At 34.9% G+C, this 72089-nt stretch overlaps 1 non-coding gene across 1 annotated transcript; it reads right to left on the bottom strand.

Annotated features, from left to right (window-relative positions):
• Positions 1 to 50911: 50911 nt before the first annotated feature.
• Positions 50912 to 51018, bottom strand: LOC115696126 (small nucleolar RNA R71). Its single transcript, XR_004007721.2, has one exon. It is a non-coding gene; the product is annotated as a small nucleolar RNA R71 (small nucleolar RNA).
• Positions 51019 to 72089: the final 21071 nt, after the last annotated feature.

Below are 72089 nucleotides of genomic sequence, written 5' to 3'. Positions count from 1 at the left end.
ATATGTTCTGGATTTAATAGAATTTATACATTAAACATAATCATGAAATAAATCATGTGAACCATGCAACATAGAATAATTTATGATCCATAGAGCTAAGATCAACCATTAATATTGACTTAGAAAGATATAACAGTAAGTTTATGATATCTTATCCAAGATCAATATCGGTCCCTTCCAATGTATACTTAATACATCCAATACTGGTAAACTTTGCCAATTCCCTGGAAAGGACATAACACTTATCCAAGGTGTAAGTATATCTTATCGCTGATTATCATGTCAGTCTAAATCCAGTGAACTGACAAATCATGGGAATTAAACTTTTAAACATATAATCATGATTTTATTCCACTGTGTTGACGACACTATAATCATGAACAAATATATACATATTTATATATGTTCTTGATTTAATAGAATTTATACATTAAACATAATCATGAAATAAATCATGTGAACCATGCAACATAGAATAATTTATGATCCATAGAGCTAAGATCAACCATTAATATTGACTTAGAAAGATATAACAGTAAGTTTATGATATCTTATCCAAGATCAATATCGATCCCTTCTAATGTATACTCCATACTGTTGGAATTTATTTTACCAGGATCTTAGATCTACTCACAAGTATTTTGTTTAACACCCTAAATATGAACTTTCTAAAACGATAAAATAAACACATATAAAGTTAAGAAAACCTTACATTGATGCAGCGAAATTAATGTCTCCTTCCACTCAGATCTCTGACCCTTGTATCCTTTCCGTCGCAGAGTATTATCAAGACCTGAGCCCGAATGTCCTTCTCTTTGTGTGTGATCCTTCACAGTCTTCCAATCTATGATTGAGTTACCACTTGCTGTGTGTGGGCACTTACTCTATCACTAAGGTTCGAAATTTATGAAGAGGAAAAGAGAGAGAGAGAGAGAGGTTCGGCCAAGTAATAGAATAGGGAAGGCTCAGTTTTTCTGAAAAATTGTTTTTCTGAAAGTAGTGTATCTTTGACTGAGCAATCACTTTCTATTTATAGGCAACTACTAGGTTTAGGTTAGGAATTATTTGACATTAAAATGATGAAAATATCAATTTGAAAAACCTAAATAAGTGGCCGGCCATGGTGTGTAGAATGGGCCCCACTTGGTTTTGTAGTTTTCACAAATTTTATTTTTATTTTCTCAAAAACGCCAATTTTCCAATTCTAACCATTTAAATGCCAAAACTAATTATTTAATAACTAAAATAGATTATTAAATAATATTTTCATTTAATTTAATTATTAATTAGACATATAAAGTCTATAAATAAATAAATAAACCTAGAATCTCTTTTCTTTACAATTTCGCTCCTGCTTAGTGAAAATTCACAAATTAGACATAGTCTAACTTTAGAATTATAATTGATTAATCACAAATCAATTATTGAGTCTTACAAGCAGTATTACTCACTAAAACAAACGTGATATAAAACCAACAATGGAGATCGAATATCTTAATAATAATAAAGCTCATTCTTTAAAATGTATTTTTTTTATTATTCTAATAAATATATTCATTAAATATCAAATTTAGAATTAAAATTCTAAATAAGAATTTAATTTAATATTTATAAAATTATACTTAGATGGTGATTGAAATAAAATGAATTATTTCCATCTTAGTAGTAATTTTGAATATAAATATTAAGAAAATTAATTTAAGTTGTATTAATTTAAATTAATTTGCAGGTCAAATAAATTTTCATGAGAATACATTTATTATTTTGAAAAAAAAAGTATAACTTAATTTTCGAAAATACTAAATAATAAATACTTAGAAAAAATACTTCAAGCAAAAATATCACCTATCTAGATTTTCTTTTGACTAATTAATTCAATTTCTAATAATATATTTTAATTCATTTATTTTAAATTAATCAATAAATGAAAAAAATCATTGATTTAAGTTGGTCCAAGAATTAATTAAAATAAATAATTAATTTACAACTTAATCTATTTTTCAAAATAAATTCAAAACCATCTTGCATAATTAAAATGCAATTTCGAAATTGATTAATAAAATAAAGAAAAAATATATTTTGAAAATTATTTAAATTTAAGTTGAAAAATTAAATTTCAACCTAAAAATAATTTTCTATTTAATTAAATGTCATGAAAAATAAATATTTAAGTATCATGATGAAAATCAACTTAGATATTTAATTTTTCAATTTAATTAAATGTATTAAATTCAAGAAATAAATAATTAAGTGTAGAGAAAGCTTAATTATTATCCTAGTTTAATACTAGGAAAAAATATACTTAAATAAAATTGTACCAAAATTAATTGTTTAAATAATTAATTTCACAATGTATAATATTTTCCTATTTAATATTAGAAATAATAAGTAGTCTAGAAATTACTATCTAGAAAATATCTTATTTGACTAAGTATCTTTTCAACAAAAAATTTGAAAAAGTATCTAATTTAAGTTGTATAGAAAAAATCTAGAACTTAAAAATTTTCAAATTCAGATTTAATTAAATATCACAAATTAAGTTGTAACCACTTAATTTGAAAAATATTCCATTTTAAGTTTAAAACTAACTTAAAAAATATCTTAAGAATCTTTAATAACTAATGCCTAGGATTCCTCAACTTAATTTTAAATTTAAATAAAATATTCAAATTTAAGTTAGATATGAAAAATTAGTTAATATAACTAATTTATAACTTAAATAGGAATATTTAATTAAATAAGCTCTAGAAAGAATCTAGTTAGTTAAAATTCTTTATTTAATTAAATACAAGAAAAATACAAATAGTTTGTCTAGAAATAATATCTAAAACTAAAAGTGTTTTTCTTAAAAAATTAACTTTAAAATATTAAAATGAAAATAAATTTCATATATTTTAAAAGTTAATTATGTTGCTAATTCAATTTTATTAGGTTAAACTAATTTAATTAACCTAGCACAGTTATTCAAATCAGGAAAATGGGCCTTCACAATTGGAGTAGTTCATGTGAGGGGGAGCTGGGTTCAGTATGTCGTACCCACTTCTATTGGCCCCCAACTCTCACACAAGGCCCAAAAGAGAGGAATTTAACCTTAAAATAAATAACTGTTATTGATTGAACAGGTCCAAAAACTAAATGGACCTTAATAAAATCTATCAGGGTGTGACATTTTATTTAGCAACAACCTATATGCATCTATATAATAAAATAAACATATAAGCTCACACAGGCACACATTTGGATGGATCCTATCATGTTGGTAGGTCATACACAGATGAAAGAAGATTGTAAAATATACCTGTTACAAATTATTTACTTGACCAAGGGAGCCATGAGTTAAAATCAGATCATTGGATCTGTCAACAAGTTAACCATGGCTATTTGCAATCAAGTAATCATAGGTTTTAAAAACTTACAAACAAGCTAAAACCACATACTCCTGCAACAAGGTTAGCTGGATAGTTGGATGTAAGATTTATTTAATTTTAAATAACTAAATTTCGAAAATTAAATAAATAATAAAAAAAAACATATATTTTGAAATTTAAAATTAAATATATATATTTCGAAATTATTAATAAAAAAATATTTAAAATTAAACCTACAATTTTGAAAAATTAGGTTTCAACTAACCTAAATATCATTTCAAAATTTGCTAACTAGTTTTAAAAATTAAATGTTATTTTATAAATAAAAATTAAAGAAGATAAATAAATATCTTTTTCAGATTTTAAATTTAATTTAAATAAATAAAATAACAAAATTTAAAAGTTAGCAAAATATTTTACATCTATTTAAAATATCATGATTATAGTTATCTTATTTTAAATTTAAATAAGGTCAAATAATTTTAAAAAAAATATTTAAATTAAAAAATTAATATCTGACCTTAAATTTAAAAATAAGATAAGATATAATCAAATTTAAAAATAAGATAGATAATTAAGCAAAAAGATAGATATTTACTATTTTCAAATTCAAATTACACTAATATCATGAATTAAATTAAAAAAAATATTAATTAATTTAATTATGATAATTAGAATTGAAATAGGAATAGTAAATGTCTAAATACAAAACTACACAAAAAATCGAAAGTTAAATCCATGAAAAAGCATGAAAAATCGAAGAAAAACGAAAAAAATGCGAGCTGTACAGCATACTGTCCGCGCGCGCTCACTGGGGTTGCCTGCCGAGAAACCTCGGCGCAAGGGGAAGATTGCAGAATTTATGCGGGCGGAGGGGGTGTGTTCAGACACCCTGTACATGTTGCTCGGACAAAATCTTGTCCGAACACGCGTATGACCGAGGTGCACTCGGTTCCGCGCGCGCGTGGGTGAGGCTTCATCCCGATATTTTTTCGAAACTTCAAAAAATCATAACTAATTCAAATTAAATCGAAATTGAGTTCTGTAAAAAAAGTAACTTGCTTAATTTTTTCCATACTATCCAATAAAAATAATTACAGAAACAAAATTTCAATTATTTTTCACGAAAATTCACAAACATCAATCAATCATCATATAACACTCAATACAACATGAAACCATCCAAATAACAAACAATCGTTTTAAAGTCCAAATTTCTTGCAAGCAAATCAATTACCATGGCTCTGATACCAGTTGTTGGAATTATTTTACCAGGATCTTAGATCTACTCACAAGTATGTTGTTTAACACCCTAAATATGAACTTTCTAAAACGATAAAATAAACACATATAAAGTTAAGAAAACCTTACATTGATACAACGGAATTAATGTCTCCTTCCACTCAGATCTCTAACCCTTGTATCCTTTCTGTCGCAGCGTATTATCAAGATCTGAGCCCGAATGTCCTTCTCTTTGTGTGTGATCCGTCATAATCTTCCAATCTATGATTGAGTTACCACTTGCTGTGTGTGGGCACTTACTCTATCACTAAGGTTCAAAATTTATGAAGAGGAAAAGAGAGAGAGAGAGGTTCGGCCAAGGAATAGAAAAGGGAAGGCTTAGTTTTTCTGAAAAATTGTTTTTCTGAAAGTAGTGTATCTTTGACTGAGCAATCACTTTCTATTTATAGGCAACTACTAGGTTTAGGTTAGGAATTATTTGACATTAAAATAATGAAAATATCAATTTGAAAAACCTAAATAAGTGGCCGGCCATGGTGTGTAGAATGGGCCCCACTTGGTTTTGCAGTTTTCACAAATTTTATTTTTATTTTCTCAAAAACGCCAATTTTCCAATTCTAACCATTTAAATTCCAAAACTAATTATTTAATAACTAAAATAGATTATTAAATAATATTGTCATTTAATTTAATAATTAATTAGACATATAAAGTCTATTAATAAATAAATAAACCTAGAATCTCTTTTCTTAACAATTTCGCCCCTGCTTAGTGAAAATTCACAAATTAGACATAGTCTAACTTTAGAATTATAATTGATTAATCACAAATCAATTATTGAGTCTTACACGCAGTATGTTCTCAACTAGAATGGGGACCATGGATCTATATGCTGAGCTTCCAATAAGTGAACTGAATTTACTAAGTAAATTTCTACTTATTAATTCTTCGTTGAATCCACTCTTAGAACTTAGAATTGCACTCTCAGACTTATATAGAGCATATTATATGTTCCACGATATAGATATGCTATCTCATTTAACCAATGTTATAATCTTATTGTGATCAAAGATCCTCTATATAGATGATTTACATCGAGATGGGATAATTTTACCGTTTTCACCCCTCAATGTATTTTGCCCCTTAAAACACTTAGCTACCTGTAAATGATGTTTAGTGATCTAAGAATTAGTAACTTAAACAAGAGCTCATCCATTTACTTCTATTTGCTAAGCTCGAAGGGAATCATCACTTGACTTCTATATACTAGTAGAAGTTATAGATTCCATATTTATGTTCAGCACTCCCACTCAATCATACTATCATGTTCCCAAAATATACGTATCACCCTGACCCAAAAGTAGGCTTAACTAATAAATCAAAGAACATGAATAGTACTCTTGAGTTGAGCCTAAGCATATCAGGATTTAGATTCTTTTAATCTTAAGATCAACTACTGATATTGACTTGGAAAGATATAACTGTAAGTTTATAATATCTTAACTAAGTTGCAAAATCGGTCCAGTCCAATGTATACTCCATACATTAGAAACTAGTATACTTTACTAATGTCCTGGAAAGAACATAACACTTACTCTAAGTGTAAGTACACATCATCGCTGATTATCACATTAGTGTAAATCCAAAACACTGATGAAACAGGGACTTAGTCTTTTGATTCATATGATCACAATCACATTCCACTGTGTTGACGATACTGTAATTGTGAATAAACATATGATCTGGATTTAACTGATTTTGTGTGTAAATATAATAAACATATTAAACCATTAGCGTGTAAAATTCATGCAAACATAAATCACTTCATATTTCTTATATTGATTACTAATCAGATTGTAAAGAGTTTTATTTAGGGCATAAAACCCAACATGTAAAGCCCGCTTAGTTAATTTGGAAATTAGCAGTTATTTATGATTAATCAGGAAATTATTTATAGCTATTTAAATAATTTATCATTGTTATTTATGGAATTCAGATATGCATAATTATGTCATCAGCAGTTTTTATATTTCGTATTTCCGGTGTCCGGTATTTTGGAACGCGGTGTTTGGCTCAGTAGAAATCACAACTTAGTATGTTAGTATTTTGGGGACGAGTTTTAGACATTGGGAATGTCGGGAATGGCCGGGAATTTAGAATGTCCCAAAAATACCCCTTTAGTATGATTTTAGTGATTTTATGGTGGAGGGGCAAAATGGTCTTTTTGCCCCATTAGTATTTTTTGTCTTATATGATTTAATAAATGAAATAAATGTTTAAATTATGCATGTTATTTGGCTGAATGATTTATTGTGTAAAGACTCCTTTTTACTCATTTCTCATTTAACTTAGAAAAAAAAAAAAAATAGAAAATTCAAGCAAAACTCTCTCTCTTTTTGCTCTCATTTCGGCTGGGTATTTGGGGTGCTAAAGCTGGGTTTTTCCTTCAATTCTCAAAGCTAATTCATCCTAATTGTGAGCTCTAGGTTGTGGTATGAAATCTCTAACTCCTTTCTCTTATTGTTTTGCATAAAAATGATGAAATGTGATGATGCTTGCATGTTGTGTTAGATGTTGTTGCTGCTGCTTTTGTTGTTGAATTTTTGAGGATCAAAGCATGTTTATGTGTTGAATAATTGAGTTGTTGAAAGCATGTATGTTGATTGAGCTAGGTTTTGGTTTTCTATGCAAAATATGTGAAATTTTGAAAGAAAATGTGATGTTTTGTTTCTGTGAATTGCTGGATGTTGTTGTTTGTTTTCAGAGGCTATATTATGCTAGTTTAGGTTGATTTTAGTTGGTTTGCATGCTTGTTATGTGGTTTTGCTCAAGCTTGAGTTTGGAACTCAAAGCTTGAGCTCCTATGGTGAAATTTGCTTGTGAGGTTTCTGGGTAGGTTTGAGGCCTTGGAATGGTCATTTAGGACCTATAGAGTAGGTCTGGAAAGTTTGGGATCAATTGGGTTCGAATTGGTCAAGATATGAGAATTTTTGGTTGCTGCCTGCGAGGAACCGGAATTCCGGTTGAGCATCCGGAATTCCGGATGAGGGTTCAGATTTTTCAAGAACCGGAATTCCGGTTGGGCAACCGGTCTTCCGGTTGGGGATTTTTCAGAACCCTAGTTTTCCTCGTTTTTGGGCTTTTAGGGGTATTGCCATGCTTTTTATCGTTAGGGAAACTTTTAGTTTCAAGTTTTAGTCCCCGGGAAGTGATTTAGCGTGTCACTTATAGTGTTGTGATTTTTATGGTTTAGGAGCCGATGTCCGCCGTTCGGCTTCGATTCCGGTCGGGTTGGCCAAGACACCTGAAATCGGAATCCAGGTAAGATTAGTATAACAGTATGCATATGTAGATTACATGTTTAGCGTGCATGTAGGAAGCCTGCTAGATTACATTAGATATGTATTTAGGCTTCGAACCATCCAACCCTGTCACGTCGGTACAGGCTGGAGTATGACCAGCAGCCGGAGTATGACCGGTTCGACCGATCAGGCTGACACTTGGTTGGTGGTTCGATCTTATTGACCTATCCCGTCGGTATAGGTGGAGTATGACCAGCCGGAGTATGACCGGTTCGACCGATCAGGAGGATACTTGTCAATAGTACCGTCCCCTGAACGTTCAAAACTCAGTACCATGTTGGACATGGCAGTAGTGCTCAGTACCATGTTGGACATGGCAGTAGCGGGACTCAGTATCGTGTTGGACACGGCAGTCAGTTTTATGTATGATAGTAGTATGCTTTTCTTACTGAGTCTGTCGACTCACAGTTTATGTTCATGTGTAGGTAAAGGCAAGGCAGTTGCTGATGGACCGTGAGCGAGCTTTTGGGGTTGTACATGTCGGGGCGGTTAGGCCTGGAGCGTACGATCCTCGGGACGACCAGTGAGATTTTGTAACGGTCGTTAGATGACCTTATTTTTGATGTAAAAGTTGAATAGTAAAAACGTTTGTAAATATTTTATAAATCGGGATCCCGAGACTTTTTGGTAAAATGGTTTATAAGTTTAATGAAAAAGCAAAATTTTAATTAATCACGTTTTTCCATAAACCTCGTTGATTAGCAACTAGCTGCACAAAGACGTTTAAAAATCACGTAATACGCCTAAATTAGTTAGGGTGTTACAACTTGGTATCGTAGCCGCCGGGTTGTCTTCCGAAGATCGTCACGACATGTACAATCATCATCGCCAGTTAGCTCGGTTCACGGTTCAGTAAGCCTTTATTGCTTTAGTAGTTTATTTTATTCAGTTATGAAAAAGAAAAGCCTGTTAGGAAGCATGTTAGTAGCCTGATAGTAGAATAGGCGCATGTTTCATTTCTAATTTCCAAATTAAGCGGCATTAGTAAGCTCGCCTTGAATACGACCTGATATGCCAACTCTTGGTTTCGCAGGCGGTTCTAACTAGATGGACGCCAGGCGGACTACCAGGAGTCGAGGCAACTCAGTGGGGTCGAATCAGGGAGAGGGAGCTCGGTTTCCCCCACTGCTGGGGGCGGGGTAGAGGTCCCCGAGGCGGGGCTCGTGGTCGGGGTGATGAGAACCCGCCACGGGCTGCCCGAGCTCCCAGCCGATCAGGGAGCCCCGAACTGGGAGTTGCGGTTTGCGGAAATGCAAGCTAGGATCGAAGAGCAAGACCTCGAGATTCAGAGGTTGAGACAGCAGGGTGCTCCTGCAGTTCCAGTGCCAGTAGTTCCAGCGGCACCAGCCCCTGCTGCCCAGGCCGAGATGGTAGTGGCGGCCCACAGATTGGAACCGTTGTATGAGAGGTTCCGGAAACAAGCACCTCCGGTATTCCTGGGAGGTCCAGATGTGTCGAAAGCCGAGCAGTGGCTTACGGTGATCACCAGAATTCTGAACTTTATGGGTGTCACCGGCAACGACAGAGTGGTGTGCGCCACATTTCAGTTCCAGGAGGATGCCCTGGTATGGTGGGACATGGTGTCTCAGATTCACGATGTCACCACCATGACTTGGGAGAGGTTCCAGGAACTCTTCAACGCGAAGTACTACAACGAGGCGGTTAGAAGCGCCAAGAGAAAGGAATTCGTTCACCTGACCCAGCGGGAGAACATGAGTGTCACTGAGTATACTACTCAGTTTGACCGGTTGGCGAGGTTAGCCTCGGGAATTGTGCCAACCGACTTCAGTAGAAAGGAGAAGTATCTGGACGGGTTGAATCCCAAGATCAGGCATGACCTGATGATTACCACTGACGACAGCACCACCTACGCTCAGATGGTGGAAAAGGCACTGCGAGCTGAGGGCGCAGTGGGATGTATGTTAGATTCAGCCAGTACTCCGGTTGGTGGCGGAGCTCCTACCCCTCCTGCATCAGGATTTAGCAGGGGGAGTAGTGGTTCGTCCATTGATCAGAGGAAGAGGGCACCCACTGCTTCCGGCGGCTCGAGTCAGAACAAGAGGTTCCGGGGGAACCAGAACAGAGGGAGTCGTCCTGGTGGTAACAAGACCCGATTCTCCTACCCCGAGTGCCCTAGCTGCAAGAGGCACCACCGGGGAGAGTGCAAGGGGCAGGGATGCTTTCATTGTGGCATGCCCGGGCACTTCAAGAGGGAATGTCCCCAGCTCCGGTCAGAGGCACCGAGGGCTCCAGCGATACCCACTCCAGCCAGGGTATTCGCGATCACGCAGGCTGATGCAGATGCCAGCCCATCAGTTGTTACAGGTCAGATTCTTATTAACGACTCGTTTTATTCAGTCTTTGTTTGATTACGGGGCTACACGTTCTTATGTGGCGGCCGAGTCTTTAGTAAGTTGGGTAGACCCTTTGATAGATATGAGTCGGGGTTTGGAACCACGTTACAGCGGAGAATTGGTTATCTCCAATAGGTGGATTAGGTCTATGCCGATCAGGATAGATGGTAGAGAGTTGAGCGCTGATCTGATAGAGATGAGCTTAGTCGAATTTGATATTATTTTAGGAATGGATTTCCTATCTAAATATTCGGCGAGCATTGATTGCAAGAGGAAGATGGTGGTCTTCCAACCGGAAAGTGAAGAACCGTTCGTATTTGTGGGTTCGGTTCAGGGATCTCGGATCCCGGTGATCTCGGCTATGTCAGCGAGAGATTTATTGCACGGTGGGTGCTTAGGGTTTCTGGCCGTGGTGGTGGACACCACTCGGCCAGACACCATTCGGCCAGAGGACATCAGTGTGGTTCGGGAATTTTTGGACGTTTTTCCCGAGGAACTTCCAGGGTTACCACCTCATCGGGAGATTGACTTTGTGATTGACTTGGCACCAGGGGTGGATCCGGTTTCTAAAGCCCCGTATAGGATGGCTCCAGCTGAACTTAAGGAGTTAAAGATTCAGCTCCAAGGGTTGCTTGACATAGGGTTCATTCGGCCCAGTGTGTCACCCCTGGGAGCCCGGTTTTGTTCGTGAAGAAGAAGGATGGATCTATGAGGATGTGCATCGACTACGAGAGAGTTGAACAAGCCGACGGTGAAGAATAAATATCCATTACCTAGGATCGATGACTTGTTCGATCAGCTTCAGGGGAAGACGGTCTTTTCTAAGATTGATCTCCGTTCGGGTTATCATCAGTTGAGGATCCGAGAGGAGGACATTCCAAAGACGGCTTTCCGCACTAGGTATGGACACTACGAGTTCCTGGTTATGTCATTCGGACTAACCAATGCTCCTGCAGCATTCATGGACCTGATGAATAGAGTATTCAAGGATTCCCTCGATATCTGTGTTATTGTGTTTATCGACGACATCCTCGTGTACTCTCAGTCAGAAGAGGAGCATGAGTTACATCTTCAGATGGTACTGCAACGACTTCGAGAACATAGACTCTACGCCAAGTTCAAGAAATGTGAGTTCTGGTTGTCCCAGGTGTCCTTCCTAGGGCACATTGTGGGTAAGAACGGGATCAAGGTGGATCCCGGGAAGATCGAATCCGTCAGGGATTGGCCGAGACCGAAGACAGTGACAGAGATCAGAAGCTTCTTGGGATTAGCTGGGTACTACCGTAGGTTCGTGGAGGGTTCTCCAAAATTTCAATGCCCCTAACCGAGCTTACAAAGAAGAATCGGCGATTTATCCGGACGGATAAATGCGAAGCTAGTTTTCAGGAGCTGAAACAGAGATTGATTACTGCTCCGGTACTAGCTTTGCCTTCGGACGAGGAGAAGTTCGTGGTCTACTGTGACGCATCCAAACAGGGTTTGGGGTGCGTACTGATGCAAGCCGATCGGGTTATCGCTTATGCCTCCCGTCAGTTAAAGGATTATGAACAGCGATACCCGACTCATGATTTAGAATTGGCCGCAGTGGTTTTTGCACTGAAGATTTGGCGGCATTACTTGTATGGAGAGAAGTGCGAGATCTATACCGACCATAAAAGTCTCAAGTATTTCTTTACTCAGAAAGATTTGAACATGAGACAAAGGCGTTGGTTGGAGTTAGTGAAAGACTATGATTGTGAGATCCTTTACCATCCCGGGAAAGCCAATGTGGTGGCCGATGCCCTGAGCAGAAAGGGTCCCGGGCAAGTGGCTAGCATGGTTCAGATCTCACCTCAGCTAGCAGAGGATATGGTTAGATCCGACGATTGAGTTTGTGGTAGGTCAGCTTCACAACTTAACGCTGCAATCTGATCTGTTAGAAAGAATAAAGGTTGCTCAGACGACAGATCCGGAGTTAGTGAAGATCCGAGATGAGGTATTGGCTGGTCAAGCCAAAGACTTTTCAGTGTCAGACAGTGGAATGCTTTTGTATAAAGCCAGGGTTTGTGTCCCGAGCAGTGTGGACTTGAGGAACGAGATCTTTGAGGAGGCTCATTCTACTCCATATTCTCTACATCCCGGCACCACCAAGATGTACCAAGATTTAAAACCGTACTTCTGGTGGAGCGGTATGAAGAAGAATTTGGTAGAATTCGTTTCGAGATGCCTCACGTGTCAGCAGATCAAGGCTGAACATCAGAGACCAGCAGGGTTGTTGCAGCCTCTAACCCTACCGGAGTGGAAATGGGAGGATATTACGATGGATTTTGTGGTCGGGTTACCTAGGACCACGGGTATGTATGACTCCATCTGGGTAGTGGTGGATCGATTTACGAAATCTGCTCATTTTCTGCCGGTTAGAACAACGTTTACAGTGGATCAGTTGGCAGAGTTATATGTCAGGGAGATAGTGAGACTTCACGGGGTACCGAAGTCTATAGTTTCGGACAGGGATCCGAAATTCACCTCCAAATTTTGGCAGAGTTTGCAACGGGCAATGGGTACGAAGCTAAAATTCAGTACAGCATTCCATCCTCAGACAGATGGTCAGTCCGAAAGGACAATTCAGATATTGGAGGATATGCTGAGAGCCTGTGTTATGGACTTTGAGGGTTCATGGAGTAAATACCTACCGTTAGTGGAATTTTCTTACAACAACAGTTACCAGAGTACGATAGGGATGGCACCCTACGAACTGTTGTACGGTAGGAAATGTAGATCCCCTATCCACTGGGACGAGACAGGGGAGAGGAAATACCTAGGTCGAGAGTCAGTTCAGCGGACCAATGAGGCAATAGACAAAATCAAAGCTAGAATGCTTGCCTCCCAGAGCAGACAGAAGAGTTACGCAGATCCGAAACGTAGAGATGTTGAGTTCCGAGTAGGGGACCATGTGTTTTTGCGAGTATCTCCGATGAAGGGGATTAAACGTTTCGGGAAAAGAGGCAAGTTATGCCCTAGATTTACAGGACCTTTCGAGATTCTCGAGAAGATAGGTCAAGTGGCATATCGGTTAGCATTGCCTCCAGCTTTATCAGCAGTGCACAACGTATTTCATGTCTCAATGTTGAGAAAATACGTTTCAGACCCCTCTCATATACTCAGTTATGAGAGCCTTCAGCTTCAGTCAGATATGTCTTATGAGGAACAGCCAGTGCAGATCCTGGATAGAAAGGATAAAGTCCTTCGGAATAAGACCATAGCGTTGGTCAAGGTTCTCTGGAGAAACAGTAAGGTGGAAGAAGCCACCTGGGAGCTTGAGTCAGTTATGCGAGCTCAATATCCAGAGTTATTCAGGTTAGATTTCGGGGACGAAATCCTTTTAAGGGGGGAATAGTTGTAAAGCCCGCTTAGTTAATTTGGAAATTAGCAGTTATTTATGATTAATCAGGAAATTATTTATAGCTATTTAAATAATTTATCATTGTTATTTATGGAATTCAGATATGCATAATTATGTCATCAGCAGTTTTTATATTTCGTATTTCCGGTGTCCGGTATTTTGGAACGCGGTGTTTGGCTCAGTAGAAATCACAACTTAGTATGTTAGTATTTTGGGGACGGGTTTTAGACATTGGGAATGTCGGGAATGGCCGGGAATTTAGAATGTCCCAAAAATACCCCTTTAGTATGATTTTAGTGATTTTATGGTGGAGGGGCAAAATGGTCTTTTTGCCCCATTAGTATTTTTTGTCTTATATGATTTAATAAATGAAATAAATGTTTAAATTATGCATGTTATTTGGCTGAATGATTTATTGTGTAAAGACTCCTTTTTACTCATTTCTCATTTAACTTAGAAAAAAAAAAAAAATAGAAAATTCAAGCAAAACTCTCTCTCTTTTTGCTCTCATTTCGGCTGGGTATTTGGGGTGCTAAAGCTGGGTTTTTCCTTCAATTCTCAAAGCTAATTCATCCTAATTGTGAGCTCTAGGTTGTGGTATGAAATCTCTAACTCCTTTCTCTTATTGTTTTGCATAAAAATGATGAAATGTGATGATGCTTGCATGTTGTGTTAGATGTTGTTGCTGCTGCTTTTGTTGTTGAATTTTTGAGGATCAAAGCATGTTTATGTGTTGAATAATTGAGTTGTTGAAAGCATGTATGTTGATTGAGCTAGGTTTTGGTTTTCTATGCAAAATATGTGAAATTTTGAAAGAAAATGTGATGTTTTGTTTCTGTGAATTGCTGGATGTTGTTGTTTGTTTTCAGAGGCTATATTATGCTAGTTTAGGTTGATTTTAGTTGGTTTGCATGCTTGTTATGTGGTTTTGCTCAAGCTTGAGTTTGGAACTCAAAGCTTGAGCTCCTATGGTGAAATTTGCTTGTGAGGTTTCTGGGTAGGTTTGAGGCCTTGGAATGGTCATTTAGGACCTATAGAGTAGGTCTGGAAAGTTTGGGATCAATTGGGTTCGAATTGGTCAAGATATGAGAATTTTTGGTTGCTGCCTGCGAGGAACCGGAATTCCGGTTGAGCATCCGGAATTCCGGATGAGGGTTCAGATTTTTCAAGAACCGGAATTCGGTTGGGCAACCGGTCTTCGGTTGGGGATTTTTCGAACCCTAGTTTTCCTCGTTTTGGGCTTTTAGGGGTATTGCCATGCTTTTTATCGATAGGGAAACTTTTAGTTTCAAGTTTTAGTCCGGGAAGTGATTTAGCGTGTCACTTATAGTGTTGTGATTTTTATGGTTTAGGAGCCGATGTCCGCCGTTCAGCTTCAGTTCCAGTCAGGTTGACCGGCACACCTGAAATCGGAATCCAGGTAAGATTAGTATAACAGTATGCATATGTAGATTACATGTTTAGCGTGCATGTAGGAAGCCTGCTAGATTACATTAGATATGTATTTAGGCTTCGAACCATCCAACCCTGTCACGTCGGTACAGGCTGGAGTATGACCAGCAGCCGGAGTATGACCGGTTCGACCGATCAGCCGACACTTGGTTGGTGGTTCGGTCTTATTGACCTATCCGTCGGTACAGACAGCTGGAGTATGACCGGCGGCGGAGTATGACCGGTTCGACCGATCAGGAGGATACTTGTCAATAGTACCGTCCCCTGAACGTTCAAAACTCAGTACCATGTTGGACATGGCAGTAGTGCTCAGTACCATGTTGGACATGGCAGTAGCGGGACTCAGTATCGTGTTGGACACGGCAGTCAGTTTTATGTATGATAGTAGTATGCTTTTCTTACTGAGTCTGTCGACTCACAGTTTATGTTCATGTGTAGGTAAAGGCAAGGCAGTTGCTGATGGACCGTGAGCGAGCTTTTGGGGTTGTACATGTCGGGGCGGTTAGGCCTGGAGCGTACGATCCTCGGGACAGCAGGGCTGAGATTTTGTAACGGTCGTTAGATGACCTTATTTTTGATGTAAAAGTTGAATAGTAAAAACGTTTGTAAATATTTTATAAATCGGGATCCCGAGACTTTTTGGTAAAATGGTTTATAAGTTTAATGAAAAAGCAAAATTTTAATTAATCACGTTTTTCCATAAACCTCGTTGATTAGCAACGAGCTGCACAGTACGTTTAAAAATCACGTAATACGCCTAAATTAGTTAGGGTGTTACACAACACATACATCCAATACTGGTAAACTTTGCCAATTCCCTGGAAAGGACATAACACTTATCCAAGGTGTAAGTATATCTTATCGCTGATTATCATGTCAGTCTAAATCCAGTGAACTGACAAATCATGGGAATTAAACTTTTAAACATATAATCATGATTTTATTCCACTGTGTTGACGACACTATAATCATGAACAAATATATATATATATTTATATATGTTATGTATTTAATAGAATTTATACATTAAACATAATCATGAAATAAATCATGTGAACCATGCAACATAGAATAATTTCTGATCTTTTATTAATTAGTAATCTGATAATACTGAAATGTGTTTTATTTAGGGCATTAAACCCAACAAACTTCCACTTGCACTAATATAAAACAAAAGTGCATTTAAAATAATCTCAACACCTTGATATCTAGATCAAGTGTGGCATGTAGTACTCTCTCTGTAATAGGATCTGACAGGTTGTATTCAATACAACCTTTCTACACCATTACATATCCTTAATCACAAAATCCTCGGTAATGTGAAATTCCTCTCTATATGTCTACTCCTCTAGGGATATTGGATTCTTTACTTTCTGGCAACTACTTCTGTAACGCCCTAATGCTAAGGCACACTACAGTGTTATCTTTGCTAATCAAAGAATTTTCTTGAAAAACATGTCAAATTAAAACTTTTATATTAATTAATAAACTTTTTAATATACAAAACTATTTACAAGTTCCGGGATCCCATTTTCAAACTTTTCAAACTTAATACTCAAAAATACATATTATGCAGGTTGCACAGCGACTACAAAATATAACCTTAGATGTCCCGAGACCGAACACTCTAGGTCGCGCTGCCTCGACATGTACAACCTCGTCCTAGCTCAGGTTCACTCCTGTTCAGCTTTTGCCTTCCCTTTACCTACACATGGAAGCAGAATTGTGAGTCAACAGACTCAGTAAGAAAAGCATAAAACATATCATATAATTTCTTACTTGTATCTAGGCGCCCATACACCTATTTACAAGGCTCAACAGATGAATAAGAACGTTCCATACTAGGGTATAGCCACTATACCACATACACTACGTACTTCACTGTACGAGTGTTGGTAGGATTTGTTTCATACCCTGAGTACCACTGAGTGATATACCACACACACTCAATACTTTTTCGTACTTGTGCTGATATCACTGTAATGTACTCTCAATTAACATTCACTATACCAATGCACTATATACCTTAACTGTACAAGTGTTGGTAGTGAAACTAACACTTTAAGCATGCATATACACATAACATATACATACACTTAGATATTGATATCACACATTATATACAGTTCTTATCTTCTTTCTAGAGTCAAGTGTGCTGGCCGACCTGAACGAAAAATCTTACACTAGATGGATGCCCTAATCACATTATGAAACCGGGTAAGTTACATGATTAAAACCCTAATCCAGGGAAACCTGAACCCACAACCCTAGGTTCTGTTATACTCCCTAAAGGTTACTCAAACTCTGGAAATAGGGAAACACCCAACCACAACACTGAAATGGACAAAAATTGAGAAAATGAAATGTTTGGGGATCCTGCCTAGCCGGTTTTAGAGGTTTGCACCAGTTAATCCCAAACCTTCCATTTCTTGCTCAATTTTTCCACCAAATGCCACCAAACTTTCCAGAGTACCTAAATAATGCATAGACAATATTTTCCAACTAGTATTTCACAGAAAAACTCAATGAATCAATTTATGCCATTAGAGATCAAAGCTTTGAACTCAAAGCTTAAACTCGCACAAAACCCAAACCAAACACCAAAACTAGCTGCTAGAAACTTAAACCAACTCAAATGAATCTTTAAATTCTAACCCTAAACATTCCTAACCCTAACAGCCATCAAAACACAAAATCACATGTTCAAACTAAACTTTAAAGCTTCAAAACATAAAACTATGGTTCTAGGGTTACCTTTGTTTGATCCTCCTTGAATCCCTTGCTGCAAACACCAAAAATCAACAACAAAACCCCCTGGTTTTGGCTGCTTCGAAGAGAGAGACAGGTAGGGAAAAAGAAGGTTCTCACTTTGGTTTATTTTCCAACTTTTCTCTAATTGACTAAGGGTTAGGAAAAATCAATTCCTATCTAAAATTTACTTTGCAAGGTGTCAAATAACAAGGCAGCCACCTAACCTTTATTTTGCAAAAAGACTAAATTGCCCTTTGATTTAAACTTAGGGTATTTCTAAAGCTAGAGGTAAAATGGTCAAATTCCATAACCCCGCTTAATCCCGATATTTTATTTCTCTAAAACATTTCCCACTAAGAAATAAGGTTCTAAACTTACCCATGTGATCAAATTAGGCATCCATCGCATTTTCCGTTGTCTCCGAGCAAAAATTACAAAAATTGCATAATTCACATATAGAACAAATAATACCCCTAGAGTTTAATAAAATCTCCGGAATTGAGAAATTATAACTTTAATACTCACTTATAGTAATGGGATCCACAAACAAAAAAATTCATAAATAATTATAAAAATAACTGAAATTTGTGCTAATTGCCTTTACTAATCCAAATTACTAAAGCGGTCATTACAACTTCTGTGTTAGTTAGGAAGTAACACTAGTAGTTAATTCATTATTGGGACAATACCAAAAACTGTATAGAACTTTGTTGGGTTTTATGCCCTAAATAAAACTCTATTTCAATGTAATCCAGATTATTCAATATCAATAAAGTAACAGAAGTATTTTTCATTCATTTGTGTATGTTTTGGTTCACTTAATCAATTGTTTGTCTGTTTGATTTATAAATTCATCCAAACCCCTTTCACATACTTCATCATGTTTATTGTGTTGTCAACACAGTGGAAAGTAAACATGACTATGTGAATAAAGGATTCCTAGATTTATCAGAACACTGGGTTTTACTGATATGACAATCTACAATAGAGTTTACTTGCATTTGGAGAAATGCTATGTTCTTTCCAGAACATTGGTTAAAGTAAAGCTCAGGTTGGATGAATGGAGTATGCATTGGAATGGACCGATATTGAATTTTGAAATAGATTTATAAAATTTACCGTAATATCTATTCAATTCAATATCACTAAGTTGATCCTAGATCACATGATCGAAATCCTGATATGGTTAGGCTCAATCTCAAGAGTGTTATTCGTGTTCTTTGATTTGTTAGCTAAGCCTACTTTTGGGTCAGGGTGATACGTACATTTTGGGAACACGGTAGTGCGATTGAGTGGGAGCGCTAGCATAAATATGGAATCTATAGCTTCTATCTGGCGAATAGTAAGCAAAGGGTGATTTCCTTCGAGCTTAACCAAACGAGATAAATGGTGGAGTACTCATTTCACTTAGTTGAAATATCATTTATACAGAGTTAAGTGTTTTAAGGATAAAATACATTGTAGGGTGTTACGGTAATTAAGTCCCTTTACAGTGTAAATCATCCATATAGAGGATCATTGATCACATTAGGATTATAACAATGGATAACTAATGATGTGTCTGTATGGTGGAACATATAGAGCATTCTATATACTGAGAGTGCAATTCTAAGTTCTATGCGTGGATTCAACGAAGAATTAATAAGTCAGTGAATTTAAGTAGTAAATTCTACATCTGCTTATTGGAAGCTCGGATATATAGACCCATGATCCCCCCACTAGTTGAGATAATATTACTTGTAAGACTCATTTAATTGATTTTAATTAATCAATTATAATTCTCAAGTTAGACTGTGTCTATTTGAGAATTTATCACTTATTAAGGGCAAAACAGTAAATAGAGATTTTGAAGGGCATATTTCTTAATTAGGAAACTTTAATTAGTTTTATTATTAATAAATAAATGACAATATATTATTTGATAATTAATTTTATTTATTAAATAATTAGATTTGACATTTATGTGGTTGAACAAAGGAATTGGCAGTTTTTGACAAAACAGGAAACTATCAATGTAGGAAAAGGAAAGTTAGAAAAGTGGCAAACCTTGTTTCCACAATGCCTAGGCCGGCCACTATGCTTCCCTTGTCACATTGATTTTTCAATTTTTAAATGTTAATTAATTCAACCATAGCCCTAGGTGGTCTTCTATAAATAGAAGGTAAAGGCTTCAGTTTTGAACACACATTATTCTGACAGAATTTTCTCACTCAAAACTCTCTGAGCCGCCACCCTCTCTCTCTCTCTCTACCTTCTCTGTTTCAAAATCTATGAGTGGTAGAGTAGTGCCCACACACATCAAGTAATATCTCAATCATAGTGAGGAAGGCTGTGTAGAATTCAGAAACAACAAAGAAGGACTATCGAGCTCAGATCTTGATTATACTCTGCGACAGAAAGGAATCAAGGGTTAGAGATCTGAGTGGGAGGAGACATATATTCCGCTGCACCCAATGTAAGATTTCTGATAATTTTATGTGTTTAATTTTCCATCGTTTTAGAAGTTCATATTTAGGTTGTTGAATTAACATACTTGTGAGTAGATCTAAGTTCCTGGTAAAATAACTTCCAACAACTGGCACCAGAGCCATGGTAATTGATTTGCTTGCAAGAAATTTGGACTTAAAACGATTTGTTTGTGTTTTGGATGGTATCATGTTGCTTTGTGTGTCATATTGATGTTTGATTGTTGTTTGTGAATTCTGGGAAAAATAGTTACTTTTCTGTCTTTGTAATTATTTTTATTTATAGTTTGGAAAATTCTAAGCAATTTACTTTTTTACAGAACTCGATTTCAATTTAATTTGAATTAGCTATGAATTTTTGAAAATTGGAAAAATCGGGATGATGGACACCCTCTCACGCGCGCGGAATGGCTGCAAGCAGCCTTCCTACGCCGTGAATCCTCGGCGTGCATCACCTGGGCGGGCGCGGATGGGCATGCCTGGCATGCCATCCGTACTGTTCATCCAATTTTTCAATTTTTTTTTATTTTTCATGCTATTTCATAGAATTAACTTCCGATTTTTTGTGTAGTTTTGTATATTGATTTTTATTTTTCAAATTTCAAATCTAATTATCAGAAATAAATTAATTTGATTTTTCAAAATTAATTTTAGATATTAGTGCAATTTGATTTTTGAAAATGGGAAAAATCAAGTTTTGCTTACCTCTTTTCTTATTTCCTTTAAAATTTGATTATTTTATTTTTTTAAGGTCAAAATATTTTTTTTTTTTTTGGTAACTTGACCTTAATTAGAATAAGATCAAATAATCATGATATTTTAAAAGAGGAAATAAGGTATTTTTGTTAACTTTTAAATTTTGTTATTCTTACTTAAATTAAATTGTAAATAAGAAAAGGGTATGTATTTACCATTTTCTATTTTATTATTTAATATATTAAATAACATGAAATTTAAAAGGAAAGTTAGCAATTTATTTTGAAATGATATTTAGGTTACTTAAAACCTAATTTTTCAAAATTGTAGGTTTAATTTTTTAAATATTTTTTTTAAAACCGATTTTTTTTTATTTTTCGAAATATATATTTAAAAATTAAATAAATCCTACATCCAACTATCCAAATCTAACTTGTTGCAGGAGTATGTGTTTTAGATTGTTTGTAAGTGTTCTAAAACCTATTATTGCTTGATCTAAATTGCCATGGTTAACTTGTTGACAGATCCAATGATCTAATTTTAACAAATGGTTCAATTGATGATAGATCAAGTAAATAATTTGTAACAGGTAATTTTTACAATCTTCTTTTATCTGTGTATGACCTAGTAACATGATAGGATCCATCCAAAGGTGTGTGCTTGTGTGAGCCTATATGTTTAATTTCTGTTATAGATACATATAGGTTGTTGTTGCTAAATAAAATATCATAACCTGATAGATTTTATTTAGGCTTATTTAGTAGTGAGCTTATTCAATTAATAACAGTCGTTCATTTTAAGGTTAAATTCCTCTCTTTTGGGCCTTGTGTGAGAGTTGGGAGCCTTAGAAGTGGGTACGACATACTGGACCCAGCCCCCCCTCACATTAACAACCCCAATTGTGAAGGCCCATTTGCCTGATTTGGATAACTGTGCTAGGTTAATTATATTAGTTTGACCTAATAAAATTGATTAGCAACATAATTAATTTCATTCTTCCTTGAAATTAATTTAAGAAAAACATAGTTTGAAGTATAATATTCTAGAAAAACTATATGTATTTTTCTGGTGTTTAATTAAATATGGAATTATAACCATGTAAATTCTTTCTGAATCTTAATTTTATAATTTCATTATATATTCCTATTTAAGTTGAGATTTAGTTATATCTAACAAATCAACTTAGATTTGAATATCTTTTGAATTTCCTATTATAAATTAAGTTGAGGAATTTTAAGAATTGGTTATTAAGATTCTTTGGATATTTTTAAGTTGATATTTTATAAATATGGGAACTTAAAATGGAATATCTTCTAAATTAAGTGGTTACTACTTAATTGGTAATATTTAATTAAGTCATTGATTGAAGAATATTTAAGTTGGAAATTTAGATTTTTTATAAACAACTTAAACAAGATATTTTTCAATTTCATTCCATTTTGAAATTTAATTAAAGTTTTACTTTAATTTGTAATATTTCATTATTGAGATATGGAATATAAATGATTAAACAAAATGCATATTTTTAAATAATGAGCTTTAATCAAGAGAAATTCGATCTCCATTGTGTTGGGTTTTATGCCCTAAATAAAACTCTTTACAATCTGATTAGTTATCAATATAAGAAATCTGAAGTGATTGATGTTTGCATGAATTCTACATGCTAATGGTTTTAATATGTTTATTACATTCATACACACAAAATCAGTTAAATCCAGATCATATGTTTATTCACAATTACAGTATCGTCAACACAGTGGAATGTGATTGTGATCATATGAATCAAAAGTTTTGGTCCCTGTTTCATCAGTGTTATTGGATTTACACTAATGTGATAATCAGCGATGATGTGTACTTACACTTGGAGTAAGTGTTATGTTCTTTCCAGGACATTAGTAAAGTATACTAGTTTCGAATGTATAGAGTATACATTGGACTGGACCGATATTGCAACTAAGTTAAGATATTACAAACTTACCGTTATACATATCTTTCCAACTCAATATCAGTAGTTGATCTTAAGATTAAAAGAATCTAAATCCTGATATGCTTGGGCTCAACTCAGGAGTGCTATTCATGTTCTTTGATTTATTAGTTAAGCCTACTTTGGGGTCAGGGTGATACGTATATTTTGGGAACATGATAGTATGATTGAGTGGGAGTGCTGAACATAAATATGGAATCTATAGCTTCTACTGGTGTATAGAAGTCAAGTGATGATTCCCTTCGAGCTTAGCAAATAGAAGTAAATGGATGAGCTCTTGTTTAACTGACTAATCATTAGATCACTAAACACCATTTACAGGTAGCTAAGTGTTTTAAGGGGCAAAATACATTGAGGGGTGAGAACGGTAAAGAAATCCCATCTCGATGTAGATCATCTATATAGAGGATCTTTAAATCACAATAAGATTATAACAATGGTTAAATGAGATAGTATATTGATATCGTGGAACATACAATATGCTCTATATAAGTCTGAGAGTGCAATTCTAAGTTCTAAGAGTGGATTCAACGAAGAATTAATAAGTAGGAATTTACTTGGTAAATTTGGTTCACTTATTGGAAGCTCAGCATATAGATCCATGGTCCCTATTCTAGTTGAGAACATTCTGCTTGTAAGACTCATTAATTGAATCATGATTGATCAATTATAATTCTAAAGTTAGACTATGTCTAATTTTATGAATTTTCACTAAGCAGGGGTGAAATTGTAAAGAAAAGAGTTTCTAGGTTTATTTATTTATTAATGGACTTTATATGTCTAATTAATAATTAAATTAAATGACAATATTATTTAATAATCTATTTTAGTTATTAAATAATTAGTTTTGGCATTTAAAAGGTTAGAATTAGAAAATTGGCGTTTTTGAGAAAATAGAGATAAAATTTAATAAAACTGTAAAATCAAGTGAGGCCCAATACAACACCATGGCCGGCCACTTAATGTGTTTTTTTCAAATTAATATTTTTATTATTTTAATGCCAAATAATTCCTAACCTAAACCTAGTAGTTGCCTATAAATAGAAAGTGATGGCTCAATCAAATCACAAGTTTTCACAAGCCTTTCTGACAGAAATTTTTCTCTTCAGAAAAACTGAGCCTTCCCCAGTTTCTATACTGGCCAAAATCTTCTTTCTCTTTTCTCCTTCATCTTTTTCGACCCTAGTGAAAGAGTAAGTGCCCACACACAACAAGCAGTAACTCAATCATAGATTGGAAGACTGTGAAGGATCAAACTTGAAGAAGAAGGACATTCGGGCTCAGATCTTGATTATACTCTGCTACAGAAAGGATTCAAGGGTTAGAGATCTGAGTGGAAGGAGACATTAATTTCGCTGCCTCAATGTAAGGTTTTCTTAACTTTATATGTGTTTAATTTATCGTTTTAGAAAGTTCATATTTAGGGTGTTTAAACAACATACTTGTGAGTAGATCTAAGATCCTGGTAAAATAAATTTCCAACAACTGGCCTCAGAGCCATGGTAATTGATTTACTTATATGAAATTTGGACTTTAAAACGATTGTTTGTTTGTTTTTGGATGGTATCATGTTGTATTGAGTGTTATTTGATGATTGATTGATGTTTGTAAATTTTCGTGAAAAATAATTGCGATTTTGTTTCTGGAATTATTTTTATTGGATAGTATGGAAAAAATTAAGCAAGTTAGCCTTTTACAGAACTAAATTTCGATTTTATTTTAATTAGTTATGAATTTTTGAAGATTTGAAAAAATCGGGGCTGTGCTGAAATTTTCCTGCGATCGCGAAAACTGTCCGTACAGTTCACAATTTTTTCGTTTTTCTTCGATTTTTTATGCTTTTTCATGGAATTAACTTCCGATTTTGTGTATAGTTTTGTATATATACTATTTCTATTCCTAATTCAATTCTAATTATCATTTTGAATTAATTTAATATTTTTTAAATTTAATTCAAGATATTAGTGTAATTTGAATTTGAATAGAATTAGTATCTATCTTCTTGCTTAAAAATCTATCTTATTTTTAAATTTGATTATATCTTATCTTATTTTTAAATTTAAGGTCAGATTTTATATATATTTTTTAAATTAAATATTTTTTTTAGATATTTTGACCTTATTTAAATTTAAAATAAGATATTTATAATCATGTAATTTTAAATAGATGTAAGATATTTTGCTAACTTTTAAATTTTGTTATTTTATTTATTTAAATTAAATTTAAAATCTGATAAGATATTTCATTTATCTTTTCTAATATTTATTTAATTTTTATTTATAAAATAACATTTAATTTTTAAAAGTAGTTAGCAAATTTTGAAATGATATTTAGGTTGGTTGAAACCTAATTTTTCAAAATAGTAGGTTTAATTTTAAATATTTATTTTTTAAATAATTTCGAAATTTAAATTTATTTTTTATTTTATTTTCGAAACTAATTAAATATTTTTTTTTAATTTTATTTTTTCGAAAATTAAAATATTTTTTATTTAATTATTTATTTTTTGAAATTATTTATTTAAAATTAAATAAATCCTACTTCCAATTATCCAACTAACCTTGTTGCAGGAGTATGTGGTTTTAGCTTGTATGTAAGTTTTTTAAAACCTATTATTACTTGATTGCAAATAGCCATGATTACTTTTTGCCAGATCTAATGATCTGATGGCTCACTTGGTCAAGTTAATAATTTGTAACAGGTAAATTTTACAATCTTCTTTCATCTGTGTATGACCTAGCAACATGATAGGATCCATCCAAAGTGTGCCTGTGTGAGCCTATATGTTTATTTTATTATATAGATGCATATAGGTTGTTGCTAAATAAAATGTCACACCATGATAGATTTTATTTAGGTCCATTTAGTTATTGGACCTATTCAATTAATAACAGTTATTTATTTTAAGGTTAAATTCCTCTCTTTTGGGCCTTGTGTGAGAGTTGGGAGCCATAGAAGTGGGTACGACATACTGAACCCAGCACCCCCTCACATGAACTACCCCAATTGTGAAGGCCCATTTGCCTGATTTGAATAACTGTACTAGGTTAATTATATTAGTTGGACCTAATAAAATTGAATTAGCAACATAATTAACTTTTAAAATATATGAAAATTTATTTTTCATTTTAATATTTTAAAGTTAATTTTAAGAAAAACACTTTTAGTTTTAGATATTATTTCTAGACAAACTATTTGTATTTTTCTTGTATTTAATTAAATATAGAATTTTAACTAACTAAGATTCTTTCTGGAGCTTATTTAATTAAATATTTCTATTTAAGTTATAAATTAGTTGTATCAACTGATTTTTCTTATTTAACTTAAATTTGAATATTTGATTTAAATTTTAAATCAAGTTGAGGAATCCTAGGCATTAGTTATTAAAAATTCTTAAGATATTTTTTAAGTTAATATCTTTTCAAATATTAACTTAAAATGGAATATTTTAGATACTTTTTGGTTAATATCTTTTCAAATATTAACTTTAAAAAGATATCTTCAAATTAAGTGGTTACAACTTAATTTTGATATTTAATTAAATCTAAAATTGAAATTATTTAAGTTTTAGATTGTTTTTTCTATATAACTTAAATTAGATATTTTTCAAATTTTTTTTTGAAAAGATACTTAGTCAAATAAGATATTTTCTAGATAGTAATTTCTAGACTACTTATTATTTCTAATATTTAAATAGGAAAACAATATACTTTGTGAAATTAATTATTTAAATAATTAATTTTGGTACAATTTTATTAAGTATATTTTTCCTAGTATTAAACTAGAAATAAATAATTAAGCCTTCTCTACACTTAATTATTATTTCTTGAATTTAATACATTTAATTAACTTGAAGAATCTAAATATCTAAGTTGATTTTCATCATGATACTTAAATATTTATTGATTTTTCATGACACTTAATTAAATAGAAAATTATTTTTAGGTTGAAATTTAATTTTTCAACTTAAATTTAAATAATTTTCAAAATATATATATTTTTTAATTTTATTAATCAATTTCAAAATTTGCATTTTATTTATGCAATATTTTCTAATTTTTTATTTTGAAAAATAGATTGAGTTGTAAATTAATTATTTATTTTAATTAATTCTTGGACCAACTACAATCAATGATTTTTTCATTTAATTGATTAATTTAAAATAAATGAATTTAAATATATATATATATATTATTAGAAATTGAATTAACTAGTCAAAAGAATATCTAGATAGGTGATATTTTTGCTTGAAGTATTTTTTTTTTATTATTTTTATTATTTTCGAAAAATTGTATTTTTATATACTTTAAATTTTCGAACCCAATAAATATATTCTCAAAGGAAATTTTTAAGTTGCTAATTATTTAATTTAATTCAACTTAAATTAATTTCCTTAATATTTATATTTAAGATTACTACTAAGATGGAAATAATTAATTTTATTTCAATCACCATCTAAGTATAATTTTATAAATATTATATTAAATTCTTATTTTTGAATTTTAATTCTTAAATAGAATTTAATGAGATTTATTTATTAGAATAATAAAGAAAATACATTTTAAACAATGAGCTTTATTATTATTAAGATATTCGATCTCCGTTGTGGGTTTTACACCGCGTTTGTTTTAGTGAGTAATCCTCCCTAATGGAGGAACGTTCATTAGCAATTTCGCACCGTTTAATCTCGCATGATAAGTGGTTTGTAAGTGTTTTATATGGTATAGATCACCCTAATGGTGGCGACCATATTTGACTTGCAAATTGCGAAACAATGGTAGAAGCTCATGAGATAGAATAGCCTTGACTCTCGCCTAAACGGGACAACGCTGGATTCCAATCTTGATCGAATAAAAGGTTGCTAGAATGTTTAACATTTTAGATGAGCTGACAACTCTATTCAATGGATGGTAGCTTTGACTCTCGCCTAAACGGGACACTGATATCAGTTTGTTGAAAACCTTGGAAATTATTTAGGATTGAATTTTTTAAGTATTTTCTCATATCATTCCTACTTGCTATGTGCTTATAATTTCTGAATTGATTTTGTGTGTTAAACCATTATTTAATTTCTATTTGTTGATTTCTATTATTTTGTAGTATCCTGTTTTGTCAAAATGGATCCCATGTTATCACTGTTGACTAAAAATAAGCTGAATGGATCTAACTTTAATAAATGGAATGAGAACATTAATATTGCTCTCATAGGAGAAAGTGCCTTGTTTGTTTTAACTGAGCCGTCACCTGAAGTGCCTGGGGACAATGCATCCAAAGCTATGAAAGAAAAGTATGAGCGTTGGCAGAAAGCAAATGACAAAGCTCTATACTTTATGCTTTCTAGCATGGTTGACACCCTCAAAACTCGGTTTTCTAAAACCGAGAAGGCTGCTGAATTTACGACGAAGTTAAATGAGTTATTCGGTAAGGCATCACTTCAGTCACGCTTTGACGCGACTAAGAAGTACATTAATGCACGGATGGAACCTCATCAAAACGTGCGTGACCATTGTTAGTGTTATTATTTTGTGACAGTGTTTGTTCTGTTCAATGTCTAGTCGTATCTGGATGTTTAGTCTGTTATATCTGCACTAATGTTTGTTTAAGAGAGTCTCATTTAAGTGTTAGTTAGTGCCAGCTGGACTTATTTTGTGGATATATATATAGTCAGTTTCTGTTAGTAAAGTGGTTATCCATTAAATCGTTCAGACAGTTATTTCGGTTGTTTCTGTAGAGAGAGTCGTATCTTGTTTCTTGTTGTTGTGATTACAGGTTAGATCTTGGAGCTTGAGAGTGTTCATCAATGGCGGAATGATCTGAATCTGGAATTGTTGAGTTCAAACTGAAGGGATTTCAGTGTCATCTTCATCATCAGATCTGAAGGGATTTCGATTGAAGACATGTTGAAGAGGAGCTCGATTCTTTGCACAGTGATTGTGCATTAACAATCAGTGTTCTTGATTGTCGTTGGTAATTCATTACTAATTGCTGTAAAGGTTGTATTTGATTCCTTTAGAGAGAATTGGATATTGTAATATGAACCTTTGATAATTAGTGGATGAATTTACCCTGGTTCGGGGAACCCAAGCACTAGTCGGCTGAGATGTGTTCTCAGTGCAGATGAAGCTTGTAAATTGATGTGTGATTTACAGCTTGAAGTTTAATTCATGTTCATAACTCATATCTTGAAATCAATCAATCTAAAGATGCACAACTTGGTAACTTGAATCATTAAAATCTACTAGTTGCACTTTCAATTGGTATCAGAGCTTGAAATTTTATAAAAATTTGTGTTAGATCCTACTACTGTATGATTCTTGATCGTTGATTCTTGAATCAACCTTAACGATCGATTCTGTCGCAACTAACCTCCTCTAAGTTCTCTCTCAAAGAACTACAGAACATTTGTGTGTCTGTTTACCACTTTTGTGTGCAGGATGGAAATGTTTAGAGAAGGAGGCTCCACCTCGAGACCTCCTATGCTGGAAGGAGCCAATTATCCATACTGGAAAACCAAGATGCGTGCTTTCTTGAGAGCTGTAGATGAAAGAGTTTGGATGTCCATAGAAGAAGGGTGGTGGAAACCAACGATGATGGAGAATGAAATCGTCATACCCAAACCCATGAGTCAATGGACCACTGTTGAAATGGAAAGAGTGAATTTCAACTCAAAGGCTCTTCATGCCTTGTTTAATGCTGTCTCCACTAACCAGTTGAAGGTTATAGCTAATTGTGAAATTGCTAAGGAAGCATGGGAGAAGCTAAAGATTAAGAACGAGGGAACTGATGCTGTCAAGAAATCAAGGCTGCGTGCCTTGGCAAAGGCTTTCGAAAATCTTACCATGGAGGAGGATGAATTTGTGGCTGAATTCCATGCAAAACTTTGTGACATCTCTAATGAATCATATGCTTTGGGGAAAACTTACTCTAACTCGAAACTGGTTCGAAAGGTGCTTGGTGTCCTCCCCAGAAGATTCATGTCCAAAGTTACCTCTATCGAAGAAATGAGAAACATTGAGGAACTCGATCTTGACGAACTCATCGGGTCATTACAAAACTATGAGCTATCACTGTCTAGGTGGAAGAAAACCAAGAAACAAAAGGAGGTGGTGAAAGAAAAGTCAGATGTTGGCATTGCACTTATTCACCAAGAAAACAAGAAACCTGTTCTGGAAGACTTGAATGGCATTACAGATGAAACAGTTGCCCTGTTAACAAGAAACTATGCAAAGTTCTTGAAAAAGAACTACAGGAAAAATTCACCAGCTGACAAAGAAAATCTTCTCAAGAGAAACAAAGGAGTAAATTTCAAACCAGGACAAGCCTCAACTGATCAAAAGGGGCGAGGGATTAAGTGCAGAGAATGTGATGGATATGGTCACATTTAGGCTGAGTGTGCCAACACACTAAAAAAGAAAAAGGCCCTTGCAGCAACTTGGAGTGATAGTGATGAGGAAAAGAACTCCACAGCCAGTGAAGGATCAGATGAGGAAAAGCAGGTACTAGCATTCATGGCCCAAAGCTGTAATCCAGTTGAATCTGAAGATGATGCAGTCTCCACCTCATCAGAAGCAGACAACACAGGTCGTCAACATGCTTATGAAGAAATGTTTGCACAATGGGAGTACATGACTAAACAAATTCGTGCCCTAAAGAACTCCCTAGAGCAAGTGGAGACTGAAAAAGGAAAGTTAGAAGACTCTGTCAAAAATCTCAACCGACTTCTTGATGAAAAGGAGAATGAGATCTACAAACTCACAGCTGATCTAATCCGAACCAAGCAGGCTTTACAGTTCATTGCCCCAGGCACTGCTGCTATCAATCAAACCCTACAGCTTCAGAAGCCCTATGGTGATCGAACTTCATTAGGATATAAGATGCTATATAAGCAAGGGAATGACCTGTCTGTTGAGCATTCCTTACCCTCCAATGTCAATTCATCAAAGAAGGAAGATGGGTCTCCTGACACCTCAATCACCATTAACGAATCTGACTCATCTGAGAGGAGACAGGTTCCAACTGGACCCATCAAACTCAAATTTGAAGGAAGGAGGACTGATGCTGACAACCTCCTACAGAATGACAATTTCATTCCTACATGTCATTTCTGTAATAGGAGAGGTCACATTCGACCTAAGTGTTACAAATTGCAGAACTACTTGAAAGCCATGATCAATCGACCAAATAGTTTCCCTCCACCAAATAAGTCACATGGACGCAAACCTCGTCGAGAATGGAAAATAAAGTCCAAACCAAATCCTGATGTTGGTTTGGTTGCAAAGCTATCTCTGTCTGCCTTTGTTGAAGGTCAGTGGTACTTCGACAGTGGATGTTCGCGTCACATGACTGGAAATAAGAAATTGCTAGTTAACTTCAAAGATGAAAAAGGGGGATCTGTCACTTTTGGGGATGGTAACAAAGGACAGATTGCTGGGAGAGGTGATGTAAATGTGAATGGAGCAGCTCAACTGACTAATGTCTTATATGTGAGAGGACTCAAAGCAAATCTCATCAGCATCGGTCAATTGTGTGACGACAATCTCTCTGTAAGTTTCACTAAAACTCAATGTTTAGTTTCATCTGATGGGTGTGTTGTCTTAACAGGAAACAGAACTGTAGACCAGTGCTATGCTGTATGCAATACCATAGTGTGCAACAGGACCTTCTTGGACAAACCTGACTTATGGCACTACAGGCTGGGACACTTGAACTACAGAGATCTCCAAAGATTGGTGAAGCTTCAAGCTGTAAAGGGAATTCCTGACATGAAAGTTTCCAAGGAGAGAGTATGTGGTCCATGTCAGCTTGGAAAACAGCATAAGGCATCTCATCCCACAATTAATAGACTTCTCACCTCTCGTGTGTTGGAACTAATGCATGTTGACTTAATGGGGCCAATGCAGAATGAAAGTATCAGTGGGAAAAGATATGTAATGGTCTTGGTGGATGACTACTCTCGGTTTACCTGGGTTGAATTTCTTAGAGACAAGTCTGACACATTTGGCTCATTCTCTGCCTTGATACTGAGATTGCAAACTGAGAAAGACTCCAAAGTTGGAAAAGTTTTTCGATTGAGAAGTGACCATGGAAAAGAGTTCGAAAATTCCATATTCTCAGAGTTCTGTAATGGCATGGGAATTCACCACGAGTTTTCAGCCCCAAAAACTCCTCAGCAGAATGGAGTTGTTGAACGAAAAAACAGAACTCTACAGGAAATGGCTCGGGTCATGATGCAGGCCAAAGATATTTCAAAACGATTTTGGGCTGAAGCTGTCAATACTGCCTGCTACGTGTGCAATAGAGTTCATCTTCGCACTGGTACCTCTCAAACTGCCTATGAGCTATGGAAAGGAAGACCTCCTAACGTGAGCCACATGCATATTTTCGGATGTACGTGTTATGTCCTGAACGATCGGGATCACTTGACCAAGTTTGATCCCAGGAGTGATGAAAGAACATTTCTGGGGTACTCCACCAACAGTCGGGCTTACAGAGTATTTAACAAATGGACTCTCTCTGTAGTCGAATCAATGAATGTGAAATTTGATGATTTAGAAGGACATGAAGAAGTGTGGATCGAAGATGACTCTCCTGTTCTCTCAGGCTCTAGACCAGTCCTCACTAGACAGCCTCAAGTGTACCCTGACACTCCTACAGAGTCCCTAAATACAGCATCAGGCATATCAGGTGACAATCAAGCCAGTGCCAGTGGTCCAGGAAGAGGAAATGAAGTTGATAGTGCCCTGACCAACGAACCCCAACAAGTCAAAGTACATAAAAACGGACCCCCATCCTGGGTTGAGAAAGCTCATCCTCAGGCCACTGTCATAGGAAATCCGAATGATACCATGGTCACTAGACGTAAACTGCAGAATTTGTTAGCCTTTGCCTGCTATCTGTCACAGATTGAGCCCAAAAGTGTTCGAGATGCGTTGTTAGATGAGTTCTGGTTGGCTGCCATGCAGGATGAAATGGGAAATTTCAAGAGACTGGGTGTTTGGATAATGGTCCCTCGACCAGATGGTGCAAATGTTATAGGGACAAAATGGTTGTTTAAAAACAAGTCTGATGAATTTGGGACAGTTACTCAAAATAAAGCACGACTTGTGGCTCAAGGATATAGTCAGGTCGAAGGCATCGACTTTGATGAAACATTTGCACCCGTGGCTCGATTAGAATCCATTCGGCTACTTCTTATCATTGCATGCTTTTTGAAGATCAAACTCTTTCAAATGGACGTCAAGAGTGCATTTCTCAATGGGGTAATTCAAGAGGAAGTCTATGTCAAACAACCACAGGGGTTTGAAGATCCACATCATCCACACCATGTGTACAAGCTCAATAAAGCCTTATATGGACTGAAACAGACCCCACGTGCGTGGTATGATAGACTCACCTCATTTCTCATCTCTCATGGCTTCACTCGAGGTACTGCAGATAGCACTCTATTCATTAAACATATTGACAAAGGAATTTTTGTTGCCCAAATATATGTTGATGATATCATCTTTGGCTCAACTTGTGATAGTGAAGTCCAAACATTTGTCACTTTAATGACTAATGAGTTTGAAATGAGTTTAATAGGTGACCTTACTTTCTTTCTAGGACTCCAAATAAAACAACTAGATCATGGCACATTCATTTCACAGTCTAAATATGTCAAGTCTATGTTAGATAAGTTTGGATTCTCTCAGGTCAAGCATGCACACACACCAATAGGCACCACGTCCAAATTGTCACGAGATGAGTCTGGTGACTCTGTAGACCCCACTCTATACAGAAGTATGATAGGTGGCTTACTGTATCTCACAGCAAGTCATCCTGATATATCCTTTAGTGTAGGTTTATGTGCCAGGTATCAAGCTAATCCTAAACAGTCTCATCTCTCTGCAGTCAAAAGAATTTTCAAATATCTAGCTGGGACAGTTAACTATGGTCTTTGGTATAGTTGTGACACGAATACCTCTTTGGTAGGATATAGTGACTCTGATTGGGCAGGGTGTATAGATGATAGGAAAAGCACTTCAGGGGGTTGCTTTTACATTGGGAATAACCTAGTCTCGTGGTATAGCAAAAAACAGCAGTCCATCTCCCTTTCCACTGCAGAAGCAGAATATATTGCAGCGGGCAGCTGCTGCACTCAATTGATATGGCCGAATAAAATGCTTACTGATTATGGGTATCCTCAACACACACTGACCATCTTTTGTGACAGTACAAGCGCCATAAACATCTCTAAAAACCCTGTGCAACACTCTCGAACCAAACACATCGACATCAGGTACCACTTTATCCGAGAACTAGTTGAGTCAAATATGCTGTCAATATCTCATGTGCCCACAACAAATCAATTAGCAGATCTGTTCACTAAAGCTTTAGATACTCAAACTTTTACTCATTTAAGAACATGTATTGGTCTCTGTACAATCTAAACTGTTCTTAGTGTCATCTGATCAATCAATTTTGCCTATGAGTATGCGTGTATGTCACAGTTCTTCAGCAATGGGTTCTTCTGTCCTTCCCCATCTACTATATACTACTTTGATTGATACTACACTTGAATCTTCCCCAGTCAAAAAGGCTACCTCTTCCAGATGCAATGGGAAGAGCTCTCGTACACCTTGTTCTAATAAGTAGTATGCTCCTTCTCTATTAGTTCTTGGTACTCAAAGAGGACGGCTACATCTCTGGAAGAGAGTGAAAGCCATGTCTGGGTACTAAAGCAAAAGCCAGAGTGATATAAAAAAAGGCTTCATAAAAAAAAAACAATACAAAAATCGTTATCTTTCTACTATCAGTTGTTGCTTAGTTGAGAGAGTGGTCCAGCTGATTTTCACTCTTCTTGGACCACATGAGATCACTGTTCACACACGAATGGAGATTCAAGGTGTAGTGCTCTCGTAAGTATCATTGTCGCTGGGGAAGGGGAATGATCTGTTGCTCAAGATGTGCAGTACGTGTGTTCTCAGAAACACTTTTCATTGATTATCTAATATCATTTTTTTTGTCTTAAAATTTGAGTATCTCGAAGTTTTTTTGTTATTTTTTTTCTATTTTGTCTAAGTGTGGGCTAAATGCAAATATTGTTGGTATATTTGTCACAATTCTGGTTTCTTTGATACACTCATTGCCTGATGACGTTGGTTTGTTTCGTTTAGTGTGCCGTATGATGTGGTAGTAACTGATCAATTTGGGCGCGTACGGTTTCTTTGGCAAAAATCAAATTTTTAAAAAAATCATCATCATTTTTTTTGCCTCGTCAGTTGTGTCAGGGTGCCTATACTTAAGGCCTACGGAAAGTGATCAGTCTCACTTCTTCACTTTCCTCTCCGAAACCCTAAGCTCTGCCTCATCCAAATATTTTCCTCTCTATCATGGAGAATATCACACCCATTGCAGTAACCCCTGTTGCTATGGTTGTTCCATCCGTGGAGTCAACTGATGATCCTACAGTGCCTCCTACAGTCGCGTCTGCATCGTCTAATCCCTGTCGTGACATTGTCCTCTACCAGTCGGAGGTTGGTGGTTTTGCACATTTCTCGAGTTCAGAGTCAACCCCGTCTCCCCCCTCACCTCCGGTCAGTCAGAAACCTCGTACGTTTCTAGGTAAGGCTCCTCCTATCTCTAAAAAGGTTCGTCCTTCACTTTCATCTCCTTCCCCACCTGTGTCCAAACGAGTCACTCGTTCTTCGTCGAGTCACCAGTCTCCCTCGAAACCTGTAGGCCCTCCTCGTCCTCCATCTAAGGTCTCTATTCCTACCCCAACCAGTGAACGTGTTCAACCCAAAAGAAAATCCTCTGCTGACACCACGTATCATCCATCTGAAAAGAAATCCAAGAAAAAACCCACTCCAGTTGCCTCTACAAAGTCTGTAACGTCCCCGCTTCAAGCCTCCATTGGGCCCTTACACCCACAGACTAATGGCTCTTATACACGAGTACGTCACTTTGGCTGCTTCCTGGATTGATGACTGACCCTACAGACCAACACAAGTGTTTCCAGCGTGCTTTGTCCTCACTCACACGCATCCTGGAAAAACTTCCCAGGAGGTCACCCATCCTTGAAATTGCTCCCAAGTCAAGCACGCTTAACTGTGGAGTTCTTTCGTGATGGGCTACCGAAAAACAAGATACACCTTGTTGATATAGGTAGTACCAATGAATCCATTTAAGCTCTCTTCAACTGTGTAGTCCCATACCTACACAGTCTCAGAATCATCCCACTTGACCTTCCCCAGGCGGTGTGGGATTGTACAGCTTACCCGGTATTTCCCCTTACGGATCACGGGACTACTGACTGTCACAATCACCCCCCCTTACGGGGTCCCACGTCCTCGTCGACCACACTTCCGGTTGGGTCAAGGCTCTGATGCCATTTGTAACGTCCCCGCTTCAAGCCTCCATTGAGCCCTTACACCCACAGACTAATGGCTCTTATACACGAGTACGTCACTTTGGCTGCTTCCTGGATTGATGACTGACCCTACAGACCAACACAAGTGTTTCCAGCGTGCTTTGTCCTCACTCACACGCATCCTGGAAAAACTTCCCAGGAGGTCACCCATCCTTGAAATTGCTCCCAAGTCAAGCACGCTTAACTGTGGAGTTCTTTTGTGATGGGCTACCGAAAAATAAGATGCACCTTGTTGATATAGGTAGTACCAATGAATCCATTTAAGCTCTCTTCAACTGTGTAGTCCCATACCTACACAGTCTCAGAATCATCCCACTTGACCTTCCCCAGGCGGTGTGGGATTGTACAGCTTACCCGGTATTTCCCCTTACGGATCACGGGACTACTGACTATCACAGAGTCATCTCCCAAACGGTCGTCTAGAGGTTCTAAAAAGTCCAAACTTCCCAAAGTACCTATATCAACTGTCGACCCAGCAACAGTACAATGCTTTGTTGATGCCTCTAAAGCCTCTGTCTATCAACGGTGGTTTGGCAGTCGTGAGCTTTGGTTCGAACAAGTGGTCATATTAGATGATTTTCCCGAACTGCGTGAGTTTTTAAAACTTAGGAAATGGGTCAACACGGTCACTAACTTGTCTGCTCCCCATCCCATATTCGTTCGAGAATTCTATGCCAATCTGGATAGAACTGTTATTGCTGAGGGTCATCCAGGGTGTGTGAGTGCCTTTGTTAGGGGTCATAGAGTTCCTTTTGGTCCATCCACTATTGCGTCCTTATTGCAAGTTGAGTCCATCAGGAACCCAGCATATGGGAAACACTTCAATCCAGATCAATCTTTGATGGGTCGAGTGCTAACTGGCAGGGATGACAATATTTGGGACAAATAGGAAATTTTGGTCACTCACTTGACTCCATTCTATAGGGTTCTTCATCGAGTAGCCTTGTACAATTGGTTTCCTAATTCTCATTTGTCTGCTGTTACACTTGAGATTGGCAAGTTCTTGTATGCTGTAGGCACTAATGTGTCCATTGATCTGCCCTCGCTCATTTTTGAACGGGTACTGGAAGCCTCAGAAACCACTGGCACTCGTAACAAGCTACCATTTCCAATTTTAGTTCAACGAGTTCTTATGGATGCTCACCCTCCACTCCCAACACATGATTATCAAGTTCAGAATCCGGTTCTCAGTAAGAGCTTTCTCTCGGTGGTCAACATGAAGCCTTCTTCAACCACTCCCTCAGGAACCACAGTGAGTAAAGGCAAATCTCCTATGTTCAAAGGACTTTCGGATTCCAGCTGGCAGGTACAAATGTTTACTAAGTTTCAATCTTTTGCCAAACGCTATAAGAAGGATCAAAAGCGTCAGCTTGCCTTTGAGGCCTCAATGTATCAAATGGTTTGCTCTATCAAGTCCACTCTTTTGCACCATTTTCCTGGGGATTCTCTGCCTGACATCTCTCTGCCTGAGTTTTATCGTGATTCGTTTGGCGCATTATCAGACACATCTGGGAATAATGCACATATGCAGGGGGAGCCTTCAGCCTTTGATCCTGTCACTAGTTCAGCACAACCTGATCTAGATCCTCCAGCTGACACTGCAACACCCTTTGTGTCGACAGGACCACCTTCCCAGGGGGAGTCTGGCACAGCACAAGAACCCACAGATCATATTCAATGAAGGGGGAGATATATGTAATTCGTTTCGCTTTTGTAGTGGCTTTGTTTATATTCCTAAAGACTTTTATATCTGGTTTATTAATATTTTTTGGTTTTTAGTTTTGTGTGTTAGTCATTGAACATAACCTGTCAAGGGGGAGAATGTTAGTGTTATTATTTTGTGACAGTGTTTGTTCTGTTCAATGTCTATTTAGTCTGTTATATCTGCACTAACGTTTGTTTACGAGAGTCTCATTTAAGTGTTAGTTAGTGCCAGCTGGACTTATTTTGTGGATATATATAGTCAGTTTTCTGTTAGTAAAGTGGTTATCCATTAAATCGTTCAGACAGTTATTTCGGTTGTTTCTGTAGAGAGAGTCGTATCTTGTTTCTTGTTGTTGTGATTACAGGTTAGATCTTGGAGCTTGAGAGTGTTCATCAATGGCGGAATGATCTGAATCTGGAATTGTTGAGTTCAAATTGAAGGGATTTCAGTGTCATCTTCATCATCAGATCTGAAGGGATTTCAGATTGAAGACATGTTGAAGAGGAGCTCAGTTGCTGCATAAGGGATTGTGCATTAACAATCAATGTTCTTGATTGTCGTTGGTAATTCATTACTAATTGCTGTAAAGGTTGTATTTGATTCCTTTAGAGAGAATTGGAAATTGTAATATGAACCTTTGATAATTAGTGGATGAATTTACCCTGGTTCGGGGAACCCAAGCACTAGTCGGCTGAGATGTGTTCTCAGTGCAGATGAAGCTTGTAAATTGATGTGTGATTTACAGCTTGAAGTTTAATTCATGTTCATAACTCATATCTTGAAATCAATCAATCTAAAGATGTACAACTTGGTAACTTGAATCATTAAAATCTACTAGTTGCACTTTCAACCATGTTCTCCTCATGTGTAGTTATTTCCAAGAAGCCCAGGATCATGGTGCTGAAATGGACAGTGCTACTCAAGTTAGTCTTATCTTGAATAGCCTGACTCCAGCATTTCTACCATATGCATCAAATTATGTCATGAATAAGAAGGAAATTGACTTTCATGAATTAGTCAATGACCTTCAAACTTATGAAAATTTGATTGGAGGACCCAAGAAGAAAGGGAGTAAACCTCACAATCCTGGGAATGGTAATGGGACGATAAAACCTGAAGCAAATGTTGCCTTTGCTTCAAAACCCAAATCGAAGAAGAAGTGGAAGAACACCAAGAAGCGAACAAAAGCCATGAAAAAGGCTGCTCCTTCTGGTGATGCTACACTTAAAGGAAAGTGTTTTTACTGCAATGAGAAAGGTCATTGGAAACCCCAGTGTCCTAAACTTCTTGCAAAGAAACAAAGTATTTCCATTTATAAACTTTAAGAGTTTTAGTGAATTATTATCCAATTGGATTTATGATTCTGGACTAAACTTTGTTTATTTGTTTTCTTCTTCTTATAGGCCAAGCTACTTGAACTCAATTGAGTTGGATCAGAAAGCTGGACCAAAGGGTGCAATCGTCCAGATGAAGATGAAGCTCTTCAATTTATTTTTGAATTAATTGTTTTAGTTTAAAGACAATTTGGATTTCAAATTTTAGTTAGGGATATTTATCCCTGTTTCTCTCATATTGTTGCAATACATTTTTTTTATTAATAAAGTTTCTAATTTTCGAAATTCACCATTGCAAATTATGAGATTGAGCTTCATTTAATTTATCTTCATCAATTATTACCACATTATATTTGTATGTTTGTATGTGTAAGTGTTTTTATTATTGATGCAAATTCTATAATATTTACAACTCTTCATAGAGTTATATTAAATAAACACTAGAAAGTATTTCTATGTTTATCAATAATTGTTAATTCTCATACAATTATTAAGAATTTGTTTAATAAAAGGATCTTTTGATCTGATAGGGGTGGAGAAAAGTTAAGAAAACTATGCAGTTCAACGATCTTTTATATCTAATGAACTCTGGATAGTATTCAACTCCACATAAACTCTATCACACTTAGAGAATCATGATCTTTACAACCTTTAGGGGTGGATCATAATCTCTATATACTTAGGGGTGGAGGTTATCCACAAGTACCCTATATGTATATTCTTAGGGGTGGAGTCTATTCCACAATTCCCTATGTAACACATATCTTCTTTAAACATGGAAGTAATATAATGAGTCAGCTATTGTCAATATAAATTCTTGATCTTGATTGTATGTTCCATTTCGTTTTTACTGTTGTAAGTAAAAGTTTGATACCTTTGAAAGTTCTTTGTTAAAGTTTCACACTACCTTAATTGAGTGGAAGAATTTTAAAGTTCTATACCCATCTTCATTAGGTTGATAATTGTGATACGTACTTAAGAACAGTACTGAAAAGCAAATCTAACCATTCACATGGATAGGTATAGCTTATCAGAATTATGAGAATAAGATAAAGAACTCTAGTTCAGTCCATTCGAATGACTTGAACCAAAAATTCTTAATCCTCATAAAATTTGATGGTATCTTAATTTTGATTACTTTAATCTCTGGCATGTATTTTTCACTTCAAATACTAGTCTCCTATGTTGATGACTTAGTCTTGACTTAAAGTTTCAGACTAATACAAAAGTCACAACTAGGTAACTCTCCAAACAATCAGAGGTTAAAAGTATTATTTAACCAGACATCTGCTATTGAGTGGGAGCTATCTGAGATGTAATCAATAGGGAATATTAGAAGATATTCAAGAAAGATTTATGAAAGTGATCTATATGTCAGATATTAAGGAACTGTGTATCAGTTGTCTTTGTATCACACCATCTAATTTCGAAATTCTAAAAGATGGTGCTTACTTTGGGGGTGGAGGAATTATTGTATAATAATTCAAGCTCTACCAGAGAAGAATTATAACTTGGTCTATTCGAAAAAAACCAGAAAGTTATATCACTGAAGAAAAGTCTACACTGTATTATCTCAATTACATATTTTAAAATATGAGAGATATGTCTTCTGTTAATTCAAATGTACTTTTAAAACAGTAAAGATTTCAGTATCCCTTGATGAGTAAAGCATATAGTAAAGGATGTTTCATAAGTGTATTTATGAACTAGTTTCCAGAAGTTTGGGTGGATTCAAATATACTACACTTGATCTGAAGATCAAGACATCAGATTGACCTATTTGCACAGTTTGTTTTATATTAGTGCAAGTGGGAGTTTGTTGGGTTTTATGCCCTAAATAAAACTCTTTACAATCTGATTAGTTATCAATATAAGAAATCTGAAGTGATTGATGTTTGCATGAATTCTACATGCTAATGGTTTTAATATGTTTATTACATTCATACACACAAAATCAGTTAAATCCAGATCATATGTTTATTCACAATTACAATATCGTCAACACAGTGGAATGTGATTGTGATCATATGAATCAAAAGTTTTGGTCCCTGTTTCATCAGTGTTATTGGATTTACACTAATGTGATAATCAGTGATGATGTGTACTTACACTTGGAGTAAGTGTTATGTTCTTTCCAGGACATTAGTAAAGTATACTAGTTTCGAATGTATGGAGTATACATTGGACTGGACCGATATTGCAACTAAGTTAAGATATTACAAACTTACCGTTATACATATCTTTCCAAGTCAATATCAGTAGTTGATCTTAAGATTAAAAGAATCTAAATCCTGATATGCTTGGGCTCAACTCAGGAGTGCTATTCATTTTCTTTGATTTATTAGTTAAGCCTACTTTTGAGTCAGGGTGATACGTATATTTTGGGAACATGATAGTATGATTGAGTGGGAGTGCTGAACATAAATATGGAATCTATAGCTTCTACTGGTGTATAGAAGTCAAGTGATGATTCCCTTCGAGCTTAGCAAATAGAAGTAAATGGATGAGCTCTTGTTTAACTGACTAATCATTAGATCACTAAACACCATTTACAAGTGGCTAAGTGTTTTAAGGGGCAAAATACATTGAGGGGTGAGAACGGTAAAGAAATCCCATCTCGATGTAGATCATCTATATAGAGGATCTTTAAATCACAATAAGATTATAACAATGGTTAAATGAGATAGTATATTGATATCGTGGAACATACAATATGCTCTATATAAGTCTGAGAGTGCAATTCTAAGTTCTAAGAGTGGATTCAACGAAGAATTAATAAGTAGGAATTTACTTGGTAAATTTGGTTCACTTATTGGAAGCTCAGCATATAGATCCATGGTCCCCATTTTAGTTGAGAACATTCTGCTTGTAAGACTCATTAATTGATTCGTGATTGATCAATTATAATTCTAAAGTTAGACTATGTCTAATTTTATGAATTTTCACTAAGCAGGGGTGAAATTGTAAAGAAAAGAGTTTCTAGGTTTATTTATTTATTAATGGACTTTATATGTCTAATTAATAATTAAATTAAATGACAATATTATTTAATAATCTATTTTAGTTATTAAATAATTAGTTTTGGCATTTAAAAGGTTAGAATTGGAAAATTGGCGTTTTTGAGAAAATAGATATAAAATTTGATAAAACTGCAAAATCAAGTGAGGCCCAATACAACACCATGGCCGGCCACTTAATGTGTTTTTTCAAATTAATATTTTCATTATTTTAATGCCAAATAATTCCTAACCTAAACCTAGTAGTTGCCTATAAATAGAAAGTGATGGCTCAGTCAAATCACAAGTTTTCACAAGCCTTTCTGACAGAAATTTCTCTCTTCAAAAAAACTGAGCCTTCCCCAGTTTCTATACTGGCCGAAATCTTCTTTCTCTTTTCTCCTTCATCTTTTTCGACCCTATTGAAAGAGTAAGTGCCCACACACAGCAAGCAGTAACTCAATCATAGATTGGAAGACTGTGAAGGATCAAACTTGAAGAAGAAGGACATTCGGGCTCAGATCTTGATTATACTCTGCTACAGAAAGGATTCAAGGGTTAGAGATCTGAGTGGAAGGAGACATTAATTCCGCTGCATCAATGTAAGGTTTTCTTAACTTTATATGTATTTAATTTATCGTTTTAGAAAGTTCATATTTAGGGTGTTTAAACAACATACTTGTGAGTAGATCTAAGATCCTGGTAAAATAAATTTCCAACACATTGTTGGTTTTACATAGCTATTGTTTTAGTGAGTAATCCTCCCTAATGGAGGAATGTTCATTAGCAAGTTAGCACCGTTTAATCTCGAAAGATAAGGATTCTTATAAGTTTTTTATATAGTTTATGACCACCCTAATGGTGGCGACTGTATAAGACTTACAAGAGTATGAAACAATGGTAGAAGCTCATAAGATAGAATTGCCTTGACTCTCGCCTAAACGGGACAACGCTGAATTCCAATCTTGATCGAATAAAAGGTTGCTAGAATGTTTGACATTTTAGATGAATTGACAACTCTATTCAATGGATGATGCTTTGACTCTCGCCTAAACGGGACACTGTATCAGTTTGTTGGAAACCTTGGAAAATAAACTATGTTAGATTTAGTATTTTTATAACATATGTGATTATTTGTTATTTTCTGAACTTGTGTATGAATTTATAGAACCAAAATCTTACTTCTATTTATTGATATGTTGTAGTGCCAATATGAATAACTCTCATCCCGATCCACTCCTAGTTAGTATCTTTGCAAAAGAACTCAATAGTGTGAAAATGCATCCTAGTAGTTGCATTAACTCGCACCTATTGTTGATGAATCTGAAATTCCAAAAGGCAAATCTACTAGGAATTGATTTATCAAAGGAACAATGGGTACGACTCATACTTAATAGTCTTCCTCAGGAGTATGATAGTTTTGTTCTATATTACTTATTGAACAATCCTCACTCCTCCGATATGGACAAACTCGAGACTGAGTTGAGGGCCCATGAGCGGAATTTGATTGCAATGGGACCTCCTCGTATTACAAACTTTAATCAGAGGAAGAAGATTAAGCATGAGGGCTCTAACAAAGCTGCTTCTTCAAATACAATTATCAGACATCATGTTTTATGTGCGAATTGTAATGAAAGGGACATAAAGAAGAACAATGTCCCAGGCTTCTAGACAATTCAAACGAAGGTGATGCTTTTGTCTTTGAATCATGTGTTTTAGAGAATGACAAATCCACCTGGATTGTTGATTCTGGCTCTACGAACCATGTATGTTCTTCATTGCAGCTGCTTGAAACTTGGGAGAATCTTCACCCAGATGAGTTAAAGCTTAAAGTTGGAAATGGCGAGTTGGTATCAGTTAAAGCTAGAGGAACAGCCCGAATCAAGTTTAATACAAATAAGTTTTTACTTTTAGAGAATGTTTTATATATTCCCAATTTTAGTAGAAACTTGATTAGTGTTTCATGTTTACAAACAAAATTTTATATATTGAATTTTTCGAGTTCAAATTGTTCAATTTCTCGTAATGGATTTCATATATGTGTTGCTAACATGGAACAAGGGCTTTATGTTTTAAGACCTGATACTCAAATCTCACTAAATACTGAACTTTTCAATGTAGCTAAACCTAGAACCCTTTGAGAAAAGAGATTGATAATGATGATCAAACTTATCTATGGCATTTACGTTTAGGTCATATAGGCTTTGATAGACTCAATAGGCTAACCAAAGACGGTCCATTGAAAAATGTCGTGTTAGGAGAACTGCCAGTATGCGAGTCTTGTCTAGAAGGAAAAATCACCAAACGTTCTTTCTCTGCAAAGGGAGAGCGTGCCAAAAAACCCCTAGGGTTAGTGCATTCAGATGTTTGCGGACCTCTGAATGTAAAAGCCCGAGGTGGTTATGAGTATTTTGTCACTTTCATTGACGACTTCTCTAGATACAGTTTTTTTTACCTAATGCAAAAGAAATCTGAAATGTTTGAAAAGTTTCAGGAATTTCATGCTTTGGCTCAAAACCAATTAGGTAAAACATTAAAGATCTTGCGAACTGACAGGGGGGGAGAATATATGGATATGCAGTTCAAAGATCATTTAACTGAAATTGGAATTGAATCCCAATATACTGCCCCAAGCACTCCACAACAAAATGGAGTTGCAGAAAGAAGAAAACGCACTCTCTTGGAAATGGTTAGGTCTATGCTGAGTTATTCAACTCTGTCTACGTCCTTCTGAGGATATGCTATTCAAATGGCAAACGACATTTTAAATGTTGTACCATCTAAAACAGTCCCTAAGACACCCGTCGAACTATGGAATGGTCGTACACCTAGTTTACGCCATTATAGGATTTGGGGGTGCCCTGCTCACGTCTTGAGAAAGAAAGAAGGCAAACTGGAATCACGAACTGAAGTTTGCATGTTTGTTGGAAATTCTAAAGAGACTAGGGGTGGACTATTTTATAGTCACAAGGATAACAAAGTATTTGTTTCTACAAATGCTACTTTCCTTGAAGATAACTATATGAAAGACAACAAACCGAAAAGTGAAATTGTATTAGAGGAAATGCTTACAGATACTGTTCCTTCAAATGTTCCATCCTCTTCTACTCAAGAAGAGGAACATCCCACTCCCTCAGTTGTAGCAACTGAGAAAACTACTACCAAAGCTCCTGTTCAGAAGGTCACCGCTCCTCGTCGTAGTGGGAGGGTTTCTATGAAACCATCTCGTTATGACTTGGATGGTGAAATCAATATGGTCGTTGGTGACGGTATTGATGACGACCCATTAACCTATAAACAGGAAATGGCAAGTCCGCAACGGAAGCGATGGTCAGCCGGCATGGATTCAGAAATGGATTCCATGAAAATGAACAAAGTCTGGAATATGTAGATCCACCTGATGATAATCGTCCAATTAGATGTAAATGGGTCTACAAGAAGAAAAGAGGCGCTGGAGGCGAAGTCGAAACTTTCAAAGCTAGACTGGTCGCCAAGGGTTATACCCAAAGAGAAGGTGTGGACTATGAGGAAACTTTTAGTCCGGTTGCCATGCTCAAATCCATCCGTATTCTTCTCTCCATTGTTGCCGCTTTTGATTATGAAATTTGGCAAATGGATGTCAAGACAGCTTTTCTTAATGGGCTTCTTGAAGAAACCATCTATATGGAGCAACCAGAAGGTTATGTTCTTCCTGGGCAGGAGAATAAAGTTTGCAAATTAAATAGGTCCATTTATGGACTTAAGCAAGCTTATCGCTCATGGAATAAAAGGTTTGATGAGATCATTAAAACCTACGGCTTTCATCAGAATGAAGATGAACCTTGTGTTTACCAACTCAAGGAAAACCAAGTGGTAGTATTCCTGGTCCTTTATGTTGATGACATTTTGATCATTGGCAACAATGTCAAGAAAATGACTCACATCAAAGAATGGCTTGACACTCAATTAGACATGAAAGACTTGGGTGAGGCAGCCTATGTTCTCGGTATTTAGATTATCAGAAACCGGAAGAACAGATCCCTTGCTCTCTCTCAAACAACTTATATTGACAAAGTTCTAGAGAGATTCTCCATGACTAATACCAATGGGGAAAATATGCCTTCTAGATATGGTATCCGTCTATCTAAGGAACAGTGTCCTACTGATCCTCAAGTGATAGAAGACATGGCAAAAGTTCCTTATGCTTCTGCAGTTGGAAGTCTAATGTATGCTATGTTATGCACTATACCCGACATCTGCTATGCAGTTGGAATCGTGAGCAGGTATCAGTGAAGTCCAGGACAGGAACATTGGAATGCTGTTAAGTATATTTTGAAATACTTAAAGAGTCCAAGAGATTATGTATTAGTCTACAAGGGTGGTGCTGTGAATCCCATAGGCTATACAGACTCGGATTTCCAGGCATGTCTTGAAGACAGGAAATCTACATCTGGGATGGTGTTTACTCTTGGGGGTGGAGCAGTGGTTTGGAGAAGTGCGAAACAAACTGCGATTTTGAGATTCTACCATGGAGGCAGAATACATAGCTGCGGCTGAAGCAGCTAAAGAGGTTGTCTGGCTTAGAAAGTTCTTCACCAGTCTTGGTGTAGTTCCTGGAATGGAAAAGCCTCTAGTCCTGCTTTGTGATAATAATGGAGCTATAGCCAACAGTAAGGAACCTCGAAGCCACAAGAGAAGTAAGCATATAGAAATAAAATATCATATTACCAGAGAATATGTGGCAAGAGGGGATGTACTGGTCGAGAAAGTGGACACGCAGGACAACTTGGCTGATCCATTCACCAAAGTCTTGGCAGTGACTGCATTCGAAAAGCACCGTCAAAATTTAGGGTTAATTGAAATGTACCGATTTGTTTTATATTAGTGCTTGTGGGAGTTTGTTGGGTTTTATGCCTTAAATAAAACTCTATTTCAATGTAATCCAGATTATTCAATATCAATAAAGTAACAGAAGTATTTTTCATTCATTTGTGTATGTTTTGGTTCACTTAATCAATTGTTTGTCTGTTTGATTTATAAATTCATCCAAACCCCTTTCACATACTTGATCATGTTTATTGTGTTGTCAACACAGTGGAAAGTAAACATGACTATGTGAATAAAGGATTCCTAGATTTATCAGAACACTGGGTTTTACTGATGTGACAATCTACAACAGAGTTTACTTGCATTTGGAGAAATGCTATGTTCTTTCCATAACATTGGTTAAAGTAAAGCTCAGGTTGGATGAATGGAGTATGCATTGGAATGGACCGATATTGAATTTTGAAATAGATTTATAAAACTTACCTTAATATCTATTCAATTCAATATCACTAAGTTGATCCTAGATCACATGATCGAAATCCTGATATGGTTAGGCTCAATCTCAAGAGTGTTATTCGTGTTCTTTGATTTGTTAGTTAAGCCTACTTTTGGGTCAGGGTGATACGTACATTTTGGGAACACGGTAGTGCGATTGAGTGGGAGCGCTAACATAAATATGGAATCTATAGCTTCTATCTGGCGAATAGTAAGCAAAGGGTGATTTCCTTTGAGCTTAACCAAACGAGATAAATTGTGGAGTACTCATTTCACTTAGCTGAAATATCATTTATACAGGGTTAAGTGTTTTAAGGATAAAATACATTGTAGGGTGTTACGGTAATTAAGTCCCTTTACAGTGTAAATCATCCATATAGAGGATCATTGATCACATTAGGATTATAACAATGGATAACTAATGATGTGTCTGTATGGTGGAACATATAGAGCATTCTATATACTGAGAGTGCAATTCTAAGTTCTATGCGTGGATTCAACGAAGAATTAATAAGTCAGTGAATTTAAGTAGTAAATTCTAGATCTGCTTATTGGAAGCTCGGATATATAGACCCATGGTCCCCCCACTAGTTGAGATAATATTACATGTAAGACTCATTTAATTGATTTTAATTAATCAATTATAATTCTCAAGTTAGACTGTGTCTATTTGAGAATTTATCACTTATTAAGGGCAAAACAGTAAATAGAGATTTTGAAGGGCATATTTATTAATTAGGAAACTTTAATTAGTTTTATTATTAATAAATAAATGACAATATATTATTTGATAATTAATTTTAATTATTAAATAATTAGATTTGACATTTATGTGGTTGAACAAAGGAATTGGCAGTTTTTGACAAAACAGGAAACTATCAATGTAGGAAAAAGAAAGTTGGAAAAGTGGCAAGCCTTGTTTCCACAATGCCTAGGCAGCCACTATGCTTCCCTTTTCACATTGATTTTTCAATTTTTAAATGTCAATTAATTCAACCATAGCCCTAGGTGGTCTTCTATAAATAGAAGGTCAAGGCTTCAGTTTTGAACACACATTATTCTGACAGAATTTTCTCACTCAAAACTCTCTGAGCCGCCACCCTCTCTCTCTCTCTCTACCTTCTCTGTTTCGAAATCTATGAGTGATAGAGTAGTGCCCACACACATCAAGTAATACCTCAATCATAGTGAGGAAGTGTTCGGCTAAAATTAGTCTAAGTTTCGGGTTGTATTTTTGGTTAGTTTTCACTCTTTGTTTCTAGTTTTAGGGTTATTTTACGCTTGATTCTTTTGTTACAGGTCCCCGGGTGTTTAAAGAAAGTATGTATAAGAATCGAGGACAAATGGTGAAAGAATCGAGAAGAAAAACCAAAAATTGTGTCGCTGCCTGTTCCAGTCGCGACGGGGAACATGCCAGTCGCGACGGGAACTGGCAGAAAGATTTTCAAGAAATCGCAGCTTAACCCCGTCACGACGGGGGCATTGCCAGTCGCGACGGGGACCCAGAGACGGGATTTTTGGGCAGTTTTGTAATTTCACGAATTTTAAAGATGAGAATTGGTTTAAATAGAGGGAGTTCGTGAAAATTAGGATTGATTCAGAATCAGAACCCTAGAAACAAAGGAGGAGGCTAGAAGAGCGGCTTGTGGCGACCCGAATCAATTGCTTCAACTAGTTCTTTCTCTTCTCTTTAATTTTTCTATGTTCTTTTCTATTTCAATGTTAATTATGGATTTGATTATGGATGTTTTGAACTAAACTCCTATTTAGGGAGAATGATGAATGTTGTTTAAGTTTTTCCTAGTTAATGAATAATTGCCATTCCTCCATCTTGATTGTGAACACTATTCATATTTGTGTTTAATTTCCATGTGCAAGATTGATCACCTTTTACATGTTTTATGATCTCAATTCGAAATCTGAAAAGTGAGAATTGAGAATGCTAAAATTGGATAGTCTAGGTTTTGATGTGAAACGAGAGTATTTACATAGCCTTTGTGACATTTAGATAATTGCTTAATGCTGATTTCACGTTAGTTTAATTAAGAGATTAATTAGAGAGCATGAGATTTAGAACCTAGAAGATCTGAAAAGAGCTAGGTTAATTTATAATCTGTCATTCACTTCAAGAGAAGGATAGCAATTAGACATTAACATTGGTAACTTAACAACAGGATTCGTCTCCCTATTCTCTCATCTTGATTAATATTCACTTGTTTCTTTAAGTTTTTTTTTGAATTTCTTTCTTCCTTTTTCAATCATAAATACTTTTGATTTGCCAAATAGAATTATAAGTATAGTTTAGTAGTAATTAATCCAATTCCCTGTGGTTCGACCTCACTTGCGTGAGTATACTACTTGATTGCGTGCACTTGCGTAGTAATTAATAATTTTTGCAACAAGTTTTTGGCGCCGTTGCTGGGGAATTGTTTAAAGATTAATATTACACAAAATTATACTAACTTCTACTTTGGTATATTTTCTCTTGCTGATTTTCTAACCTTTCTCCAAAAAAAAAAAAAAAAACTGTTCTTATCTATTTCAGGTATTTTGAGTGCATGCGCCGCCAAGGACAAGCAGTCATATTACCAGTTGATCCTGAAATCGAGAAAACTTGTAGGAGAAACTGAAAGAACAAGAGGCAAGAAAGAGTTTCAGCAACTGCTGAAACAACAGAAATCATGGCTGCTAATGCTGCAAATAACGACAATAATGGTGGTGCCGTGGAAGACCAAGCTAATGGCCGTAGCTTGAGAGATTACATTCTCCCTACTCTGACGGGAGTGCAGTCATGTATCAGGCCACCGGCAGTGGATGCGAATAACTTTGAGATCAAACCTGCCATACTTCAAATGGTGCGCCTTCGCCCGCCTTGGTGGCCTCCCTTCTGAAGATCCTCATCTGCATCTCTCGAACTTCATGGAACTTTGTGAGACTTTTAAAGTCAATGGAGTTAGTGATGATGCCATTCGTTTGAGACTGTTTCCATTCTCACTTAGAGAAAGAGCCAAGAGCTGGTTAATCTCCTTGCCACCAAATTCCATAGCAACATGGACAGACTTAGCAACTAAATTTCTGTCTAAGTTCTTTCCCCCAACAAAGTCTGCTAAGCTGCAAGGAGAGATCAACAATTTCTGTCAACAAGAGAATGAGTCTCTCTATGAGTCTTGGGAGAGGTTCAAGGACTTAATCAGAAAGTGTCCTCATCATGGTATTGAGAAGTGGATGCTGGTTCATAATTTCTATAACGGGTTGGTTGGTAACACTAGAACCCTGATAGATGCAGCAAGTGGTGGAGCCTTTATGAGAAAGAGTGCTAATGAGGCTTATGATCTATTGGAGGAGATGGCTCTAAACAATCAGCAGTGGCCAACTGAAAGGAGTCAAACTAAAAAGGTAGTTGGTGTGCTAGAGGTGGATGCCATTACAAAGCTGACAGCTCAGGTTGAGGCCCTAACAAAGCTGATCGCAGTGCAAGCCAAACAAGCTCAAGTGGTTTGTGAGATATGTGGAGGTCCCCATCACTTTTCTGAGTGTCAGGCAGATGTGGATGATTTGCCAATGGATCAAGCAAAAGCCATTGGAAACTATTCCCAAAACAATAATTATGGGCACAACCAACAGGGGTTCTACCAGCAGAGAAACCATCCCCAACAAAACCAACAACAGCTGCAACAACAAAGTTCTAGTGGAGGCTCCACTATCCAAGCTGATTTATTGCTCCAATTCATGATGGAAACTAGAGCCTCTATTAAAACTCTAGAAACTCAAATGGAACAATTGGCTACTCAAGTGGAAAAACAAGCTCAAGGAAATTCGCCTAGCACTAATGATGCAAAAGGAAAAGAGCAATGTAAAGCAATTTCCTTAAGGAGTGGAAAGAAATATGATGGGCCTGAGATGATACAACCAGTGGATGAAGAGATTAAAGATCAAACAACACCAACTCAAGCATCATCAGATAAGAAGATTACTGATAGTCCAGCACCACCACAGTAGTCTCCACCAATCAGTATTGATCATCATATGAAAATACCCTATCCTCAGAGACTCCGAAAGACCAATCTAGACAAGCAGTTCACAAAATTTCTAGAGGTCTTTAAAAGACTACACATCAATATTCCTTTTGCTGAAGCCTTGGAACAAATGCCCCGTTATGTGAAGTTCATGAAGGAGATATTGTCTAAGAAGAGAAAATTGGAGGACTATGAAACAGTGGCATTAACTGAGGAGTGTAGCGCCATTTTGCAAAAGAAACTACCGCCCAAGCTTAAAGATCCGGGTAGTTTCAATATTCCATGCTCTATAGGGGGTTCAGTGGAAACTAAAGCTCTTTGTGATCTGGGAGAAAGCATTAATCTAATGCCCTTGTCTGTCTTCAAAAGGCTAGGATTGGGAAAAGCAAAGCCCACAACAGTGACTTTACAACAGGCAGATCGTTCTTTGACTCATCCTCGTGGGATAATTGAAGATGTACTGGTGAAGGTTGGTAAGTTTATCTTCCCTGCTAATTTCCTAATTCTTGATATGGAGGTAGATTCAACTATTCCCATTATTTTGGGAAGACCATTCTTAGCCACGGGCCGAGCATTAATAGATGTTCAAAAGGGAGAGTTAAGGTTGAGAGTGCAAGATGAAGAGGTCAATTTTAATGTTTTTGCCCCAACCGACATTCCTACCTGTTGCAAGATTGAGATGGTGAAGGGTTCTTTTGTTAAAGCTGATAAGAAGAAAGCAAAGCCTAAAGAGCGACTTCGAACGTTTCGGCGTCATTGAAAAAGATTGATGTGTGGTAGTTCTGAAGGTGAGCTTACTCTTGTGCGAAACTCTGAAATCAACACGATTGGTGGTAAATGTTCTTCATTTAGTACGAGGATTCTTTTGGATGAAAAGGGTCCGCCCAACCCCTTCTGATGGGGGTTCAGGTAAGTCTTTCTCACCTTGAGTATAATAGCACGTTGGGGACAATGTCATATTTAGTTTGGGGGGAGAGACTTAAAATTTTTAAATTCTGCACTTTAATTTCTACTTTAGTTTTTTTATTTTAGTTAAGGAATGGCAATAAGCTTGACGATAGTTGTATACTGCTGTTTAGTGTGATGTGATCTGAAATTGTAAAATAACTGTGTGCTTGATTCTGTTAACTCTTTGGATTAGTTTGGATGCTTAGGAACCTGTGTTTATCTGCAAATACTCAATCTGTGAAAATTGTTATAATTGTTTTATGATGGTTTGTGGTAAGATTGACAAGATAGCTTAGAACTTGCATGTTTATTCTTTTGAGATGAAATCCCTGATAGTGTTCAATTGGAATATGACTTAGGGATTTGTTGGATAGTTTGAGCCTTTCAAGCCTACCGTAATAATGTGTATCCCTAGTTAACCTTTTGAGCCTAAACCCGTTATGTTTTTCACCCATCGATTTGAAAAATTGTAACCACACTATTAATTTTTCTTCACCATGTTATCCATGATATCATAAGCTACAGAATTAGTTTGGGGGAGGAGAAACATTTAGTGTGAGGAAATAGTGAGAGGGAGAAAAACTTGTAAGATTGAGAAGAGCAAAAAAAAAAAAATTGTGTAATTCAATGTCACTGAAAGAAAAATGGAATATGATGAAAAAAAACACAATAAAAAGTAAAAATATGTGTGAAAAAAAAAAGAAAAAAATTTCAGTGATGTTGAAAAATAATAGAGATGTCTTCTATCAATCTTGGTAAATTCAGGGAATATTATGAGATCTTAGAAAAAGAAAAGTAAGAAGCTTGTGGGTTCTGTTTGTGTGCTTATGATATCTTTAGCCAAAATTGTCTTTTGCCTATCCCTGAATATCTGAGCCATATTACCTAAAGCCTTGAAAAGACCTAACGATTCCAAAGAATACTGTCAACATTAGTGGAGAAAGGTAAGCATGCAAGCTTATGAGTTATCAGGCTGCGGAACTGTTGGAAAGAGTAAAACTTTTATAACAATGTTTCACATTTGAATAAATTCTTGCAGTTGTACATAGTGTTATAAATTGAGCATCTGAGTTAATTGTTAGAGTTAGTAGGATCGAAATTCTAGTTTATGCAAGGAAGAAAACAGAACATGAGGCAGTAGTATTGTGATTATCTGATAGCGTAATTAGTAGTAGTAGTATTTAATTTCTTTATCTTACTCGAGGGCGAGTAAGAATCTAATTTGGGGGAATTTGTTAGGCTAAAATTAGTCTAAGTTTTGGGTTGTATTTTCGGTTAGTTTTCACTCTTTGTTTCTAGTTTTAGGGCTATTTTACGCTTGATTCTTTTGTTTCAGGTCCCCGGGTGTTTAAAGAAAGTATGTATAAGAATCGAGGACAAGTGGTGAAAGAATCGAGAAGAAAAACCAAAAATTGTGTCGCTGCATGTTCCAGTCGCGACGGGGAACATGCCAGTCGCGACGGGAACTGGCAGAAAGATTTTCAAGAAATTGCAGCTTAACCCCGTCGCGACGGGGGCATTGCCAGTCGCGACGGGGACCCAGAGACGGGATTTTTGGGCAGTTTCGTAATTTCACGAATTTTAAAGATGAGAATTGGTTTAAATAGAGGGAGTTCGTGAAAATTAGGATTGATTCAGAATCAAAACCCTAGAAACAAAGGAGGAGGCTAGAAGAGCGGCTTGTGGCGACCCGGATCAATTGCTTCAACTAGTTCTTTCTCTTCTCTTTAATTTTTCTATGTTCTTTTCTATTTCAATGTTAATTATGGATTTGATTATGGATGTTTTGAACTAAACTCCTATTTAGGGAGAATGATGAATGTTGTTTAAGTTTTTCCTAGTTAATGAATAATTGCCATTCCTCCATCTTGATTGTGAACACTATTCATATTTGTGTTTAATTTCCATGTGCAAGATTGATCACCTTTTACATGTTTTATGATCTCAATTCGAAATCTGAAAAGTGAGAATTGAGAATGCTAAAATTGGATAGTCTAGGTTTTGATGTGAAACGAGAGTATTTACATAGCCTTTGTGACATTTAGATTATTGCTTAATGTTGATTTCATGTTAGTTTAATTAAGAGATTAATTAGAGAGCATGAGATTTAGAACCTAGAAGATCTGAAAAGAGCTAGGTTAATTTATAATCTGTCATTCACTTCAAGAGAAGGATAGCAATTAGACATTAACATTGGTAACTTAACAACAGGATTCGTCTCCCTATTCTCTCATCTTGATTAATATTCACTTGTTTCTTTAAGTTTTTTTTGAATTTCTTTCTTCCTTTTTCAATCATAAATACTTTTGATTTTCCAAATAGAATTATAAGTATAGTTTAGTAGTAATTAATCCAATTCCCTGTGGTTCGACCTCACTTGCGTGAGTATACTACTTGATTGCGTGCACTTGCGTAGTAATTAATAATTTTCGCAACAGGAAGGCTGTGTAGAATTCAGAAACAATAAAGAAGGACTATCGGGCTCAGATCTTGATTATACTCTGCGACAGAAAGGAATCAAGGGTTAGAGATCTAAGTGGGAGGAGACATATATTCCGCTGCACCCAATGTAAGATTTCTGATACTTTTATGTGTTTAATTTTCCATCGTTTTAGAAGTTCATATTTAGGTTGTTAAATCAACATACTTGTGAGTAGATCTAAGTTCCTGGTAAAATAACTTCTAACAAACTTTCCATAGACTGAATAAGTATCTTTCCTGCAACGTTAACATTCAGTCTAACTTGTAGAGTTAGAGACTCAGATTGGTTTTTACACTTCTCCAAAATCACTACTCCACCCCCAGAGTAATCATCATCTCATCAGTAGACTTTCTAGCATCAACCAAGTCTAAAAACCTGATTTGATGTAGTCTAAGAGTATTAAAATACCACCCTTATCGACTAACATATAGTTCCTCTTCTTGATATTAAGATTTACTTGATTGTCTTCCAATGTTCCTTTCTTGAATTAATCTGATACCTACCCATAACTTCCACTCAATAGTAGGTGTCTGGTCTAGTGCATAACAAAGCATACCTGAGACCTCTCACTATTGATCCTAAGGAATTCTTTCCTTGGCCTTTATCTTTTCTGAAATAGTGGAAATTGTTCCTTAGATAAACAAAATCTATGTCTAGAAGTTGATAAACTTCTATAGATGTAGCCATTAGAAAAATGCTCCAGCATCTTACTAAGGTATGTTACTTGCACTAGAGTAATTAAATATCCAGGTATACCACAAGCCATAGGTTTAGATAAACTCAAACCTAATATAATACTAGGATCAAAAATTTTGTTAAGTCCATTGAATAGACTTATTTACAAAAATTCATTTCTTGTCCTTGTAATAGAAAACCTTTTGGTTACACCATATGAATGGTTTTAATAATAGTTCTCTTGGCTTTGCTTCTTAGTTCCTTATTTTAACAATCCATTACATTTTTTAAACTAACAATGGATTTTAATCACAACTATCTTTCAAGTTATAACAGGGTGAGTTCCTTGAAACCCTCCCACTACGACAAGGTACCGTGACTTTCTGTCTAAGAACATAAGTGGTATTAACCTCATTGGTTGTGTCAAGACAACAGAGGCAGTGGGACCATCTTATGTATAATAAGATGATAGAACACTTTAAAATTAAGAAAAAAAATATCTATCTACTTTGCTACTTTGTTTTTAGACTTAGTCATTTTCTTAGAAAAGTAGTATTTGTTAAAACAAACACTTTCTTATCTTAATGACCATAGGATGGTCAAGCCCTAATCACTTAGAATAGCTATCAAACATTTAAACCAAGGTTAATTGTTCTACCTTTTCTTAAGTTCACGATCAGGACATCCATGAATCTAGTAATGGTTTACACTAAGTACACAACCATTCCATTATTCTGAAACTTTCCTATCACTAGGGTATTTCCCTAGAAGGACTTAGGCAATTGCTAGTAACTAATCGTAGGCCTTTTACTTTCATCAATATGCAAATCAAATTTCTGGGGAGGTAAGTTTGGATACAATTCAAAATATCAACTTAATGATCTTTGAACTGCATATCCACCAAATATTTCTCTACCCTTATCAGTTCACAAGATCTTTAACCACTTACCTTAATGTTTTTCCAACATTGCTAGAAATTCATGAAATTTCTCAAATATTTCAAATTTCGTTGCATAAGGTAAAATCTAGAGTGATTGTATAAAGAATTGAATGATAACTCATATCCACCCCTAAATGTACATCTATATTCGAATATAGATGATCCTACTTTCAAGTGGATATTAGCATATTTTCTTTTTGCAAAGAATCATCTTGTCAAAACTACTATGAACAAGATGCAAATGCCATAGATATCTTAAAATGTGGCTGTGGTTTTTTGATGACTTAGGTCTAGTTACAATAAAGAGTTCTTAGAATAGTCTAAGTGGGTTCTGGTCATAGAATACTAAACTCATATTCCATACATAAACATACAATTTGAAACCATTGATAGAAAAAGAATATTAAAACTTGTGAAAGTCATACTGGTATTGATCAATGTATTATGGAAACTGATATTATAAAAAAATCTATTTGGAATCTAAAATTTAAAGTCAAAGGCTTAAATTTATACCAAATATACATGAGTAATTATTCTAGCTTGAACCACCACTACTAATCTAACTCTAAGTCTGATTTGCCTAAAGTAAATATATACAAGTAGGTTATTTCTAAGATCGAGGATTTATATCATTTAGGGATAGAATGTCAGAAATATAGTCATCTGCGCCATTCAATTTCATAAAAGAAAATAGGATGACATCATAAGCAGATGATTTATAATCCTTCTGTCCATGATATACTATCTAAGAAAATTCTAAATGAAAAAGCTAAGAGGAAACTAATAAAGGATAATTTCGAATAAAATAAGAATCCAACGATGTTCCATTTAGGCGAGAGTCAAAGTTATTCTTATTTTATGAATCTCTTCATTGTTTCATATTGTAAACACTAATCTAAGTTGTCATCTTTAGATGAACAACTAGATGTTGCATTTACAAATACTTATTTGCCGAGATCTAACACTATTATGTTTGTCTAACGGATGCAATCCTTTGGGATTTGTCCCATTAAAAGCAACAAGCTAAGTTAGACCAATAATGAAGATTGAAATCATACTACAATATTAATAACAGAAAACAACATGGTTCAATATATATTCATACACATTCAGAAAATATCATACATTTAGCAAGTAACAAAGACATGTGAAAATACAAAACAAACACATCTAAATACCTTCCAAGGTTTCCAACAAACTGATACAGTGTCCCGTTTAGGGGAGAGTCAAAGATATCATTCATTGAATATAGTTGTAACACCCTAATACTAAGGCACGCTACAGTAATTTTTCAATCGAAGTGCTATCTTTGCTAATCAAAGTATTTTCTTGAAAATCGTGTCAAATTAAAACTTTTAGAATTAACTATGAAACTTTATAAACTTTATATGAATATTTACAAAAGTTGGGATCCCATTGTTAAACTTTTTACAAAATATTCCAAATACAAAAGTCAAGTCGCTCAACGACTATAAAATGAAAACCCCAGATGCTCGAGACCGAACACTCCATGTCGCGCCGCCATGACATGTACAACATAACCCTAGCTTGAGGCTCACACTTGTTCAGCCTTCGCCTTTCCTTTACCTACACATGAAAGTAGAATTATGAGTCAACATACTTAGTAAGAAAAGCATATAACATATCACATAATATCGACTTGTATCTGTTGGGATTTTATGCCTAAATAAAACCCATTTCAATCTAATTTGATTTGTTATCAATATAAGATTAGAAGTCATTTACGTTTATATGTAGTTTTCATGTTTATGATTTAATATATACAAAATCTGTTAAGTCTAGAACATATAGTCATTTACAATTATAGATATGTCAACACAGTGGAATGTGATTGTGATTATATGCTTCAAAAGACAAAGTCCCTGATTCATCAGTGCACTGGATTTTCATTGATGTGATAATCAACGATGAAGTGTACTCACACTTTGTATAAGTGTTATGTTCTTTCCAGAATATTGGCAAAGTATGCTAGTTTCGAATGTATGGAGTATACATTGGACTGGGACCGATATTGATCTTGGTAAAGATATTATAATCTTACCGTTGTATCTTTCAGAGTCAATATCACTAGTTGATCTTAGATCAAAAGATCTTAATCCTGACATGCTTAGGTTCAATCTCATGAGTGCTATTCATGTTCTTTGATTTGTTAGTTAAGCCTACTTTCTGGTCAGGGTGATACGTACATTTTGGGAACATGGTAGTGTGATTGAGTAGGAGCGCTAAACATAGATATGGAATCTATAGCTTCTATAAAGAAATAGAAGTTAAACAATGATTTCCTTCAAGCTTGGCTAAATAGAGGTAAATGGAAGAGCTCTTATTTCAGTGATTATATTTTAGTTCACTGAAATATCATTTACAGGAAGCTAAGTGTTTTAAGAATAAAATACATTGAGGAGTGAAACGGTAAATTTATCCCTACTCGGTGTAAATCATCTGTAGAGGATCTTTGATTATTGAGATTAGAACGATGGTTAAATGTTGATAGCGTATCTATATCGTGGAACATATAGAGCGTTCTATATGACTGAGAGTGCAATTCCAAGTTCTATGAGTGGATGCAACAAGTAATTAATAAGTTAGGGAATTTACTTGGTAAATTCTAGTTCGGCTTATTGGAAGCTCGGTTGTATAGGCCCATGGTCCCCATACTAGTTGAGACCATACTTCTTGTAAGACTCAGATAATTGATTTTAATTAATCAATTATAATTTTAAAATTAGACTATGTCTAGTTTATGAATTTTCACTAAGCAAAGGCTTAATTGTGAAGAAAAGAGATTCTAGGTCTTATTTATTAATTGAAAGACTTTATTAAGTCTAATTAATAAATATATTAAATGACAATTTTATTTGATAATTAATTTTAATTATTAAATAATTACTTTTGGCATTTAAATGGTTAGAATTGGAAAAATGACACTTTTGAGAAAATAAAGGAAAAATTGTCAAAATTGGGAAAATACCCAAGTGGGGCCCACTAACTATGGTCGGCCACTTGCAAGGGTATTTCCACTTAATTTTTCTATTATTTTAATGCCTGATAAATTCTAACCTAAACCTAGGTGGTTACCTATAAATAGATAGTAATGGCTCACACTTAAAGAGGATGAAATTTCTTGCCTTCAGGAAAAATTGAGCCATCTATTCCTTATATAGAATTCGAACCAGCCCATCTCTTTTCTTCATCATATTTTCATACCTTGAGTGATAGAGTGAGTGCCCACACACATCAAGTGGTATCTCAATCATAGTGTGTAAGACTGTGAAGAATCCAAAATCAAGAGAAGGACATTCGGGCTCAGATCTTGGTGATACTCTGTGACAGACAGGATACAAGGGTTAGAGATCTGAGTAGAAGGAGCCATTAATATTTCGCTGCACCTAATGTAAGGTTTCCTAAACTTTATATATGTTTATTTACATTGTTTTAGATATTCATATTTAGGATGTTAAATAATATACATGGTAGTAAATCTAGATCCTAGTAAAACATATTCCAACAGTATCTAGGCGTCCATACACCTATTTACAAGGCTTTACAAATGAGTAAGAATGTTCCATACGAGGGTACATCCATTATACCACATACACTATGTACCAACATTGTACGAGTGTTGGTAGGGTTTGTTTTCGTACCCTGAGTACCACTAAGTGATACACCACACGCACCCTGTACTCTCCCTACTTGTGCTAGTAACACCGTAATGTACTCTTTTAACAACATACACTATACCAATGCACTCTGTACCATTTCCATACAAGTGTTGGTAGTGTATTAATCATAATAAGCATGCACATATATTTCACACATACATACACTCACATATTATACACTATTCTTACCTCGTTTCTGAATTCAAGTGAGTTGGTCGACCTGAACGGATAGTCTTGTGCTGGACGGATGCCCTAATTACAGAACATAATCGGGTAAATCACACATCAAAACCCTAATCCGGGAAAACCCGAACCTCTAACTTAAGGTTCTGCTATTACTAATTGGAACTACAATACCCTATGAATATAATTTTCATATTTAATTAAATCTCTTAAGAAAAATGTCAAATATTTAAGTGTCTTGAATAAAATCAACTTAAATATTAATTTTCTAATTTAATTAACTATATCTAGAAAAATACCAAAAAGTCTAGCTAGAAAATATCTATCTAGATAATTCATAAACTAATTACTTATTTTCTAATTAAAATAATATATTTTAGTCTATTTATTTTAATTAAATCATTAATGAAAATTACTTGATTTAAGTTGATCTAAAATTAATTAACAAATTAATTTTTAACTTTAATCTAATTTTTAAAATTAAAAATTTTAAAATATCTACATTTGAAATCAATGTTATTCGAAATTTAAGTGGGAAATGATTCTTAAAATAAAATAAAATATATTCTGAAAATTATTTTAATTTAAGTTGATCTGAAATTAAAAAAATTCCAGCTTAAATATAATTTTCTATTTAATTAATTTCATTAAAATAGAAATAATTAAGTATCTAGAATAAAATTAACTTAATTATTAATTCTTATTTAATATCCAAGAAAAATAATCTAATTTAAGTTGGTCCAAAATTAATTGACAAATTAATTTTTAAGTTAAATATATGTTCTAATTTAATTAAATTTCTTGAAATAAAAATAAATAATTAAGTATCTTGATAAAAATCAACTTAATTATTAATTCTAAATAAGTTCTAAAAAAATATTCTAATTTAAGTTGGTCCAAAATTAATTAATTAATTTTCAACTTAAATAGATTTTTCTACTTAATTAAATATTAGAAAATATTAATTAGTTACTAGAAATTTCTATCTTGAAAATTTCATTAATCTAAGTGTGTTTTTTAAATTAATTTTAAAATAATTTAATGAAAAATTAATTTAATTTATTTTAAAATTAATGATGTTGTTAATTCAATTTTAATTAGGTTAAACTAGTATAATTAGCCTAATACAATTATTTAAATAAGGCAAATGGGCATTCACAGTTAGGGTTGTTCATGTGATGGAGGGCTGGGTTCAGTATGTCGTACCCACTAGAGGTGTTCGCGGTGCGGGTGGTGCGGTTTTTGACTATTTTTTCAAACTAACCCGCACATGCAATTTTTTCGATTTCCCAAACTGCAACTGCACCGTGAAACTAAAAAACTGCAAAAGTCGCACTATAAAAAATAGTGTGATGCGATGCAGTTTTTGCGATTTAGACTATCACTAAATAATTAAACTATCACAAATACAACAAAACTTAAGCAACACTTGTCAAAAATACTGTAAGACTTAAAAATAAATATGAAAAAAAGTTTCAAGTTTACACAATACAATAATTAGTGGGCTTAGGTTGGGCCTTCACATATTAGACCTAAATAAATGTAAAAATTAGTATTTTTATAGTATGCGGTGCGATGCGGTGCGGTGCGGTTTGAACCACATATTAACAATTCAAAATTGGTAACTGCACCGCGCAGTTTAGGAAAAATTCAAACCGCAACCGCACCGCAAAGAATTTCAAACTGCATTTTATTACGATATGGTGCGGTGGGGACGGTTTGAGCGGTTTGATAAACACCCCTAATACTGTCATACCCGGTTTAAAAATATATATAAATATATATAGTATTTAAAGATTTATTGATAAATTAATTGTATGAAAAATAATTATCTATTTATTGTTATGGATAGTAACTAGGGATAATTATTAGAGTTTTGGTGGCTACTTATCTTAAAATAAGTAAAATTCTATTAGTTGTGAAAATAAAAGATTTTGGTATTCTTACGAGTTAAGGATATTATTTAGTTAAGACCCGAGATATAATTTAAGGCCCATTATCGTAATGAGGTGAAGTAAGATGTAACCGGCCTATTGGGCTATAACTGAGCCATTTAAATTGACTTAGATTATTCTTGAGAGTCGGTTACATTTTTAGGCATGGATTAATGGTATTATTCTTAAGTATGGGTACAATATGGCATATATTCAAAGTCTCTTGGGGTTGCAATAATCATGTGAGTGAATAAACTATATGTTTGAAACAGATGATGTTTAAAATAAATTATAAATATTTAGTCAAGTCATATTTAATTAGTTGGATTTCTTAGTACACGTGTGAGTTAGCTTTTATTTATTTTGTAAATAAGTGTGAAATGATTAGAATATTCTAAGTTTTAGTTTGTTATTTGAGTGTGTGGGTAAGTTATGAATTTAAAATATGACAGAAGATATCATCATGGCTTATACTTGAGAAAATATCAAATAATATCAATATGACTTAGTAAACTTTTTACCCAAGCGGTGGAGTAAGTTAATGGATTAAGTAGAGAAATAAGATAGATTGGTTAGGGATATTGTCTTAGAATCATTAATTAGCGTAATTGTAGGGGATAATTTTGGTAATTATGTCAGGTATATAACATAGATTATATATATTTGAAGTTAGTTTCCAATTGAATAAGAATAATGAGTTATTTATTTCAAACGTTGTTTTAGTTAGTTGAAAGCCGAAAGTTGTGATAGAAGAAATATGATATATATATATATATATTACTTATATGCTTTAGCTTTATAAAAAAATTACCATACACAAGTCTAAAGAAGGAGAGCCAAACGAAATATCCTTTAATCACACTTCCACTCATCAACTATCCTACACTTTGAAGAACATAAGTCGTCATACCTATTATAAGCATAGTATATCGACGCTTGCTATCAGGTTAGGACCGGACTAAGTTTCGTTCAACAGAGACTACAGTATGCCTTAAGGCTTATGGTTTAAGATATCTCTATTTAAATCATCATCTAATTAGAATATTTGATTTTATTAGGGAACGATATTGTCTGCTTCACTCTAAGTTTTAAGGAAATCATAGAGCAATATCTTTCATACTCTCCATTATCAATCAGGTAAGGAAATTAGGTAGTTTTTTTTGTATGTTGAACTGTACAATTTAAATTATTTGTGTATTAAAATAATATTTGAGATGTATTATTATGAATGGGAATATGGTATTGAGAATGTGTGGTATGGCCACAATATGAGTTTGTGAATCAATGTACATTATGGTGTGTATGGTTGTATATTATGGTTGTCATGATATGTATGTATGGTATGTTGTATGCTAACGTCTCAGGTACAAATGAGGGGACATGGTGGGGTATGATACGGGGTAAGGCCGTTGAATGTAGAGATACCCTACCCTGCATTTATCTGATTCGTGTATGACATTATTATAGGGAGGTATGATACAGCGATGTTGTTGTTGAATGTAGAGATACCTTTATCTATGGCAATGGTAGGGATAAGTGTGCCCAGGTTATCGTAGGGCCAAGTTAGGCCCAGATTATGTATGTAATGGCTATGATATGCCTATGTTATGGTAAAGACATATTTTATGGTATTGATATGATTATGCGCTATGAGTATGATATTGGATTTATGAGTTCAACTTATATATGTTATGAATAGTTAGTGTGGACATATATGATAAAGGTCTCATGTGTGCAATTACTTAGTAAGGGTTATAAACTAAGGTATATGATATTGTTAAAATTTAATTAGTATATTAATGATATATGTTATTGTAAGGTATTGTATGGTATTGGATGATAAGCATTTCCTTACTGAGCTTTTAGCTCACCCCCTTACTTCCCCCTACAGGCAATAGACAGGGAACATTGAATGTAAGTTTGATGAGCTGGGTCAGTTCTGGTATGTATACTGCGAGGGGCGATGGACGGTGGAGCCTTAGTTTTGTTTTTTTTTATAGTAAAGTATTCTGAGCTCAACGGGATGTTGTGAATATATTTTAAAAGTGCATTCAACTACTTATTTTATTTTAATATGAATGATCATTCGTCTTTTACATATTTATAGTAAAACCTGTTGTGTATTTCTAAACAGTTTTGAGTCTTTTCAATTTATGCATCAAAGTTAGTATTTTATAAAATAAGGCAAAATATCGGGGTGTTACAGTTGGTATCAGAGCCGATTGTCCGTTAGCCCGAAGGATACTCAAAGTATACATACAAAAGACAGAAAAAGATCCCTCTCACTATAACGTATGTGTTACTTTTAGTATGCTTGGTATTGCCATTAATAGTTGTATATGTGATACGCAGATCTTTGATAAAATATGCCTCATAGAAGAAGAAAGTCGCGTGAAGTGGTACTTAGAGAAATCAAGAGCATCTTATCGCTTAAGATCGACCATGTTTTGGGCAAGGAAGATAAAATGCTTAGAGCTCTGAGGGAGATTATTGCTATCAATGGAGAGATTAATAAAATTGTAAGAAAACAGGGAGCCTTGATCTGGTCACAATATAAATTTTTAGTATTAATGGTGGCATTATCTCATGTCCCCAAATTACTTTATCATATCGATAAAATTTGGCATAATACCACAAAGAATGTTGAGGAGACAACTAGGTTCACAATATTGATACAGGAGTTAGCAACGAAATTCCATAGTTTCTCTTTTAAGAAGGCTTATACTGTAGAAGTCAATGGTGTGGAGGAACCATGCATTAAGACCGTACGACACAAACTTAGTGATAAGAGTAAGAAAGATATTATCGATTCCGTTAACCCTACAACTGAACGAGACTGTAAAGAAACAAAAAGGCCTGACTATTTCGAGGTGGCAGAAAATATGTTAGTAGTGGAATTAAAGAGCCCACCAGAAATTGAAGTAGAAGAGATAGTAAAAACGATGGAACTCCTTTCAGACTCAAAATCTGAAGATGAAGAGATGGTAGAAAATTTAGACGAATTAGAGTATTCTCCATCGTTGGATAATGAGGAATTAGAAAATGCAAAACTGTCTCCAACAACAATTGATAACAAGTCAAATGGAGATATACCAAATTATCATTTTGAGGTAGAGATCGAGGAATCAGAGTCAGAAATGAAAATGTATCGGCATACCACCCATCGCCAGGTCGAACCAACACCAATTCAAGAGGATGTGGGAATGGAGAAGGACTTGAAGAGTCAGTAGTTGAGTCATGCGTGGAGGACAATTAGTTATTGATTTTTTTTTTAGTTGTTTAACTATTTAGTTTGTTTCTTTACTTTTCACATTTCAATTTTATTAGTAAGAAGGAAAGGAATTTAACCCTTTTCTCAAAAATTTAGAATTTATGTTATTAAGAATTCATAAGACTTTTTTTGATGAAAAAAAAAATGTATTAGTTTTTTTTGACAACATTAAGTTTAGATATGTGCATGGAATCTTCTCTTCCTATAATTAAACTCTTTTGTCTTTATTAAATTAATCTTTTCAATGTTTAATCTTAGATTGTGGGAGATCACAATTGCAACTAAAAGATCAATTAGAATCAACGTGAAAGGAAAGACCAAAAGAGATGGGGGCTAAGGATGTATGTTTCGTTGACCCACAGATGGTTTGTAACGTCCCCGCTTCAAGCCTCTATTGGGCCCTTACACCCACGGAATAATGGCTCATATACACGAGTACGTCACTCTGGCTACTTCATGGACTGATTACTGACCCTACAAATCAACCCGAGTGTTTCCAGCGTGCTTTGTCCTCACTCGCACGCTTCCTGGGAAAACTTCCCAGGAGGTCACCCATCCTGAAATTGCTCCAGGCCAAGCACGCTTAACCGTGGAGTTCTTTCGTGATGAGCTCCCGAAAAACATCATTCCATGAAGTAGCCAGAGTGACGTACTCATGTATAAGAGCCATTATTCTGTGGGTGTAAGGGCCCAATGAAGGCTTGAAGCGGGGACGTTACATGGTTGATGTTCCAAAAAAAAACCAATAGTTAAGGCTAATGATCTAATAGAGGCATTGGAAGGAATGCAAACATGACTGAGACGATTTTTTTAAAGAGTTTTCATAGGCTCAACGCCATAGATCACCAACACTAGTAGTGCAACTTAAGGCACATAATAAAATGTACCAATAGCTAACTAAATACTGATGCATAGGATTGTACCTGTCTATAAATGGTTAAAGAAGCAGTCTGCACACCTGGTTATGAAAGGAAGGCGAACCTATAGGAAGTAGGTAATGGCTTAGGATAGTTGATGCTATACTAGACTGGGACAGGGCATTTCACAAAACTCGCTTATTAAGAAGGATAAAAGAATAGATCTTTAAGGAAAAGTACTATCTTGATGGATGTTCTATAAGTTACACACTCCTAAGGTAGATGGGAAGTATGTATGTGAAGACTTTAGAGATGAATCTGTTATAGAAATACGTGCCAAATAGAATCCAAGATAAGAAGTTAGGAAGAGATCTACTAAAATTGCTGGGGGTAATAGCTTATGAAGGTATCTTGAATACCAAGAGATAAGCAAAGGATTAACAAATCATAGATTACCAAAGGAGAAGTTGAAAGCTTCAAACTCAAGGTCATCTACTTTATGAAGGAGACAATAGAGTATTTATGCACGATTTCGACAATTTCTTTTCAAAGAATGACGACAAAGAAAGGTATAGGCACGACTAACAATATGCTTACAACATCGATGAGAGACAATAAGAGGGCAACTACTCGGAATGGATCACTAATACAAACCTAAGAGATTGTGGATGCAACTTTGTGGTGGGTGTACAACAAATAACTACAGAGAGTGTATTGCGAGTTCAAAACTTGAGGAAGAGGAGAAATTAACGCTCAAAAGTGACATCCCTTGATTCCAAATACTCAACGATACAACAACAACAGTGTGGGGGTATAGCTCAATGAGAAAGGTTAGGAAAGCCTCACTCAGAGACAGGAGAAAAGTGAGACACAATAAGGACCAAAGTAACATATATTGAAGAGTTTTATGGCATGGCAGGACTATACAAGTTCGTGATAAGTGTTGGGAGTAGAAAATGTCCATGCAACATAAGAGAATTCAAGGCACAACAAAAGCAAAGGATACTACAATCCAATTATGACTTACATTATGGAAAATAGTATAAGTATGTTGGAGTGTCATCGTAAGGAGAAACTAAGAGGAAAATTCACAGGGTCCAGCCCTGATGAAAAGAGATGGTGTTTCTAGGCCTTATAGTGCCCGAGAAGAGGATGACAATGAATTTGTCAAAAGCTAAAATTGTTAAGAGCAAAAAATTCGGAAAAAATATTAGATGTTTTTCTCAATCTAAAAAGCTACTAACAAAAATTTTTGGAAGGACTCTCTCAAGCCGACAGTAACCAACTTATTAGACACAAGTAAGTTTCGTCCAATTGAAAGTGGAGAAATTAGAAGAAAAGAACAAGATAGGTATTGGTAATTTGATTGCGCTTGGATATAAAATAAAATGCTTAAAGGAAGTATCGACTTGTGCTTAAAGGTAGTGTGGGAAGTAAGAGTCAAATACCCCTGACTAAGGGATTATAAATAGTGAGTCTCTAGTAGTAGATCAAATACAAGTAGGGGTATAGGAGAAATAATAGTGATGGACAGAGTAAGGTCTGTTCGGCATGGTTTGCCAATTATATATAGTATCCTTACCCCGATAACTTGGCTGATTAGTACATTTTAAGATTGGTATAGTTGACCTATTATTAAAAGTCAAGAGAAAGTAAATAGTTGAGCTACGATAACCCATGGTAAGGTTGAACTTATTTTAAGGGGAATATTAGTGCCCTTTCTATGTTTTGATACATATAAGGTATAGTTTTAAGTAGATAATCAGTATTGGAATGTATGTTTAAGAGATTTAAAAGTTTTAGAGGTATAATTAAGAAGATGGGATAGGATTTTGCGAATTAAAGAGGAATGCCATATACCGCCATAAATATGGCTGGAAAAAAAATATATGTTGTATTTTAAATATGAAGTGAGGTGATACCTAGAGGGTTAGTATAATAAAGGAAGCAATCATTGAACATATATGTCAGCATTACAGATTTAAACTTCACCACTATATCGATGCAATACCAAAGTAGACAAAAGTTAGCGTGGGAAACTAGCTAACCTCATAATCAAGTCAATTTGATTGAAAGGAGTAATAGAAGACCAAGCACCATGGGAGAGATTAGCAAAGAAAATACAAGAGAGTGATACAAGAAAGAGATTACAAAAGAAACCAACAACGGTTACCTAGGAAAATGGGAAGGCGTGACAGGTGCAATGAATACATGGATAAAGGATAACAAGAAGTGAATGTTAGGCAAAAAGGTGGTTGAAATAGATCATTAAATGTTTATATATAGAAGACCTTTTAAAGAGCATCCATGTTTGTTTCCAAGTTTCGTGGAATAAGTATCTATTGATGAGTGAGTCACAACTACGAAACTGAAAGAATGACACTATAGCTTTACAGTGTAAAATTAAGTAGGATAGTAAGATTTTTGTAAGTAATAACATTTAACGAAAGAATGGGATTAATTAAAGAGAAGGTTGCATAAGGTCTTCTACCCTACTCTTTGTTGTTTGATATTCTTGTATGGTGTAATGTTTTCTCAAGTGACATGTAAGGATGTTCAGAAGAGAATAAAGGATTTTACTCTTAATGGCATCTAAGGATGTTCTTAAGAGAATAAAGGATTTTACTCTTAATGGCATGTAAGGATGTTCATAAGAGAATGAAAACTTTTGTAATTTCATGAGCATGCAATTGCAAAACTTGCGTATTTAAAGTGTATGTGTAAGATATTATTATGAAGTATGTTTTGTTATTAAATAAAGTATAGTAGAATAACTATTCTTAAATTAAGAAGTACATAATAAATGTGTTATGATTTTACCGTTAAGGCAAACATTAAATACATGTATGTTGGGCCAATAAAATAGATAGAAGAAAAACAATGTAGTAGGTGGAAAATGGCATGAAGAGACAATACTCTGAGTGTTTAAAAAGTTAAATTTCGATGACGAAATTTCTTTTAAGGAGGGTAGAATGTCTTACCCGGTTTAAAATATATATATATAGTATTTAAAGATTTATTGATAAATTAATTGTATGAAAAATAATTATTTATTTATTGTTATGGATACTGAGTAGGGATAATTATTAGAGTTTTGGTGGCTACTTATCTTAAAATAAGTAAAAATTTATTAGTTGTGAAAATAAAAGACTTTAGTATTCTTACGAGTTAAGGACATTATTTAGTTAAGACCCGAGATATAATTTAAGGCCCATTAGCGTAATGAGGTGAAGTAAGATGTAACCGGCCTATTGGGCTATAACTGACCCATTTAAATTGACTTAGATTATACTTGAGAGTCGGTTATATTTTTAGGCATGAATTGATGGTATTATTCTTAAGTATGGGTACAATATGGCATATATTCAAAGTCTCTTGGGGTTGCAATAATCATGTGAGTGAATAAACTATATGTTTGAAACAGATGATGTTTAAAATAAATTATAAATATTTAGTTGAGTCATATTTAATTAGTTGGATTTCTTGTATGGTACACGTGTGAGTTAGCTTTTATTTATTTTGTAAATAAGTGTGATATGATTAGAATATTCTAAGTTTTAGTTTGTTATTTGAGTGTGTGGGTAAGTTATGAATTTAAAATATGACAGGAGATATCATCATGGCTTATACTTGAGAAAATATCAAATAATATCAATATGACTTAGTAAACTTCTTACCCAAGATGTGGAGTTAGTTAATGGATTAAGTAGAGAAATAAGATAGATTGGTTAGGGATATTTTTTTAGAATCATTAACTAACGTAATTGTAGGAAATAGTTTCGATAATTATGTCAGGTATATAACATAGATTATATATATTTGAAGTTAGTTTCCAATTGAATAAGAATAATGACTTATTTATTTCAAACGTTGTTTTAGTTAGTGGAAAGCCGAAAGTTGTGATAGAGGAAATATGATATATATATTACTTATATGCTTTAGCTTTATAAAAAAATTACCATACACAAGTCTAAAGAAGGAGAGCCAAACGAAGTATCCTTTAATCACACTTCCACTCATCAATTATCCTACACTTTGAAGAACATAAGCCGTCATACCTATTATAAGCATAGTATATCAAGGCTTGCTATCAGGTTAGGACCGAACTAAGTTTCGTTCAACGGAGACTAAGGTATGCCATAAGGCTTATGGTTTAAGATATTTCTATTTAAATCAACTTCTAATTAGAACATTTGATTTTATTAGGGAACGATATTGCCTGGTTCACTCTAAGTTTTAAGGAAATCATAGAGCAATATCTTTCATACTCTCTATTATCAATCAGGTAAGGAAATTAGGTAGTTTTTTTTTATGTTGAACTGTACAATTTAAATTATTTGTGTATTAAAATAATATTTGAGATGTATTATTATGAATGTGAATATGGTACTGAGAATGTGTGGTATGGACACAATACGAGTTTGTGAATCAATGTACATTATGGTGTGTATGGTTGTATATTATGGTTGTCATGATTTGTATGTATGGTATGTTGTATGCTAACGTCTCAAGTACAAATGAGGCGCCATGGTGGGGTATGATACGGGGTAAGGCCGTTGAATGTAGAGATACCCTACCCTGCATTTGTCTGATTCGTGTATGACATTGTTATAGGGAGGTATGATACAACGATGTTGCTGTTGAATGTAGAGATACCTTTCTCTATAGCAATGGTAGGGCTAAGTGTGCCCAAGTTATCGTAGGGCCAAGTTAGGCCCAGGTTATGTATGTAATGGCTATGATATGCCTATGTTATGGTAATGATATATTTTATGGTATTGACATGATTATGCGCTATGAGTATGATATTGGAGTTATGGTTCAACTTATGTATGTTATGAATATTTAGCGTGGACATATATGATAAAGGTCTCATGTGTGCAATTACTTAGTAAGGGTTATAAACTAAGGTATATGATATTGTTAAAACTTAATTAGTATATTGATGATATATGCTATTGTGTGGTATTGTATGGTATTGGATGATAAGCATTTCCTTACTGGGCTTTTAGCTCACCCCCCTTACTTTCCTCATACAGGCAATAGACAGGGAACATTGAATGTAAGTTTGATGAGCTGGGTCAGTTCTGGTATGTATACTGCGAGGGGCTATGGACGGTGGAGCCTTAGTTTTTTTTTTTTATAGTAAAATATTCTGAGCTCAGCAGGATGTTGTGAATTTATTTTAAAAGTGCATTCAACTACTTATTTTATTTTAATATGAATGATCATTCATCTTTTACATATTTATAGTAATACCCGTTGTGTATTTCTAAACAGTTTTGAGTCTTGCAAATTAT

This window comes from Cannabis sativa, chromosome 7 (genome assembly GCF_029168945.1).
Source record: "Cannabis sativa cultivar Pink pepper isolate KNU-18-1 chromosome 7, ASM2916894v1, whole genome shotgun sequence".
Lineage (NCBI taxonomy): Eukaryota > Viridiplantae > Streptophyta > Magnoliopsida > Rosales > Cannabaceae > Cannabis > Cannabis sativa.
This window is presented reverse-complemented; position numbering and strand designations above follow the sequence as displayed.